Source organism: Canis aureus, chromosome 32 (assembly GCF_053574225.1).
Source record: "Canis aureus isolate CA01 chromosome 32, VMU_Caureus_v.1.0, whole genome shotgun sequence".
Lineage (NCBI taxonomy): Eukaryota > Metazoa > Chordata > Mammalia > Carnivora > Canidae > Canis > Canis aureus.
This window is the reverse complement of record NC_135642.1, coordinates 35,870,748-35,942,836: the sequence shown is the minus strand read 5'-3', so window position 1 is coordinate 35,942,836 and position 72,089 is coordinate 35,870,748. Positions and strand designations below refer to the sequence as shown.

Here is a 72,089-nt window from a genome sequence, read left to right as displayed (position 1 = left end):
TTTGCATTTGGAACCCTCCTAAACCTCGCCCTATGCGTCTCTCCTTTTGGCCAATTCAGATTTGTAAATTTTTGCTAAAATAAAACTGGAATCATCAAAAAAAGACAAATACTGTATAATTCTACTTAGATGGGGTACCTAAGAATAGTCAAATTCATAGAGACACAGAATAGAAGGTGGTTCCCAGGAGCTGGGGGAAGAGAGTTGTTTAATGGCTATTGAGTTTAGGTTTGCAACATGAGAAGCTTTCTGGAGACTGGTTGCAGAACAGTGTGAATGTATGTAACACTACTGAACTGTACACTTAAAAACAGTTAAGATGGTGAATTTTATGTTATGGATGTTTTATCACAATTTTTTAAAACACCATAATCATAAATCTAATGGTTTCCTGAGTTCTGTGAGTCTTCCTGGCAAATGATCAACCTGAGGGTGGTCATGCAAACTCCTGAATTTGTAGCCAGCTCGTCAGAGTGAGGGTGGCCCAAAGGATCCTTGAATTTGCAACGCATGCCCTTAACCTATGAAGTCTAGCCCAATTCCCCAAGGGGAGGCTAAAAGTGAGAGCTGGTGGGTGGGTCAAATGGCTTTTGGAATCCCATTCAGGCTTGAGTTTCTGCGATTCTTCCATGAAGACCAGCGGCCCTCAAAGCATCCACCTTCCATTATCTCTTCTGCTTGCTCATGGCCTGGCTTTCTCCCTTTGGTTTCGTTTCCAGGGTGTGTGTGTGTGTGTGTGTGTGGCCTGGAACTACACTTTCTACTATTGCATTGCTTCCACAACCAAAGAGTTTCTTTGAATAGCCTTTCCCTCTTCCCAGGCCAAGGGTTGGCCTCCATGAGGGGCCCACAGTCAGTGTTCACTGTTGTTACTCCATATTCAAAGTTTGCCTACTTGAGTTTGTTCTGGAATGTCCTTTGGAGGTAGCTGTAACTGCAGACGGGAGGTGAGGTGTTCAGCTGTAGGACAGCACAATGACTAAGGAAACCAAACACTACCAGGGCTGCACCCCTACCGTTGGTCCCTGAGGCCACCAGAAGGGATCAGAATCTCCTTCCCAAGGATGACCTCACCACCCTGGGGATGTGGACTGTTTAATTAGAACACCTTCAGTCGGAAACACTCATCCATTTATGGCAAAAACAGCGACAGGCTTTTAAGGACATGCCATAAGTTTTACAGTTATTGGATTTTTCAACTTGTTTACAAAAGCAATATTGTTAAATGGCCAGCGGCCAGGCCCAGTTGTTTTTCCTCCTGTGCCTTCTGACAACAGGAAAGCATATTATCTCCCCCAGCCAGTTCCCAGGAGGTGTGTGGAGCTGCATTCCATTTTGCTATCTGTTTAATTATCCATTCAGCCAGGCTTACGCTAAAGCTTTTTCTCGTTTGTTCACAGCCAGATCTGTTTTGGAATGCAGCAAAAAGCTCCTTCCCCATTCCTCTACCCCCCGCAGTAGTTCCTGCAAGCAGTTTCACTCCAAGAAAATGCCAACCCCTTAAGAACGTGTCCTTTTGGAACAGTGGATCCAAAAGGGGATGTGGGACAGCCTTAGTGACCTTGACACTTCACTCAGCCACCTCTTTGTCATGGACTCCTCCTTGTTCAGAGAAAGAAAGAAGACTGCTTTAGAAAAGTGGTTTCCAAAATAGGCTGCCGGGCACCAAAAGCCCCTGAGAAGATTTTAAAAATTAAGCTTGCCCTTTCAGATTCTGATATAGAGGGTCTGGGGCCTCAAATCCGAAGTTTTAAAAGCTCCCCAGGTGATTCTGATAACCTAGCAGCAGCGCCCTCTGGACCTGATGTTTTCTACCTGCCTCTGACTCTGAGGCTCTGGGTGCGCTCGAGGGGGCAGGGAGAGGACCGAGCCTCCCTTCGCTGCTTTGCAGACCATCACCAGGCAGGAATTCCACACCTGCTCACACCTGCTGAAAAGTCATCTCGGAGAAACATCCAGGTTGGACGGGGCTACGGAATCATCAAGTGGGTAAGAATAAATGGGGAAGAGCAGATAAGCCACTGCAAGGGTTTTGTGAATGATGTGATCATAGAACATGTGCACTTGGGCAGCCCGGGTGGTTCAGTGGTTTAGCGCCGCCTTCAGCCTGGGGTGTGATCCTGGAGACCCGGGATCGGGTCCCACATCCGGCTCCCTGCATGAGGCCTGCTTCTCCCTCTGCCTGTCTTTCTCTCTCTCTCTCTCTCTCTCTCTCTCTGTGTGTGTGTCTCTCATAAATAAATAAATAAATAAATAAATAAATAAATAAATAAATAAATAAATAAATAAAATCTCAAAAAAAAAAACCCATGTGCACTCCCTCAGCAGTGGAGGGCCTGAGAAGATGCTTGCCTCCCCAGCTTTCATTGGGAAAGTGCCTCCAGGTGAAGGTAGGCTTGACATCTGCTGCTGGCTTGGCTGAAGGATGTAGAGAGGAAGGTGAGTGGCAGATAGCTCTATGCAAGAACTCCTCCTAGCAGCTGAAGGTTTGTTCAGAGAAGGGCCAGGAGCTCCTGCATTCAAACTTCACACACCCCATGCCCTCTATAGCAGTCACAGTGATGACAGTCACAACAGCAGCCACAACCCACTAGGGCTTAACCTCTCTGGGGCACCTAACAGTCTAATACATTCACATATTCCTTCTCCTCCTCTATCCTTCCAGCATTTCTGTGCAGGAGGCAAGGCAAACCCATTTAACAGCTGCAGGGCCTGAGGCTCAGACAGGAAGTCAGGATGGAATAATTTGAAAAAGGTCACAGGGCTGCCAAGTGGTAGAGCCAGAATTTTCCCTCAGATTCCAAGATTCCAAGTCCACAGCCCCACAGACCACCTTTATCATCATACACTTACTTGCACCCAGGCTTTGATTTTTCTCAAAGTGCTTCCACAGATATGACTCGACTGGACTAACTGGAGGTAAGCAGGGAAGGTTTGACATCCTCAACTCATAATTAAGGAGACAAATTCTGAGAAGCTAAAATGGCCACAGAGCTGTACCCCTGGTAAACCAGGAGCTGTAAGAAGGAAGAGCGTCAGATTGGGAAGGAGAGTACGTAGCAGAAAGAATATAATGTTTGAAATTGGACTGTAGCTCTTAGAAGCAATGACCCTGGGCAAGGTATTTAAGTTTAAAAAAAAAAAAAAACTTTAAGTTTTGTCAAATTAGAAAACAAAAGTCAACTGAGTACATTTTAAAGATCTTACTGGCTTTCTTCAATGATTCATGAATCGAGCAACATCCAATCGGCAGACAGAAAAGAGTTCTGAGGAGCTGTACAAAATGAAGGAGTTTATTATAGGCAGAAGGGAGTGGGAACAAAGAAGTTTATGAGCAAAGAGTGGGGACGCCTGGGTGGCTCAGCCATGGAACGTCTGCCTTTGGCTCAGGGTGTGATCCTGAGTCCGGGGATCCAGTCCCAAATCCCCAGGAGGAGCCTGCTTCTCCCTCTGCCTATGTCTCTGCCTCTCTAATGAATAAATAAAATCTTCTTTTAAAAAAATAGTGGATTGGTTGTGGCAAGGTCACTTTCCTTTAGGAGATGGCAGGGGTCTATCTATCAGCCAAATTACCTCACTAGCGCTAATCAGGTAATTCCTAATTGACTAGTTTAGGATTCCTTTACTGGGAGAGCCAAAATTTTAATTAAGTCTGGGTTTGGTAATGAGGGGCTTAGCATAAGTGACTCCATTTTGGGCCTGTTGTCTTGTTTTTAACAATTCTCTGTTAAAGGACAATTTTTTAAATCTAAAATAACCACTTTATTACAAATCTAAAGATGAACAAATATCAAAAAGACTTTATTTAACTCACTAATTAATGAGGGAACCAGTAAGGTGTTAAAAACTGACTCAAAGGAGAATCCAAAGGGCACACACAGAAACAATCTGAAATGGATTTACAAATAGTGCAAAACTGATCAATATCCTCAAGGCAATAGTCATTTGCATTCCAACAGACACAATTTATTTGCACGTCTGTGGACAAGATCATTTGCATTATTATCAGTTTTCTACAACTGAGTTGTAAAATAGCTCAGACAATAAAAAACCTACAGATTGCCCAAAAAGGCAGACTATTCCAGACAGCCAGTAACCTTCTTTTTTTTTTTTTTTTGCTCATGCCAAAGACTTCCACAATTTTTCCTAACTTGGGGAAATGGGATGATCCAAAGGGCTGTTGCAAGCATTCAAGGAGATGGTAAAAGTTTACTGCCCAGGGTGAAGTAGATGCCCAGTAAAGTTCCTTCCTCTCCTCTCCTTCCCCAGGTAAGGCTCTTCCCTTCTAGAATGGCTTCCTGATTACCCAAGCCCATGGGTTTTCACTCCTCTGAGTCTGGCACAGAGGAAAGGAATGGGGCTTTGATGTCACCCAGCCCCAGGGTCTGGTCCTAGCCCTGCCACATCCTTGGGCAAGTCATTTCTCCGCTCCTTAGGCCTCACTTTATCGGCAGTAAAAATGAGTAGCTGGACCAAGGAGCCTCAAAATGCTCTTCAAGCCTCTAATCCTGGCTTCACATTGGTTGTTAAAGCACAACCAGAATTGTGGGTTTTCTGAGACCGATTCATGGCATAGTGAACAAACATGGACTTTGGGGCCAGCAGATGGATGTCTGAATCCTAGCTTAGCATCTATCTGCGTGCTGTTGAGCAAGTGGCTTAACATCTCTGAACCTACATTGTTTATCTGTTGATGAGGTCACAACAGAGGTCCAAAGGGTTACTCCAAGGAGGAAACTGGACACCATGCTATGTCTCTCACCAGTTAATGCTCTGCAAGTGTTGGCTTCCATTCTCCTGTGCCTCCCTTTGGGTGTGATATTCCCTGCCTTGGTCCATCAGTCAGTCAGCGAACAAACCCTCACAGAGCTCTCCCCTGGCCATGTGTTGAGAGCATGATTGCATTTGGCTCCTATGCTCAGGCAGATCCACTCTTGTCATGGATCTAGGCTGAGGACATGGCTAAGGACAGGGGAGAGAGAATTCGGTCCTTAGAGAGAGGCTTGCAATGGGCAGGAAGAGGTCACAGGAGATAGAGCTCACTTTGGCAGCTACATCCAAGATGGGCTTCTAGAAGGAGGTGACCCTTGAGAGAGCGCTGCAAGATTTTGACTCAGGAGAGTGCTTTAGAGGCACAGGGGCCACTTGGACAAAGCAGTGGAGTCTGGAAGACAAGGCCCATGCTAAGAAACTGCTTGTTGTTTAGCTTGACCAGGGCCCAGGGTACCTAGAGGGGAATTCTGGAGGACAGGAATAGAAAGGGATGTGTGATTTTGATTGCCAAGGGCTTTCAGTGGCAGGCAAAGGAGTTTGGACTTCACCCTCCAGATGGCAGTGCGCCAGAGGAGGAGGCTGCGGAACTCTTGTCTTCTGGCCAGAGGATAATACCCTGGGGAGATGTACCTCCCCACTTTGTAACCTTTCCAATGTCTAGCATGGGGCGGGGCACATAGGTGGCACACACGAGTCCTTGGGGATCTTATGAACATGCCGACTCTGATTGAATAGGTCCAGCACTGGGGCCACAACTCTGCATTTCTAACCAGCTCCCAGATGACACTAATGCCTCTGGTCTGTGGGCCACACTTTGAATGACAGTTGCATCAAGTGTGCCCTGTGGGTAACCTCAGAATAAGCAAAAGACAACATTGTCGGGAAGATGGAACTTAGGCTAGATATCTTTCTCTCCTCTTTCCTCCTAGTTAGTCTCCAGGCTCCAGATTCCCCAGACTTCCTGTGCCTGGCTTCCTAGGACTCAGCACCCAACACACTGCCCTACCAGGGCTGCCCCTTCCAAGCCTGAGAGATGCTGAAGGTCTCACTTCCCACGACTCTCATCTTAACTTACAAGTCTCCTTCCCTGTAGGTTCTAGGAGGTGAGAAGGATGGGACCACTTTTAGCTAAATCCTCCAGAGAAGTTCATGGAACAGGTGGCCATTCAGCTAAGTCTGGACCAAGATGTTAATGGCTGACAAAAATTTGTCATCCATGCCTTCCAGAACACATTCTTGACTTCCAACTGGGGCTTCGAGTGACTCAGGCCAAAGGAGCTAATCTAATGCTGGGCATCATGGAAGGCTCTAGGATGAGAGCACATGATACAGGTACCTCTCTCTCCTCAGTTCCCAGAGTACCCCCATGCTCTGCCACTATCATCACCCCAATGGCCTGCCTCCCCTGCTGTACTTGGGAACTTCATGAAGAGAGTCAGCTTGGCATTTCCAGCACCAGCACCTGCTTCACAATGTTCGAGAAATGAACAAGCGACACTCCCCAGAGCCCTCGCGTATGTCCAGATTGGTGGTTCTCGATGTGGCAGTTTTGCCCAGGGACATCTGGCAATGTCTAGAGACATTTTTGGTTGTTACATCTGTGGTGTTGGTGGGGGACAGGGTAAGAAAGGATAGCTGGCCTCTGGAGGCCAAGGATGCTGTAAATAGCCTCCAGTTCACAGGACAGCCTCCACACAAAGGATTATCCAATCCCAAATGCCAATAGTGTTAAGGTGGAGAAATCTTGGTGTAGGGGGACAATGAGTACATAGGGACACAGTACTTCCCAGGGATGTTCATGGGGGCACCAATAGAGTCCACTATAGAAACCGAGACCCAAAGGGGGTGAAGTGACTTTCTCTGGGTCATAGCACAAGGTAACAAAAGTCCCAAAAGAGAAACCCATCTTTGGAATCATCAGCTAGGACCCTTTCTGCCACCACACCCAACACCCCCTTTCTCTTCAACCACATTGTCACATCTCAAAATCATCCTGCCCCTGCTTCCCTGACACTAGGGATACTTAAACACTAGTTTACTAAGTCAACACTAGTTTACTAAGAATACTTCAGTAGCAGAGGTGAATGTGTCTTGGAAGATATCAAATGGTTTAAAGCTATGAGACTCTGAGCCTTCACAGACAGAAAGACTTTTAGTCCTTTTCCTGAGACCTGCATTTATGGCAACATGCCCACTCAAGAAATTTAAGAAAAATTTAAATGGTAACAAGTAGAGGCAGGCAACAGTGAGCTAGCAGTAAGACACATTGGGATGTTCATTATGCCGGATTTCCGGACAGTTAAATTGGTTAATGCATTTCCCTTTGGCTTGTGGATCAGTCTCAGTGACTGCCAGCAATGCAGCGACCACCTTGTTATACATTACAGCTTAAATGCCTTGGTGACATCAGTGAAGTCCTCTCCAGGTAAGACCTTGATTCATGAATAGTAGAGTGGAGGAGACAGATGACTCTGTGCCCACCATTCAGGCTGCTGGGGGCCTCACTCTAACTCTCCTGCACCCTCATATGCCCACAGCCCCCCCAAAACAAGCAGCTACATACATGCAAGTGAAAGTAATTTACTCAATTATTTCCTGCTGTTAATTAATTCCTGTAATTATTTCCTATAAGGCTTGGGCATGGGGAAAATCATAGTGTCCTTTCTGCATTGGGAGTTTCTTTTAAGGTAGCTACAACCAACTAGCATTAGCATGGCTCAGGGAGGGAGTGGCAGAGGGGGCAGTGGGATGGTTTGGGGCACTGAGCATCATGAAAACCCAGCCAGGGCTACAATTCTATAGAAGGAGCCTGCTTTCGGTTTCCTTGCCTGTCACAGCGGGGCTAACAGGCTGTCCTTCCATCCACCCTCTCTTTCTTCCTTTAACAAATACTCATTTAAGAGGCACCTGGTGGCTCAGTGGGTTAAGCAGCTGGCTCTTAATTTTGGCTGAGGTCATGATCTCGGGGTTCTGGGATCAAGCCCTGTGTCAGGCTCCATGCTCAGTGGGGAGTCTGCTTGAGGATTCTTTCTCCCTCTCCCTCTGCCTCTCCCCCCTCACTCTTTCTCAAATAAATCTTTTTTTAAAAAAACAACACTCCTTAAGATCCTAGCAGGTGCAGACTCTAGGCTAGACACTGGAAATATAACTGGAAGAGAGAGAGAGAAAAGAGGAGGGGTAGGGAGGGGCCAAGGACTGTGAGACCCATGGAGAGGGTAAAGGTTGGGTGAGCATCAGGTGGGACAGGCTCCACCTATGAATTCATGGCCTTCCTCACTGGCCCACAATGCTTATGATCTGCCCACCTTCCCAGCCCCCAGCCTCCCCTCTGCCAGGCAGCAACCAAAGCCAACTTCCTCACCTCCCTGCCTCCTGAGATGTCACCTTCTCCTGGAATGTCACACTTTCCTGGATCTGAGGCATTCTTCACACCTCACACACCTTTCCCTCCCTCTCCGTCATGGTTGTTGAGCTTTCTACTATGTTCTTATTCTGCTGGTTGATTTTCACATGGGTTTGCCTTGGCTCAAAAGCTAAGCTGTACCACCTCACCCCATCAGGATGGCTATTATCAAAAAGCCAGCAAACAAATGAGGAAGTGGAACCTTCATGCACCCTGGTGGAACTGTAAAATGGTATTGGCCACTGTGGAAAACAGGATGGCAGTTCTTCAAAAAATTAAACAGAGGGGGATCCCTGGGTGGCTCAGCAGTTTAGCACCTGCCTTTGGCCCAGGATGTGATCCTGGAGTCCTGGGATCGAGTCCCACATCGGGCTCCCTGCGTGGAGCCTGCTTCTCCCTCTGCCTGTGTCTCTGCCTCTCTCTTTCTCTCTCTGTGTCTCTCATGAATAAATAAATAAAATAAAATAAAAAATTAAACAGAGAGGGGCGCCTGGGTGAGACGGTCAAGTGTCCAACTCTTGTTTTCGGCTCAAATCATGATCTCAAGGTCACAGGATGGAGCCCCACATCAGGCTCTATGCTTAGCAGGGAGTCTGCTTGAGATTCTTCTATCCTTTCCCTCTGCCCCTCCCCCCACATGCATGCATGCACTCTCTCTCTCTCTCCCCTCTCTCTAAAATAAGTAAATAAATAAAATCTCTAAATAAAAAAATTAACCATAGAACCACCATTTGATCCAACAGCTCCACCTCTGGTATATACACAAAACAAGCAAAAGCAAGGTCTCAAATGGATATTGGTACACCCATGTTCAAAGCAGCATCCACAGTAGCTGTAAGGTGGAAACAATACAAACATCCATCAATGGATGATGGATAAACAGAATGTGGCATATACATACAATGGTTTATTGTTCATCCTTAAACAGGAGTGAAATTCTGACCCATGCTACAACATGGATGGATCTTGAGAGGGAATATGCTAAGCCGAATTAGCCGGACACAAAAGGACAAATATTGTAAGATTCCACTTATATGAAATACTTAGAATAATCAAATACATAGATTTTATTTAATACATTCAGAGATTTGATACATATACAGAGAGTATAATGTTGGTTATCAGGAGCTGGGAGCAGGAAGGAATGGGGAGCTCGTGTTGAACGGGGACAGAGTTTCAGTTTGGGAAGATGAAAAAGTTCTGGAGATGGATGGTGGTGATGGTTGCACAATGTGACTATACAGTTCAGAGAACTGTATTCTTGAAAGTGGTTAAAATGATACCTTTTATGTGTATTTTACCATAAGAAAAAATATTACCTATATTTCAATTTTAAAAAGAGAAAGAATGAAATCTAAGATGTGAACTCTTTGGGGCTGAGCCTATATTTTTTTTACTCCTTTGCCTTCTGTTCAGTGATACTGACAAAAGCAACCACTGTGGGGATTGAGGGAGCGGGTGCATCTCTGGGTCAGTGGTCCACTAGGACCAGAGATGGGAGCTGCAGTTCTCTGCCCCTGTGGCAGGCATCTCCTACAGTCCCTTCTTCCGGAAGTGGGCACTGTAGTCACAAACTCCAGGCCTCCACATACCCCACCAGGCCTTCCTGCTCCATTCCTGCAGACCTGGAAGGCCCTGTCACTAGCCACCCCCCCATGCCCCCTATGGTCAGATCACACTCGACAACCTTGTTTTCAGTGGTGCTATATTCCCACTACTTCTCTGCGCCTTTGCTCAGGTCACCTTTCATCTGGGAAGTCCAGCTTTACCTGCTCCCTGGTAAAGTCCACTTCATCCTTCATGCTCAGTTCACACACATTGGCTTACCCTGAACTCCTCCAGAGCTCCTGCTCCCCCCTGGGGACCCCCACAGAGCCCTGCTGTGCCATCCCTGAGTCAGCACCGAACACCCAGATCTGTCATTATAATTGGGGGCATCTCTGGCTGGAAGACTGGCTGGATGGTGGGGCACTGTCTGGTGATGGGAGCTTTCCCCTTCTTCCCACCTTGCTGGCAGAGTGCCCCTGTCCTTCAGCTCATTCCCTTCTGTCTGGGAGGTGAGGGCAGCCTCCACCCCAGGGAGATGGAGACTGTTCCTTCTGCTCTAATCACTGTACCCCATTCCGCTTACCAGTATTGTTGCTGAGGAGCGATCATGAGATCTAATTCTGGTCAAGGAAATGGGAAGAGAAATGAGGCGGGGGTGGAGAAGGCCTATAGAAATGCCTCTTTCTGCTTAAAATGACATGGGACAGGACAAGAGGAGAGAAGTCCTTTCCACCTCTGGGCCTGCTCATTGGCATTTGTCAGCTGCCACCCTGTGACTCAAGTAGTGACACCACCGACACACCTGGGCGTGTCAGGGCAGAAAGAAGTGTTATCAGGCAGCGTCCAGGCAGGAGTCAGGAACCACACCAGTGAAGCCAACAGTGGAAATTACTAGTTGCTACCTAGGCATAAAGAATGCTACCTAGGTCCCTGAAAAGGTTTAAAAAAAAAAAAAAAAAAAAAGGATGGAGCAACCGCAGGAAGCACAATCATTGACGGGGACCTAGAGGAGGGTGCCGCAGCGCCGAAATGGGGACCGGGAGCCCGCGGCTGCTGGCAGGTGTGCGCCTCTGAGCTTGGAGAACCCGCGCCGGTGGCCTGGTCCAGGCTCTGAGCGGGTGGGCAACGAGGCTGTACGTGTGCGTGCTGGACACACAGCAAACTCACTGGGCTCTGCAGCGGAGGCCTGGCCTCAGCCAGGGGGCACCCGCAGCCCCCAGGGGAGGAAAGGTGGACCCCAGGCGCTGTCCCCGTGGTCGCCCTCCTTGGGGCCCCCTCCTGGCTTTGACAGAGCAGCTGGCCACGCAGAAAGGTCTGGTTGCACCTGGCTGGGGTGGGGGATGCAGGGGAGGGAGTAGGCCCAGTACAGGACCCTGGCTTTGCGGCTGATGAGCAGCACCGGCTGAGGGCGCCTGAACCTTGGATCACATGCTAAGCTACTGAAGTAAAAAGACCATGGAGCTGCCCTACCTCAGATTTTCTGGCATCAGAGAAAATAAAATGTCTCCATCCATGAGCCACTCCTGCGGGTTTGCCTGTCACTGACCCAGCGTCTGTACCACCACAGCCTTGTCTTACTCAGCTTTGGCTCCCACAAGGCTAGGACAGGGCTCCCGCGTCTGGAAACATTAATGAAGTCTAAGGGAAGCCCCTCATGCAGCTAGTTAGGGTGCGGGACCACTGGGGTGAAGCCCTACTCTTTACTCAATATGCCATTTCAGGCCAGTCTCTGGTTTTCCTGGCTGCCATCTTCTCATCTGAACAGTGTCTCATTGGATCCTGGTGGGGGTGATGTGAGAGGCTAAGGTACAGTGCTGATGTCACCTGCCTCACACACAGTAAGCAATACCAGGAGGGAGCTGTCCTGGCTGGTCATCAGCTCCTATGCTGCTGTTCTGACAAATGGGCTTTGGGCTGGCTCCCCCAACACCCAGTGGCACCCTATGCCTCATAGGTAGAGCCAGGCTCTGTGCCTTACCTCCCTGGGCTCTGGTCACTGGCTGGATGACCTGTCTAGTGGCCGCCCACAAGGCCCAGGACTCTTCCACGTGTCTCTGGGTCTGTCCACCCTGATGTCTTCCTGGTGCCATGGCTCTGTAGCATATGCTACATTTGCTGCAGTGGCCATGTCCCGTCAGCCTGGACTTCCCTTCCTTCTGCTCCAGCTTCCACATTCCACTCCCTTCTGGCCAGCTTGGACCATTCCCCCATCCCTTCAGGAGATAGGTCAGGGATGCTCATTTCATGGTGTTGTTCTTCAGCACTCTATTGGTATCCTGGGGCTATTGTAGCAAATAACCACATACTTGGTGGCTTAAAATAGCAGAAATGTATTCCAGAGGCCAGAAATCCAAAATCAAAGGGTCAGCATGGCTACACTCCCTCTTCCTTGTCTCTGTTCCCCCCTGATAATCCCTTGGCATGTGACAGCATCACTCCAATCCCTACTTACTTGTCCTGGCCTTCTCCTCACTGGGTCTCTGTGTGTCTTTTCTGTCTCCATTAGGACACTTCCATTCGATTTAAGGACCACCCTAAATCCAGCATAAGCTCATCACAATCCCTACCTTCATTGTATCTACAAAGACCCTATTTCCAATGAATCTGGGGGACATACCTTTCAACCCACTGTGAGTGCAAGATCCAAATCCAGAGGAAAGTGGAAGACAGAGCAGCGACTGTTCCCACCCAGACACGGGGGTTTCTTCTTCTGGAGCCAGCTGTCACATGTTAGCCGACATTTCAGCCCCTGTAACCACTCAGGCCCTGGCAGTCGCTGGTCACTGCTAGAATCTGTCAATAGGTTACATTATACCACCCTTCCATCTCACATACAGGCTGCTGGTAAGTTCCATCTGTCAAAGCACACATTGTAAATAAAGCCAATTCCATCTGGGGACTGGCGGTATAGTGAAGGAAAAAGGAAAAGTATTCAACAAATAAAGGCAAAATCTTCATCATCCACAAAACAATACGCAAAAACCAGGGCATTCCTCTGGACCATCAATAAATAACCCACAACACAAAAATAATATATTAGACAGCTTGTGTAATGGTAGCGTGTGAAAGACTGTGGAACTTTCTAAAATTAATTTTCTTCATTTTGGTTTATTAAAATTGCACTCATCTATCTCCCCTGTTAAATATTTTATTTTTTCATATTAATGGCTGCAATTTCAGCTTGTGCCTGTTTCTGTCATTAACACTGTACAAACTTAATATCATTAGTAGTTTTTCCCTTAATTATGTGACTAGAGAAGAAAAACATCAAAGTTTCCGTGAAATTGGAATAGTATATCTAAATTGCCTCATGTTTATTTTAACATTAACAGTAAATGAAGCTAATGGGCTTTTATATTATTAAAAGCACTCATTTGTGTCCTGCCTGTTCTAATATATAACAAAGCTTTAAAAGATGTTAAATAATTAGTTATTTAATAGGGATGGGTGGAATAGATCAAACGAAAGGAAAAGTTGAGGGTAACCAAAGCACACGGTTGAGGGGTCCATCCCTTTTAGGGCTTTCAAACGGGGTTCCCTCTCCCCAGGATCCCTACCCCACAGTAAAGTGAGAGCTCTAATTTATAACTACCCTGGAGAGTTAAAGCAACAAAATCTATTGCTGCAGCCCCGCAGAGGACACACGTGTGTGAGGGGCAATAATGTTTGCAATTATTTCTGGGCGATCTCCATTCATAATTCAATACCTGCACAAGGGCCGTGTGAGGCTGGGGCTCGAAGGTCCTCTGCGGGAGAGAGGCCGCGGGGCTGCTGCTGGTCTGCCATCTCTCCCCTACAGCCTCCTCATGTCATAGCAAGATATCCTTGGCTTCAGGGGATGCTGATGCGTGTAGACATTCAGCTGTGTTAGGAACCCAGGGAGACCTAGTGAAGTTACTCCAGCTTGTGAGTCTGAAAGAGGTACCAGACTGTTGTCACTGTCCTGCTCAAAAACCTGCAATGGCTCCCATGGCCTGCTCCATCAAGGCCAACCTCCTCCTTGGCACTTGAGGCCTTACCTCTCTGACACTAACTTCCACTCTTCCCAACATCTGTACTCTGTTCCACCAGCGGGTTTCCTCACCGGGCCCAGCACATGCCAGATTGTCCCATCTTGTCACCTCTGCTCATGCTGTTGCCTGTACCTGAAGCCACTTTTTACCCTTTCTCTTGACTAGTCATATTCTAGTCATTCCTTATGATTCAAATTCCAGATCCTCCATCAGACCTCTCCTGGCTCCTCTGGCTCCTGAATTTCTAGAGCAGTGGTTCTCAAATGTGAGCATGCTCAGAATCTTGGAGAAGGCTTGTTACAGCACAGGTCACTGGGCACCACCCCTTAGCAGGTTTGGTTTCCTAGTTGGTTCCATAGGTCTCAATTTCTAACAAGGTCCCAGGTGATCCTGACTGATGCTGCTGGTCCAGGGGACCACACTATGAAAACCACTGGAGGGATCCCTGGGTGGCTCAGCAGTTTAGCAACTGCTTTCGGCCCGGGGCTTGATCCTGCAGTCCCAGGATCGAGTCCCGTATTCAAGCTCCCTGCATGGAGCCTGCTTCTCCCTCTGCCTGTGTCTCTGCCTCTCTTTCTCTCTGTGTCTCTCATGAATAGATAGGATCTTTAAAAACACACACACACACAAAACAAAACAAAACCACTGGAGCATATACAGTCAGTCCAGACCATTAAGGACTGTACTTGTGTTGCTAGAAAGGCTCTCCAATAGTGGCATGTGGCCGATGTCTCCTCAAACAGACAGTTCTTTGAGGGCAGGAACACTGGGATACTTCTCTATAGCCCTCAAAGCACCACCAGCTCATGGATGGGCTCATGGTGTATGAGACAATGACTCCCGTTGAATTGGTTGACTAGTTGCTGTGGAGTTTCATTCAATCCGTAGAGACATCTCCATCATATGTGTGAGGAAGCTGAGGCTTTTAGAAATGAAGTTGCTGGTGGTCACACACATATTAAGTGACAAATTTGAACCCAGGTTCCCCTCCAGAGCTCTTGGACAATACTTCCTGGTTGAGTGATTTCACACATGAGGATTTGGAGGGCAAGGCACCTGTTTTAGGAGACCAGATGTTTCTTCTGTCACTGCTGTGTAAGGAGCCTGGGCTTCCAAAACAATTATGTCTAGTGGCCAGGGGGTGGGGTGGTGGTGGTGGAATTGAGATAATCTCCCCTCCATGGATTTAGTGATCCTTTAGTCTGGGCAAGATATACAGTGTAAAATAAGCTGCAGTCTAGCCAATTGCTATACTGTCACTCTGATGTTAGATGCAGTCTCCGAATCCTTCATCAATTGGCATTTTTTAAAATTTTTATTTATTTATGATAGTCACAGAGAGAGAGAGAGAGAGGCAGAGACATAGGCAGAGGGAGAAGCAGGCTCCATGCTCCGGAAGCCCGACATGGGATTCGATCCCAGGTCTCCAGGATCGCGCCCTGGGCCAAAGGCAGGCGCTAAACCGCTGTGCCACCCAGGGATCCCATCAATTGGCATTTCTAATGCAAGATGATATATATCTGCACTTACAATGTAGTCCAACTTCTCTGCCACATAGTTAAAGAAACAGAGATTCCAGAGAGGAAATGCAGCATGACCAACAGCAAATCAGTAATGTGTATTAGTTATCTCCTGGGCATAACAAATTAGTTCTCAACTCAACAGCTTAAAACAACAAATATTTATTGACCCATGGTTTCTGTGTGACATGAATTTGGGAGCTTCCCAAGAAGCTCTTTCACCCAGCTGTTGGCTAAAGGTCTAAGATCTTCATCTCAGGCTAATTGAGTGTCCTTACAACATGGTGTCCCCCAGAGCAAGCAATCTAAGAGAAAACAATGATTAATTTATAGGGCCTTTTATGCCCTGGTCTCTGAAGTCACATGTCATCACTTCCACTTTATTCTATTTGTAAAGACAAGCCAGTGAATCCAGTACATATTCAAAGGGGAGAAGAACCAGTTTCCATCTCTTGAAGGGAGGAGTATCAAAGAATTTATGGATATCACATGGGGAGCAGAGTCTAGAACTCAAGAGTGTCCAATTTTTTTCAGTTATTAAATAAATTGTGCAAACATACATTGATTCTACATATATAGTGTAAAGCAGAATTATAAAATGAGCACCTGAGTAGTCACCACCCAACTTACTAGACCTAGAATTTCATCAGCACCCCAGAACTAATCGCACCTTGTGATTACAACTGCTTTCCTCCTAACATGTAACCACTATTATGACTTCTGTGATTTTTATTTTCTTGCCTTTCTTTATAATTTTAATACCAATTGTGAGTCACTAAATAATGTAGTTTTCCCTGTTCTTTGAACTCCATGTCAACAGAATCATATACTATACTGATTCTTTGTCTTGCTTTTTTTTACTCATCATTATGTGTGAGTTTCACCCATGTTTTGGCATGTGACTGTATTTTATTCATTTTTGTTGTTGTACAAAAGCTTCTTATCTTTTTTTTAAGATTTTATTTATTTATTCATGATAGAAAGAGAGAGAGAGAGAGAGAGAGAGAGAGAGGCAGAGACACAGGCAGAGGGAGAAGCAGGCTTCATGCCAGGAGCCCAACGCGGGACTCGATCCCAGGACTCCAGGATAGCGCCCTGGGCCAAAGGCTGGCGCCAAACCACTGAGCCACCCAGGGATCCCCAAAAAAGCTTCTTATCTTTAATAGTTCTTTTTTGCCTTAAAGATTATGTTGTTTGATATGATACAGCTATGCCAGCTTTCTTTTGATATTTGCATGTTTTCTTCCATCCATTTGGATGGATTTTTGCACTTCATATGTTTTCCAAATAGGTTTTTTTTATTTTTATTTATTTATGATAGTCACAGAGAGAGAGAGAGAGAGAGAGAGAGGCAGAGACACAGGCAGAGGGAGAAGCAGGCTCCATGCATCGGGAGCCCGACATGGGATTCGATCCCGGGTCTCCAGGATCGCGCCCTGGGCCAAAGGCAGGTGCCAAATCGCTGCGCCACCCAGGGATCCCTCCAAATAGTTTTAAATTCAGTCTGATAACCTTTAGTTTTTTAACTGGAACATTTGTTCTGCTTACATTTGATATCATTTCTGACATATTTGGATTTATTTCTGCTACATTTTCTTGCACTTTCTAATTGTACCACTTTACTATATTTCTTTTACTCTCCTTTTCTGCGTTTTTTATTTTAATGGAATATTTTGTGACCATTCAGAACTGCTTCTTCAATCAGTTCAGAAGGTGCATTCTCTGTTTTTATTCTTTTAACAATTGATCTGGAAATTATAACAATCTATATTCAAAAATTATCAATAGCTAACATTAATCAATACATCCTCCTGGACTATTCAAGGATGTTAGAACACTTTACACTTATATGTTGGTGTTTTCATATTTTAAAATCTATCTTTTTAAAATCTCAAATACAACTATTATTAAAGCTGTTAATATTTATTTAATCAACCTATATAACTCCTGGCTTCTATGTTCTTCATCTGTTTATACATTTTGTTCCTCATTCCAGGATAACTATCTTTATCCTTGTAGCACAACCTTAAGCATTGCCTTTGGTGAGTCTCTGCTAATGGCAAATTTTTTCTTCTTATTTTTTATCTGAAAATCCTTAATTTTATTTTATTCTTGAAAGACATTTTCACTGACTACAGAATTCTAAGTCAGTGGTTGTTTTTAATCAACAGTGTGCTAAAATATTCTATTATCTTCTGGTTCCCACAGTTGTTATTGAAAGTCAGCCATCAATCTACATTTTTTTCTTTTGAATAGATTATAACCTGTTTTCCTCTTTTTCTGGCAGCCTTAAAAATCTTTTGTCTTTGTTCTCCAGTTTCACTCTGAGGAATCTACATGTGTATTTTATTTATATAATCTTTCATTAGGTGTCTCAAAACAATGGATCAAGATCTTTCTTCAGGTCTGGAAATTCTTAGCTATTATTTCCTAAATTATCACCTCTTCCTCATACTCTTAAGCTTTTCCTTATGGAATTGTTATTTGATGTATATTAGATCTTATCATTTTATCTCTCATATTGCTTAACTTCTCTTTCATAGTCCCTATCTCCTTTTTCTCTTTACTGGATCCATCCATTTCACTGATTCTCTCTTTGGCTGTGTCTAATCTATTATGCAGATTCACTGTGTGTTCACTTTAATTATATTTTTCATTTCTAAATGTAATATTTCCTTATTTTAATAATCTTTTAAGTCTCTTTCTTTTTAAACATTTTCCTCTTCCCTGCAGATATTATCATCCTTGTCTTTTTACTCCTTTTAAATGATAAGCACAGTATTTTATATTCTGTATCTGATAAGCACAGTATCTGAGATCTTGCAGATCTGTTTCTGCTGTTTCTTTGGGTTCTTGTTTCCAGTGCCTTGCTTCCTTGTGTACTTGATTATTTTTTGTCTGAGTTGTTCATTTTCCTTGGAAAATTTTTTTGGGTAATTCTTTGAAAACTGAGATGAAAAGATCTTTGTTTACTTCTTCCAGGTACCTTAAAGGCATTACTAGTCCAAGACAACTTTATAAGTTCATGGCTACAGTTATTCTGACTGTTCAGGTGATGTGGATTTGGGCCATAAATCCACTTTTCATGAGTAGCTCTTTTTCTCTCTGACCTCCTCAGACCAAGGCAACTTTTCTCACAGTCATTGAATGTGAGAGGAATCAGACCGTTTTTCTTCCAGCTCACACATACACTGAGAGCTTCCCTTTGGAGGATATCCTCTTAGACACCCCATCTTTGCTGCCCTAAGTTTTATATTCTCTCCCCCAAAACCCTTGGCAATGTCAAAACTGACGCTCAAGTTTGGTGGTTGGGCAAATAAAGCACAAGTAGTTGCAGCGTTCTCAGAGCTCCTGCTTTCAATTAGCTTTGACTTTGTATCATCTTTCTATATTGTCAGCTTTTTAATGCCTTTAAGAACATATTTTTCAGGGATCCCTGGGTGGCGCAGCGGTTTGGCGCCTGCCTTTGGCCCAGGGCGCGATCCTGGAGACCCGGGATCGAATCCCACGTCGGGCTCCCGGTGCATAGAGCCTGCTTCTCCCTCTGCCTGTGTCTCTGCCTCTCTCTCTCTCTCTGTGACTATCATAAATAAAAATAAAAATTAAAAAAAAAAAAAAAAAAAAAAAAAAAAAAAAAAAAAAAAAGAACATATTTTTCACTTTTTTCAGCATCTCTGTTTCTACCCTGAGAATTGATCTAAATGATTCAAACTGCCAAATGCTAGAAATAGAGTCTGCTCTATGCTTTCTCCACAACCCTGGATTAGCATGTTTTCTTAATTGGAGAAACCAAAACAGGAAGTAGGACGGTCCAATCCAGTGGGTGGTGGGGGTGATGGGTGATGGCTATTGGGCAAAAAGTCCTGCTGAGGATGGCGGGGGTTCCTGGCACACAAAATGTGAGCCCAAACCATGCACCTGAGTCTGTGTTCTCTAGGGAGGAGAACCTCCTGATTCTCTTAACCTCCCACTGTTTTGCCAAGGTGTTTGGAGGGTTTTAAGCAGAGGATGACACAGTCAGACGTTACTCCAAGAAAAAATGGCTGTACCTTCTGTGTGGAGTTGGAGACAGCACAAATTTAGGTGGAATAGTCCAGAGGCTGTTGCAGTGGTTAGGGTGAGAGATGATGGCAGCTTGGATGGAGCTCAGGGAAGGGGAAGAAGTGGATGATTGACTGATATAAGAGGGTACCATCCATGAACATCATGCTTTTGGCATGGTTGCTCAAATTTCTTGGACTTTTGATACAATGATGATTGTAGCTCTTAAGAGATGCAACTCCGTTTTTTTTTTTAAGATTTATTTATTTATTTTAGAGAGAGAGAAAGAGCACAAATGGAAGGGGCAGGGAGAGAGGAAGAGATAATATCAAGCAGACTCCATGCTGAACGTGGAGCCTGACATAGGGCTTGACCTCATAACCCTGAGATCACAACCTGAGCTGAACCACGAGTCAGTTGCTCAACCGACTGTACCACCCAGGTACCCCAAGAGATGTAGCTCTTCTTAAGTCTCAGTTAACATGAATGGCCCAGCAGCTACTTGATTCCAATGAACCAGTGATGTGACCACACTGAGTTAACTGAGGGATACAATGCTCCTTCCTTGAAAGGGTATGCCAGATGCACCACCACACAAACAGGGGGTGAGGGGTACTGGGGCATCCAAGATGTGCACAGGGCCCTTCTTTATTATGATTCCCTGGCACCCATTCCATCTTGCTTCCTGGCAGAAATGCCCATTCCCAGGTAAAGAGGATTTCAAAGAGAGAGCAAGAGGAGGGGAAATAAAGAATAGAGAGATAGGGGATCCTGGGTGGCTCAGCAGTTTAGCGCCTGCCTTTGGCCCAGGGCATGATCCTGGAATCCCGGGATCGAGACCCACATCAGGCTCCCTGCATGGAGCCTGCTTCTCCCTCTGCCTCTCTCTCTCTCTCTCTCATGAATAAATAAAATACTTTTTAAAAAGAATAGATAATAAAAGTAGGATGAGAGAATTACAAAAAGTCAAAATTAGAATGAGAATCAAAGGATGAAAAAATTTTAAAGCAAATATTAAAAGGAAATAAGGAGTTGAAAGTAGTGTTTATGGATAATACAATCAACTGGACTTTTAAAAGTAAGATACTAGGGGCACCTGGGTGGCTCAGTGGTTGAACATCTGCCTTTGGCTCAGGTCATGATCCCGGGATCCTGGGATCGAGTCCCACAACGGGCTCCCCATGAGGAGCCTGCTTCTCCCTCTGCCTATGTCTCTGCCTCTCTCTGGTCTCTCATGAAAAGGTAAATAAAATCTTTGAAAAAAAAGATATTAGAACCTGGGAAATAAAAAGCTGTGTAAGTGAGAGGGATTCACTTGGAGCAATGGCAAGTGTGGCTCCAACTCAAAAAGTAAAAATGATAATAAAGTAATTATTTAAGTGCAAAAAATGGGAGGGTTGGTAAAAGGAGTTCAAATAGGAATATGAGATGAGAAAAAATGAGGTAGGTGGTAAGAACCTAAAATAAGAGGAAGAAAAAAAGATGATTTAAAGATAAAATCAGGTTCAAAAAGATATATGCACCCCTACGTTTATGGCAGCATTAGCCATACAGCCAGAATGTGGAAGCAGCACAAGTGTCAACTGACTGATGAATGGATAAAGAAGAAGTGGTATATGTATGCAATGGAATATTATTCAGCCATGAAAAATAATGAAATCTTGCCATTTGCATCAACATGGATAGAACTAGAGGGTATTATGCTAAACAGGATAAGTCGGTCAGAGAAAGATAACTACCATACAATTTCACTCATATGTGGAACTTAAGAAACAAAAAAAAAAAAAAGAGAGAGAGAGAGAGAGAAAAGAGACCAAAGATACAGACTCAAAATACAGAGAACAAACTGGTGGTTGCAAGAGGGTAGGTAGGTAGGGGAAGGGTAGATAAAGGGAATTAAGAGTACACTTATCACAATGAGCACTGAGTAATGTACAGAATTGTTGAATCACTATATTGTACACCTGAAACTAATATAACACTGTATGTTAATGATGCTTTAATCTTTTTTTAAAAAAAGAAATTAGGAAACAAAAAGGAAAAATCCAACAAATGTGAGACCTAAGAGCTTCTGGGGAGAATAAGTGGGCCTGGTCCAGAAGGTTCCTACTCTTTCTGCTCTCAACCCCTCCTACTGCAGCAAAAAGAGGGAGTGCATGGTGGAGAGCTTGTTGTGAGCAGGGTAGGAAAGCCCCAGTCTGAGAGTTGAGAGAGCTGGGTCCCAGCTGGGTCTGACTTTCTCTCTGCAGGGCCCAAGCCAAACCCTTTCCAGCCAGACTTCGGGCTCCTCTTCCATACAGAGTAGAGCCAACCAATATGCATGGGGTTCCTTCTGCTCTGATGTCCTGGGGTGGGGAACGGATGCCAGCAGGAAGCAGGAGATAGGATCTTTGTTTTGTGGCTTCTTAGGGGAAGCACTGAATCTGGAGTCTGAAGTCCTGAGTTGGATTCTCAAGGCTCCAGAATGCAGCAGAAAGCAGAAAATGAGAGGTGCTCAGCAGGCAGCCAGCAGAGGAATGTGGCCCCCTGCCCAAGACCATGGCCATCCATGTAGGACACCCCACCCATGGCAAAGTCCATCTGTGTGCTGCAGCATGAGCACCATCCCAGAGCAAGGCTTCTTTAGCTTCTCATTGTCTGTCTCCCTGGGCACTGAGCTCCTTGAAGGCAGGCCCTTATCTTATGCAGTTCTTTATCCCAGCTCCCCACCCAGCACAGACCTTGCTAAGACACTGCTCAGTACCTGTATGAGGGATAAATAAAGCAAAAACCATAACTTACTAGGTGCTCTCACTAATGAATGGGTCCACTGACTCCTCATGACAACCCTATAAAATAAGTAGTAGTATATCTCATTATACAGATGGGGAGACTAAGACTGAGAGCACTAAAATAACTTGCCCAAGGTCACTCAGCTAAGAAGGAACCAACCTAGGTATGCTAGCTCAAAATGGCGAGATTCATCATTCTGCTACCAAGCAAGCGGGAGGGAGCAACTCTGGATCCCACAGCCCAAATGGTATGGGTATGATTTAGAGAGGAGGTTATCTTGAGCCCCACAGAATGAGGCAGCCATAGTATGGCCAGAGCATGGATGAGGCAACCTTACTATATGGTTAAGGGTGGGGACCCAGTTCTCCAAAGTGCTGGCTCATCCCTCTGAGGTCTCCTCTTCATTGGCTCTGAAGCAAATGGAATCTTCTACGAACAGAAGAGAGTAGCCACTTCAGTATAAAACCCAAGGAAGAAACAGCCAAGGGAAACAGCCTTTGTCCCTGGCAAAGGGAGATGGAAATTTCCCTGTGGGGAAGGAGCTTTGAGCCTGGAGGACTGGACAGCCTCCCAAGGGGCCTTGCCCCCTTTCAGTGCATTCTTCTCACCATCTTCCTCCCCAGGTTTTCTGAGACAGTCTCCCCATAGCTCCCACCCCTTTGCGGGCTCTGGGCCCTCAGGATGCGCCCAAGCTTGCTTCTGTGCCCCGTCTCCTCCTCCAGCCTTTTGCTGGGCCTCCAGACCCAAGCACTGTCTGGATCCTTAGGACTCCCTCATTAGGATGGTTAGGATCCCACAGCTTAACCTCAAGTCCTGAGCCAGGGAAGTTAACAGGCAGACCCAGTTCCCTCTGTATTTAAGGCAAACTTCTGGTGGAGGCTGCTGGTTCTGCCTTGTAATTGTCTCCTCATTAACCCATGAGGACACCGCAGCCTCCCTACAAGGATGTGGAGCTAACCCCACCTCTGCACAGGCTCCTACAGATGAACAACTCCACTGCTCCCCTGCACTTCCCTCTCTGCCTCCTCTGATTGTCAAACTTTCCTCCTGGGCTTCCCAGGTGATGAGCTGCAGGTGTCCCTGCTCTAGTTCCTGAGAGGGCCCCTCCCCTCCTCTCCTGCTGAAAGTATTTCTAGTCCTCTCTGCTGTGAAGGTCACTTTGACATGATGAAGGCCTGTGAGGCCAAGCTGGCCCCTGCCTTCAGGAGACACAAGGAAGGAGGACAGATAGCCAAGAGAAGCCAGAAAGAACTCTGGAACAGAGCCTGGTGAGCTATGGAGGCCAAGTACAGGACCTGGTGCCCTGGCCACACACACCGCTGATTTATTCAACAGTTCCTGGGGGGCTGCTCCATGCCGGACACTGGTGGACAGTGGGGAAGAACCAGGTGGATGGGGAACTTCCTCAGAGGAGCATATGGTGCAGTGACAGTCGAGATGCTGAGCACTGGCAAGCTGCATGGTTAGAGCTGGGGCCAAGCTGCTCCTCCTTCCTCCATCTCTGTTCCTCATTTCTAAAACGGGTACACGGCTACCCAACTCCTGGGCAGGTAGGAGGGTCAAATGATATGAAACGCAGAAAGTCTCCCACACGGTGGCTGGTGCAGGTGGCTTCTTCTAAACTGAAGGTTGAGGTTCAAGAACAGGTTGCAAAGAATCTAGTGAGTCATGAACAATTTCTTTTACAAAAGAAATGGAATAAAAATATTACACGCATCATACATACTAAGGGTATCATGTTTGTGAAACTTCCACTTTAGTTATAAGGCTGTGTGTATATACTCTGGGTCGTGTGGGGAAAATGTATTATTTTTCAAAGAAGTTTGAAGGTCACTCACCTAGTGGTTCAGAGCAGGGCTTTCAGGCGACCTGGGTCTAGTTCAGATCCCAGCTCACACTGTGTGATGGGAACACCTCTCGCTCCTCCAACCCTCACCGGAGGCGGCGCACATGAACCAGGTGCTCAGAACAGCACCCAGGACCTCACAGGGCCTCAAAAAGCAGTACCTGGTCTCTGTTAGTATTGTGTATGTATCACAGGTGCTCAAGTAAGGGCTAATTGTCTCTGATTGAAACAAACAGGGAACTAGTATTTTTGTCACTGTTTTTGTCAATAACTTTTTTTTTTTTTTCAAGATTTTGTTTATTCATGAGACAGAGAGAGAGAGAGGCAGAGACACAGGCAGAGGGAGAAGCAGGCTCCATGCAGGGAGCCAGATGTGGGACTTGATCCCGGGTCTCCAGGATCAGGCCCTGGGCTGAAGGCGGGGCTAAGCCACTGAGCCACCCGGACTGCCCTACATTTTTAGTATACCAGGCACCAACCTCATGTCCTCACAGCAGCTCTGTGAGGTGAATTGGCTCCTTATTCCCATTTTACAGCTGAGAAAATGGAGAAGCAGAAGGTTCAGATTTAGTGTGCCTCTGGCAGGCAGACCAACCAAGCTCACCCCGGGTGCTCAACACCACAGGCACTGCCAGCCCTGGTTCCCTGCCTCTGCCTGCCCTAAGCACCCGCCCCGTGGTTCCAGTTTTGAGGCTCAGGAGCCGGCCCTCCCCGCTGGTCCTAGTGCTTGTGGTCTCACTCTGCAGGTGACCGACCTGACCACTTTGCACAGCTGCCTCTTGCTATCACACTCCCACTGTCTCTTCTTAAAACACAAGCCCCTCAGGGTTCCCAGAGGCTGCCTTGAGCATTGGCACCTGCATCTGGGAAGCCAGTCACAGGTGAGCAGGGAGCTGGGGGGAGCCTGGCCTTTGGGGCCGGGGCTGCAGCCTGCTGGCCTCTGCTGTGGTGCCGAGCAGCCAGGAGAATGGAGCTCAGCTTCTGCCTTGGTCCCCGGAACCGAGGAGGAAGCCCCTGAAACGGAAGTCTTCCCCCGATGGAGCCCCAACTCAAGAGCTGACCCCTCCTCGCCCGGAAGTGGTGAGCCAGCACAGCAGCCCACGGGTGGGCCCAAGGTGCCAACGTCGCCGAAGCGGGATTACAGGCAGCATCCCGGCGCGGTGTCAGCCGCCGGCTCTCACCACATCGATCATCCAGTCCTTAAGACATATTAAAATGGATTTAAAAAGACATTTTGCATTTTCTCTCCTTAACACCCACATTATTGCCACACATCGGCTTTTGTTTTAATTAAAATCGGTTTTGAAATCCTCCATGAAACTTCAGTGGGATTGTTAAAGGCGGCAATTTCCTTATCGGCAGTGCGTCCCCACAACATACTGTAATAGTTATTTTGCAACAAAGCACAAGTCTTATTAATTTAGCTCAATCAAATCAGCACCACGTTAATTTATGGGGCTGTAAAAATCTGGCAGCGCTGCTCTAGATCAAGGAACTTAGGGCAGGCAAGACACCAAGTGGGATGTTTATTTTGTACAATGGTCCCTAACTGCATTTCTGTGATTTAAAAGCTTTCCGAGGCGTGCGATGATAATATTACATGCATATAGAATTGTGTGTTTGCTATGCCTCATTACTCCCCACAGAGACCCAAAATCATTTGGTATTCAACTCCTACCTAAAATATTTCCTTTTACATACAAATATTTTTTCTGCTTTAAATGGCTTCTCTATGTTAAATTTTTTTTTTTTTTTCCCAGCGCTGTGGAACAAGATCATTTCCTACGTGGGATTCTATTTTGGTCCAGTATTGATCTTTAGTGGTGGTTATTAAGTAGGTATTCGGCTCTCGCCCCTTCTTTTCCTCTGGTCAATCCCTCCAAGGCGGTTTTGGCGGGGTTAATTTTGCCTTTTTCTGCCTGTTTCTCCCCCACCTTCCAGATTCATGCTTCCGGATTTACTTTTACTAATGTCTTCTTTGGTGACTCAGAATGCTTCTCTCTCACTCATGTCTTAACAACAGAGCTTCACAATGATTACAATGATTTACCAGGAAACGCAGCTTAGCAGCCAGCAGAGGATTTGAAAGTCAGGGTGGGGCGGGGAACTGCAGCAGATGTGAGTCGGAAATCAGGAGATGGAGGCTCAGAGAGAACAAGCAACTGGCCCAAAGTCACACAGCAAGTTAGGAAGTGCACTGGACTCTGGGACTCCACCTGGATCCTCCAAGCACTAATTTTCCATCAGCTGAATAAGGACCATATAAATTGGAGGTCACTTGCGTGAAAGGCTTAGCACAGGGCTTGGCACGGAGTGGGTGCTCTGGGTTCTCCTCATTAACCCATGAGGACACCGCAGCCTCCCTACAAGGATGTGAAGCTGACCCCAACTCTGCACATGCTGTCCTTCCTCAGCAAGGCCGGGTCTGATTTTTCAAGCACCTGACTCTGAATTGCAAAGATGGACTCTGCAGGTGCAAAAAGGAACAACTGACATCTCAAACATTTACACCTGCCATGCTGCTCTCCCTGTACAAAGACACTTCCGTCTACTCCAGGAGGGCATGTGCTTGCTCTGAGGATATAGACTGGGCCCTGAAATACCACGTAAGCATTAACTAATAGGCTCAAGACAACCTGTCTTAGAACAGGCATGAAACCCCATTTAGTGCTGAGATGACAGAGACTAGCTGAGAGTTTTGAGGGCTGCCCATAGACAATCAGTGGCAGAGAGAGATTCCAACCCAAGACCATAGCCAAGGTCAATGCCCTTTCTAGCACCCTGGTTGTGGCTGGCACCCTGGCCAGTCTGCAGGGGCCCACGGAGGCTAAGGTTTGGGGAGGAAGTTCCTGCTGGCAGCATAAGCATCTGCTAATGTGACAGCATTTGAGAGGCCCTGGAAGGCATCCCTTGCTCCCTTCCTGGCTGTAGCTATGCCTTCAAAAGGACTATCCTCTGGGGTAAGTCTTGCCTTTTCCCCACACCTGTGTATTTGTTTTCATTATAGAACCCACACTGTCCAGTTATGTTCCTTCTGTGTCCCATTAGAGAGAATGTGTTTCTAGATAGTCTAGAAACAGGAGAGCTCTCAGTGCCTGGCAAGGAGCTTTGCACTGGAGGTGGAGATTTTGATGTGTGACTCCCAGATGCCATTACATCTTTAGTGACAATGATGTGGCACTCACTACCTCCAAGGCCATTAACATCCACACCATTTTGGGGCAAAGCCCTTGTCAGAAATTCAGCCTTCCTGTGAATTCAGTATTCCAGTATCTTCAGTAAAGCATTATGACTTCATCCTGAATGGCCAGGCATCCTCTCTGACCTGCCAGTGCTGGAAGGTTCCCAAACCACCTAGAGATGAAGGTGTCTCAGCTATGCTGGGTAGCAACTCAATGCCATATAAGTTAGTAGAGGTGGAGAGAGTTGTCTCTAGGGCAAGGAGGGCGGAGGGGCAGAGGTGAAGTTATGGGAGATGAGAAGATGGAAGGGGCATTCAGGCCTAGGCCAGATGTGGAGTGCTGGCTACCGTGTGTGGTCCTGAGGCCTTCTAGGCCCAGAAAAGTCACAGCCACGAAGTTCGGTTCTAGGCAAATGCAGACCCTTTGGCTAAGTTCCAGAAAAAAGACCATTGAAATGGGAGGTGAGCCAAGAGTTGGCTGGATCAAGTTTCAGAAGAGGCTTCGCCACTGAGCAGGGATGTCAAGAGTGGACAGCTCCACCGTCGACTTCATTCAACAAGTACTTTGGGGAACGTGCTATGTGTCCGGCCCTCAGGTGGGCTCAGAAGGGAAGAGGAAACACAAAGCATTCCTGATGCCAACCCTGTCCTCCCAAAGCATGCCGTTGGCCACAAGGGCGCAGGCTCTGGCCCGGCTCTGGGCCGGCGAGAATCAGTCCTCATTTCCTGCTGTGTTTGCCTCCTCCTTACTTTGGGAGCTGGGCTCCGTAGAGAAAATGAAAATGTTTGCAGAGGAGGCTGCTCTTTGGACCTCCTAGCTCAGCCTCTGCAAACAAATGCTAAGCCTGTGGGTACAAGGCCAGGACCCACAGTTGAACCAGTCTGAGAGGCATCAGTAGCCACAAAAAAAGAGGTGGCAAGCAACTTGGTTGCTTTCAAAATGGCTTCTCTCTTTCAAAAGGCCACAGAGGGATCACAGACTGCCTTTGTAGGAATTTGAAGAAGGCAACCTCTTAGGGCAGACCCCCCACACACCCCTACACAGGACCTCGGACTGGCACATGGATCCCAGGATGGACCTCTGTTTTTACAGCTCCCTGGGCTGGGCACACTTGTGCAATGAAAAACTTGTATAACTGTAGGTGGGGGCTTTGCTCCAGACCCCGACTGCATGATCAAAGCCACCAGGGCCTTTTCAGTTACGAATTATGAGAGGGTGCAGGCTGAGGCTCCCTCTACACATCTGGATCACCCCAGAGCTAAACCAGAACTCCCCGCAAAAGATGAGGAAAGCTGTGCTCTAACACCCTGCCCCTCCTGCCCCCATAACCAGCTCGCTTAGGGCACCAGCGTCATACCCATGACCTCCTCCATCACCGCCTCCTTCCTTTTCACAGGAGGGACAGGTGGACGTGGCAGGGGGAGGGGGAAGCCCCCGCCCCGAAACTGCTTCTCCGCAGCCAGTGCCAGGCCTTCCTCTCTCCTCCCGGTTCTTTGAGAAGACTTTCTAAAGAAGAGGAACCTTCCGTGGTAGCAGATGGCGGATAAGTAGGAATGGTAAATAGTTTTAATTACTGCATAATGTAAGTGAGACAATAAAGGGGAGACAGTGGAAGCAAGCTGCTGCCGCCGAGGCCCTGAAACTGTTGCAGGGCCCAATTTGTCTGGCATGTGCTGTTCGCAGTCTTGGGAGGGCTTTAAAGAGAACGCTGAAAATATTAATTGCCCGCCTCACTGGCCCATCCATCTTCACAACCGAGTAACACGCTTTTTTAATTTCAGGGGAATCGTTTTCAAATGGGAATCATGCAAATGAGTATTTTAGCTATTCATTTGTTTTACTGCGAGCGCTTTGTGAGCAAATGGCCTACAGCTTGCAATGAATTAAAAGACACGGGCACTGGAGACCGATTTTTAATACAAAGTCTTGACTCGGAGACGACCCCGACCAGCAGCACAGAAAATGTTGGCATAGCAACTTTGGGCATTTTCATGCAAATTGGCTTCTATATAGATGATACGAATGCAATGTTTTCCTTCAACTAATCATCATAAAATTAGTTTCACTATATTTAAATGCCTCCACTTAATGCATTATATCCATATGCATGAAATTGCCTTCGCTAATGCAGTACATAAAATGCCAAAGATACAATGAATAGCCAAATTGCAAGCAGTTATGTTATCTCCCATAAAAACGGCTCCCCTCCCCCCTTCTTTTTTGTGAGTGTGGGTGTTATTGAATGTGTGGGCGCCAAAGGCATCTATCACAAATTGCTATTAACACACAGACACACACACACACACACACACACCCCAAAGTCCTCTTCAGTTAAGTAACGTTAAGGTTGTAACCCAATCTAACGAAAGCCAGATGGAGCCGGGGCTGGGTGGGTTGTGCTCACCTGGGCTGGCCGCCCTCCCTTACACAGTCTGCAGCCAGAGGAGATGGCCGAGGGAAGAGCGTGGCTCTGCCTTGGGGTTGGCTCCAGCGGGGGTAGTTTCATGCGGCACCCCGTCACCCACTGAAAGAGAGAGGGAGAGAGAGGGGTCTGAGCTAATTGGAGACCAAAAGGCCAACCGGAAATAATCAAAGGTGGAGCCAATGTGGGTGAGAACCAGCCCCCGGAAGACGAGCCCCAGCAGCCTGGAGAGATGAGAACTCTAGCAGAATATGGTCAAAGTCAATAACTGAGGAAGAGCCGGAGAGGAAGGGAGGGACACCCATGTTCTGGGTGCTGGGCTTGAAACCCTACGTCTTCCATGTCATGTCATCTTTACAACAGGGGGAAGTCAACATGATCGTCGTTGGTCTTATGGACTCTGAAATGAGTCTGAAAGAAATTGAGGAACGCATCCAAAGTCACATGAACAGTAGGTAGCAGAGGGAGGATTTAAACCCAGGACTCTCCCCACAAAGCCCCACTTTCTCTGTGCCAAGTTGCCCCCTGCAGGTGGCACCGAGTAATGGTGGGAATGGGTTCCATCACACTTTTTGCTCTAAGAGGAGCTGTCCTCTCTCCAAGCAAGCTAGCAGCTGTGAGGGTGGAAGGAGACAATGATTGGGGGGAGGGGAGGGCTTTCAACATTTAAGCTTGACTCTCTTTGAGTATCTGATGAGTCTTCAGTATGGATCCCAAGTCCCCCCAGGGTTCAAAGATTCTTTTTACGTGAACAGATTGCTGTGCTCCTCAACTTACTATCTGGGCCTCTACCTCCTCCAATCCCACCAAGGGGGTCAGGGTCTTTCTCTGCCCCAGCCTTGATGGGTTTGAAATTTAGCTTAAATATATGGATGCTATTCATGTTTGGGGTAGGCGTTATGAGAGAGAGAAGCAAGAGGTGAAACTTGAAAAATACAATCCCTTCTTTTCCACCTGGAGATGGCATTTCATCTCAGGAGGCCTCCGATTCTCACTGCTCAGGGCACTCTGTGTTGCGCTGAAGCAGCGGTGATATTTCCTCATAAGAATGCATGAGGTCACTATGGAAACAGTGTGGTGGTTTCCCAAAAAATTAAAAATAGAATGACCATATGATCTGGCACTTTTACTTCTGGGTGTATACCTAAAAGCAGGGACTCAAACAGATGTTTGCACAGCCATGTTCACGGCAGCATTACTCACAACAGACACAAGATGGAAGCAACCCAAACGTTCATGAAGGGATAAATGGAAAAGCAAAATGTGGTATGTACATACAATGGAATATTATTCAGTCTTACAAAGGGAGGAAAGTCTGACATGTGCCACAAGGGGACACACCTTGAAGAGATAAATGCTAAGTGAGATGAATTAGTCACAAAAAGACACTGTATGATTCCACTGACATGAGGTACCTAAAATTGTCAAATTCACAGAGACCGAAATTACAGTGGTGGTTGCCAGGGGATGGAAGAAGGGAGGACAGGGTGTTAGTGTTTAAGAGTGACTGTGGAGTTTGGGAAGATGAGAAGAGTTCTGTGGATGGATGGTGGTATATTTGCACACTTAAAAGTGGTTAAGGTAGTAAAACCTGTATTCTGCGTATTTTGCCACAATAATTAAAAAAAAAAAAAATGAAGTAGGAAGGCATCTGCCCCCCAAGACCCCAAGCATGCCACAGCATTCAGGAGCCAAACGCTCTGGGCAGCTTGATGAAGAGGTGAGAACAGCTCCTCCTGATTGCTCAGGACAGCCCACCTCTCTCGAAGCACTTCTGTGTTCAATACAGGCCTGTTGAATTAAATGAAGTGGTAAAGTCAGGGAGACCCTTATGAGCGACAGGATTAGCTGGGGTGGAAGCCATAGCTCAGCAATCCCTCCACTCTCATTAAGTTGCTCCATTTTCGTTTCCTTCCTGTCCCTTCTCCCCTTTGTCTTCTGTCTTGTGTGGACAACCCCCTCCGGACATCCCCAACACACAAATACTGCTATTACATTTCCTTCCACTGGCCTGTTTGGTTCTTGTGTCCCCTCCACAAGTGTTTTTCTCAACACCTGAAATTGTTCCTGGCTGCCGTGACTTTACAAACTCTAAATGGAACTGGCATACTCTTTTGCAAATTGAATGATTTATGCGATGCATTGTTATCCTTATCAATGCCTGTCCTTTTAACACTGGTCCTGTGGTTCTACTAGTAGCCACCAGGTGGCACGATTGGGAAAACCGGACCACTATTGATAATGGCAAATACCACCTCCCGTGGCTGTAGCGAGATTTGCAGGGATGGTGCCTAGATGGCGATTCACCAAACTATCTGTATTAAAAAGCCAGCCCTTTCAATGACTGTAAGTATAAGGGCTCTGAAAATGCCCCACAGCTCCAGCTCCTTTTCTCTCTCATATCTTAGCTCCCAGAAGAACCAGGACTGTGTCAAGGTCTTTGGTACAACCTGCCTCTAGTGTAGGACTACACGTTTCAGCCCTCGTAATACTGGGTGGACCATTCTCTTGAGATGAAAGGTTCCATCTCATTCTGTTTCTACTAGGTTTTCCAGATTCAATTTTTACATTGTTTGCTCCTGGAAAACCTCTTGTGGCTTTGTTCCTAGCACATCTTCCCTAATGTGCCTTCCTGTGCTAGTTTCTTCCATATGCCCATGGGAGGGGGGAGGGGGACGCGGTAAGCTAGATCTCCCTGCTGCAATGGAATCACTTCATCCTGGACCTGCAAAGTTGTTGCCTCCCTTCGTAGAACCTTCTTTTGTGACTAGCAGTATTCTCCTAGTTTATAAGCAGTTAAGAACCAAAGAAATGATGACTACTAGGAATTAGTGAAGATTCAGCAGGAAAAGGCAGATGCTCAGCTCACCTGGGCTCCCTCTGATGGGATGCTTTTAGACATGCTGCATTTTGGTTTCTGCCTAGCATTTTGTAAGTCTCTGTTGTTGGACTTGTGAACAAAATGGAGAGATGGGGCAAGATGAGAGCTTAGAGATGCAGTTTCACAGCTGGTTAATCCACCCCACACAAACAATATGGGGCAATCAACTGGAAGAAGGTCACTGGTGAAATGGCATAAGGCCTATTCTTATCTCAGTTCTATTCTACATTTTACTTCCTTGAATGAAGACTCTCAAAGCAGACTTTCTTCATTTCCAGGCATTGCAGAAACACTTGAGTGATAAAATAGAGACTGGAAAAGTACTTAGTAGGCTACGCGCGCACACACACACACACACACACACACACAATGCAATAAAGTCAAGTTTAATAGACAAAAAAAAATGTAGGGTCACCTTGCTGGCTCTGTTAATTATCTGACTCTTGATTTTGGCTCAGGTCGTGATCTTAGGGTCCTACAGGGATGGAACTTCAAGGCAGGCTCTGCACTCTGAAAGGAGTCTGCTTGAGAATTCTTTCTCGCCCTCTGCCTCTGCCCCTTCCCCTGCTCGTGCACTCATGCTCTCTATAAAATAAATAAATCTTTAAAAAGCAAAAGTACTTTCCCATTTGAGTTCAAACAGTCAATTGGTTGAGGATAGGATGGGGGATACTGGAGCAGGTTCCTGTTTAAAATCCTTGGGGTTTTAGTAAGCCATAAACTGACTCCTTAAGATGGGGTAATGGTTGCTAAAAAAGAACTAGCGTAAGCTGAGATGGTATTAATTCAAGTGTGTAGTAAAAAGGTGGTGCTGGTGTTAGGGTCACTAAGGATGCTGAGATGAGGGACCAAATCGGTCAGAATGATGTAGTCATTTGTTGTGAGTATTGCTTGAGCCACAGAAGGAAACAGAAAGGTCTTTGAGGGAAGGGACCACATCCTATTGTGTACATTCCCAATATGTACTATAGCACCTGGTGGAAGAGAAGGTGCTGGTTGTGTGTGTCAAAAGAATGAATATGTGAATGACTGGAGGGTTCAGGAGTCTTTCTCTGAAGATTGGAAAGGTTTTCACAGGAGAGAGGGAACCAGGGCCCAACTGTGATAGGGGCCATGGGTGTCTTTAGTGCTCTGAACTCCCTTTCCTATAGGTGACAGTCCATTCCCAGGATTCCAATCATAAGTGATTTGCATATCCTCTAGTGGAAGGAAACATCTATTCCTGGGTCCAAATCCTTTCCCTACTACTAGTGTGAGCCTAGGCAAATTAACATCTCTGTACCTCATTCCCTAAATGCCAAACAGAAGCAAAGTATTGCCTCCTTCATAGGTTTGTTATGAGGATTACAATAAACAGCCTATGCAAGGAAACTGGCACATAATAAGGGCTCCAAAAAAATTGTGTAGAATGAATGAATTTTCCCTGAACATGTCTCATGCACCCACTAATTTCTCACTGATAACAAATATCCTTCTGGTTACTAAATTCTGTTCTCCAGGTGCAGAGCCTCCTTTCTTCCAGGAAACCTCCTGACATCACCCAACCATGATTTTCCTTGTCTCTTCTGGTTCCCCATCCTGTTTCCTGATTTCCCCAGGGAATCACCTGTAGGGACAGGCATCTGCATGGATGGGCATCTCCAGAGACAGCCATTTGGGTCTGATCAGCATCACAGAACTGGGAGCTGGACCAGGCAAGGCAGTGGGCAGTTGGGAACAGCAGCCTCACAGGAGACTCTGGAGACCCGAACTCTAGCCCTGGCTGCTAGGAAAGTGGGCATTTCCAGGCCTCAAGGAAGGTTCTCCAGACTGTCCCTCACACTCGGTGGTTCTCTGTAATATTCTGGTTCCATCGGATTCTCAGTAACTACAAGATGAAGACGGCTCCTTGGCAGGAGAGGGTATGATGAGGCCGTCATTTTTTCCTTCCAAAGAAAACTCAGGGACTTGGAGACAATGACACGCTGCCCCCTCCCATCATATTTGTCTCAGTATTTCCTTAACTGTTGAGGAGATCTGGTTCTTTAACTCGTTCAGGATGCACTGATGGCCGTGTGAGAAAGATGCCCTCTGAGGCTCCTTGAACCTCTTGCTGTTTTTTTTTTTCAGAAGTAGAAGAGCCCTAGTCCCCAGCCGGGGGTCTCTAACCCTTGCGGGGACCTGAGAAGAAGCTCCTTTTCCTCTCTGGGCCTCATTTTCTTCATCTATAGAATGAAAGGATGTGGGTAGAGGAGCTCTAAGGTCCCTACCAGCAACAATGGCACAATTATTTATCTTAGTGTTGCCATATCCCCCATAATTGAGGTTAAAATATCAAAACAAGATCTGGGGTTAGTAAACAATGCTTATTAAATGGAACCCTTCAACAATTATTCTTCCAATCTTAATCAAGAGACCCAAATAATCTGGCTTCTCAATTTGCAATTTCCTTGAAATCCTGCTGTTGATTAGTTCGGGTAGCCAGTTAATGGAGTCTGGCACACCAAACCCATTCATTTTGTTTTCTTAGAGGCAGGCTCCCATCTTGGAAATCAGGACCAGGAGGTAATGGCTTTTGATGTATTGTCAACAGGAGAGTCAGGAGTTCTCACACAGTGTCATCACTGCCTGGGATCCCATAAGGACAATGACAATGGAGAATGAGGATGAAGAAGGATGGGGCAGAGGGTGCCCAGCCATCATGAGGCATGTGCAGAGTGAATGTCTGGTGAGACAGACAGACAGAGCCCATAGGCAAGCCAGTTAAGATCTGGGGTGTCCAGTGGTGCCCATCGCAGGAGAGCAGAGGGGTCAGTAAGAGGAATTCACAATTAGGTACAAAGGGCCAGAACTAGAGAGGAAGTGGAAATCCTAATTCCAGGGACCAAGTTAACTTGCTGCCATAGAAAGCTGGCCAATGTCAGAGGCAAGAGCAAAGGCTCAGGACCCAGCTGGCTCAGAGTATGTCCCTTCATTCAACAATACTTATTGAGGACCTTCTATATGCCACATACTGTTCGAGACACCATGGATACAGCCATGAAAGGAGACAAAAGAGCCTTACCCGCCCTCCACCCCCATGGAACTAATTCCTATGGAGGAGGCAAATAACAAATAATCACATCACAGGTAGAGATCAACAAGAACCATTAAAAAGCAACACAGAGGAAAGGAATGGAGAATGATGGGTGATCAGGGAAGACTTCCCTGAGGAGATGATAGGGAGCAAAGACTTGAACAAAGCAGGGAGTGAGCCACGTGAATAGTCACTTTCACCAAAAGCTGCTCTTGAAACCATGGGTGACAGGGCTGCTGGGATAGCATTCAAGCTGTGAGTGCTGCAGAAAATCCAGCTAATCATGACTTGAGCAGACAGCATTAATTTAACTCACTGAATAACGGATGGGGTTGGCAGCCCAGGGCTGGAAGGGAGGGTTCAAGGGGCCTTGGGGCCCAGGCTCCTCTTCTCTTTCTGCTTCACCATCCTTAGCATGTGGCTTCTGTCCTTAAACTCTTCTGTCCTTAAACTCTTGAGGCAGCTGCTCACTTCCAGGCACAAAGTGCAAGTTCAAGACATGACGGGGGAAGAGGAACAGGCAAAAAGATCCCAGAGGACATCAGCTGATTCTGTCCCCATTAGCCCCAGCCAACGACTTCTGCTGTGTCCTAATGGCCAGACCTGGGTCACATGGCCACCTCTGCACCAGTCACTGGGAGGGAGAAGGAGGTTATATGTGGGACCCAGGCCCACCCACCAGCACATCCAACCTGGGTCACTTTCTTAGGGCCTCCCTTCGTGGAAGACAGCTCTATGATGGCTTTTACCTTGAGTCACGGGAAAAGCTCATCTCTCCTCTGTAGGGAATCAGAGCTAGCTCTGCCACAAACTTGCTGTGTGACCTTGGGCCAGTTGCTTCTAGTCTCTGGGTCTTGCTGGAGCAATCACCAGACTGCTCTCTGCTCTCTAAAGCTCCAAGTGCCATTCTCATCTCTGTCACCATAAATTCTATCCTATAGAGCCCCTAAAAACCCAGCAGAGTCCTACAGGGCACACAGAATGATCATTTTACCAAAGGAGACACAAATTCTAAGAGCAAATCCAGCTGGCAGGGCCAGGACAACCGTTAGGTGAGTGAGACACTTGCCTACATAGGCATACAAGGAGGTGCCAAAAATTGAAGTCACCAAGATATGTAACACTTTAAAGCAACACTTTAAAAATCCAATTTAATACAAAAAAAATCCATGTTGAACAAAATATAAAATTTTTAAATAAAGACAAGATCAATATTACTGATTTTTCCTTTTGCTTCAGACTCTGGCTTGGCTCAGCATGGCATGGCCTCATTTACTGAACCTGTTTTATTAAAAATGCTGAAATTTTGTTTATCATCAACTTTCTTGCATTAATTTTGGTTTTCAGAGATCCAGTCTGTTCAACTATTATTTGATGTCTTAGCATTTTGCCACCCCTTAAATTTTGCACCCAACACAAATCCCTCACCTGCCTCTCACCCTGCTCTGCCAGCCTTAGGGAGCCTGAAAGGAGCCTGTTGCTGGACAGAGGCCAGTCTGCCCAGCCAGGCGTTTACCCTGTCTGGGGACTTGAGGGTCACACAGTGGACATGTGCAATTTTTAGCGGTTTGCCATGAGGGTGTTTGGATTAAAGGCTCTGGTATTTCTTTAATAAGAAAAGCAGGCTGTAGCCATTAAAAATTTAGTCCTACAAATAGCTCCTAGGAGCTCCTCTCTGAGGTGCTGTATTTATTTAATCATAGTAAATTTGGGCCAAATCCTCTCCTGGGGCTTCCAGCACCTGCCTCTATATCCCTGGGGAATGTGTCAGTAGGACCACGCTATTTGCACAAAATCCCTCTGCCTGTGGCTCCCCTGGCCCGCTGGCTCACAGGGAGATAAAACACCTTAGCCTCATTACTCAGATGGCTAATTGCAAACTGATTTAATTAAAGTATACAGATATTTCCCCAAGTTAGTTACATTTCATATCACTCCATTAGGAGTAATTGGCTGGGATGAGAAGCTGTAGAAAGGGAGGCTGGCCAGGTGGGTGGGGAGCAGGGAGCCCCCTGGTCTGTGGAAGGCTTGCTGCCTCTGGGGGTGGTTCCAAGGCGTTCCTGGAGGCACAGGACCACTGAGCAGCCTACGGGGGACGTCCCTGGGTCACCTTAACCACAGGCACCAGATTGCTCACAGCCTGGGTCAGGAACCTGGGTTTCACGCCCATTCCATACTTAAATGAGTTCACACCTGGCCTCAGCTTCTCCCCCTGTAAAATGGGAGTAATAGTGATGCCTACCTGAAATGGTTGGTACCCGATTAAATGGAACAAGCTTGGAAAGCCTTTAGCGTAGTACCTTCACACAGTTAAGGCTTAATAAATAATATCATTATTACTTGGGGCCAGGTGTGTGGTTACGGAGTGAAGCAGTATGGACAAGAGAAGAAGCATCTCCCTCAGAGTCAGAAACCTTGGGGTCTGGTCTCAGGTACGCCCCTAATTTCCTGTGCAATCATGAGCAAGTTGCTTCTTTCCCTGGGTCTCAGTTTACTCTTCTGGCCAATTAAGGAAAGGAGGCAGAGACTGATGTTCACGTACGCTATGTCCATTCTGCCCTTCTTCCTTACTGGCACAGCCCTGATTGGGGCAGCAATGACTGGCTACAACATCCATGTTTCCCAACCTCCCTTATAGACAGGGCTGGTCTGTGAATTCCCATCAATGAAGTGAAAGACAAAATTGTTCCCTTCTTGGGTGGGGTTCCGAGGAATTCACCTTTAAAAGGGGCCAACTCAGCTGCCCAGCTCCCCTTCCACCCCCCTCCTCCCTTCTTTCTCCCACCTAGAATATGATCCTGATGGTTGGAGCTCCAGCAGCTATCTTGTGACCAAGAGGTAGCCTTGAGGGTGGAAGCCACTTGGCCAAGAAGAAGATAGAAGATGCCAGAGATTCTAATAACATCTGACAGATGTTGCCCCAGTCATGACCACCCTGGATTTCATAGTACCTAAGAGAAAAAAAGGATCTGATGTTTTGAGCTTTGTTTTGTTTTTGTCTTTGTTAAGCCTTAGCTTTTTTGGGTCTTGATGACTTGCTGCTAAATGCTATCCCTAACTGATACAGGGTTTCCTGCTCTATCCAAATATTACAGCTTGATCTCTGAGCTAATCAGAACTGTCTGCCTGTCCTCTTTATGCACCAGGAGGGATCTATCAGCCCCACCCCAACTCCAAACCCAATCTGCTCACCCACTTTAGGATCCTCATTACAGAGCCAAGATTCCCATATTCCTAGCCTATAAATCTCAGACTTTGAAGAGATAACAAGTAGCCTCTCCTCACAGAGAGATTAGGTTCCCAATCTACATATTTTCAAGCACCTCTACAGCCAGTCCATTTGCTCACTGCCATAGCAGGAGTGGATAGCCTGGGGACAGCTGACAGCTCTGGTGTACTGGAAACTGCAAGGATTCACTGCTGAAATAACTGGTTTTAACCCCTTTTCTGTCCCTTACTGACTGTGTGACTACTGAGACTGAATGTGTTCCCCCCTCACCCCCGCTCCAAATTCATATTTTGAAACCTAATGCCCCATGTATGGAGATTAGGAGGTGGAGACTTTGGAAGGTTATTAGGTCATGAGGGTCCTCACAAATAGGATCAGTGCCCTCACAGCTCCCTTGCAGCCTCTGCCTTATGAGGTTATAGTGAGAAGACAGCCACCTATGAAGAAGCAGTTCTCACTAGACACTGAATCTATCAGGGCCTTGAGCTTGGACTTTTCAGCCTCCAAACTGAAAAGAAATGAATTTCTGGGGTACCTGGGTGGCTCAGTGGTTGAGCAACTGCCTTTGCCTCAGGTTGTGATCCTGGGGTCCTGGGATCGAGTCTCATATCAGGAGAGAGCCTGCTTCTCCCTCTGCCTATGTCTCTGCCTCTCTTTGTGTGTCTCTCATTAATAAATAAATAAAATCTTTTTTTAAAAAAAGAAATGAATTTCTGTTGTTTCTAAGCTATACAGCTGAGAGAGTTCTGTTAGAGCAGTACAGCAGCCCAAATGGAATAATAAGACAGTGACCTTTGGAAAGTCTCTAAGTCTTTCTGGACCTTGCCTTTCTCCTCTATAAGGTGGGCATAATAGTAGTGTGCCATTCCATTGGGGATGGGATGAAGAAATAAAACGTGTGAGAGAGGCACAGTACACTCATTAGGACTTATTACGGTCAGAGACCATTTTTTGAACCAACCCACAAGTCTTTCCTGAGCCAACCCTGTAGGCATGGTGAGAGGAATCCCCAAAAAGTACAAGCCACTGTCTTCCATTTTACAGAAGAGAAATACAGAAGTTCAGAGAGGTTAAGTAACTTGTGTAAAGCCACACAGGTAAGAGTAGAGGTGCTAGGATTTAAGTCCAGCTGTCTGAGTCCAAAAACTTCCAGTCTCCCTACACAGAGATGAAGAGCTGTGGCCAAATCCAGCCACACCTGATTTTAAAAATAAAGTCTTCTTGGACCACAGACACACTCATTTGTGTACGTCTTGTCTCTGGCTGGTTTTACACTAAAGGGGCAGAGTTAAATAGTTGCAGTAGAGATTGTATGACTCACAAAACTCAGAATATTTCCTACCTGGGCCTTTTCGGAGTTCTCTGAATGCTAATCTATAGTGTCCTATTTGCCCATCGTCTGGCCAGTAGTGAACACCTCTTCTGTGCCTGATACTGCAGGCACTGGTGATGGAGACATGAGTCCCGTTACTTCCCAGGTTACCAGTGAGGCTGGCCCCATTTCGCAGGTGAGACCTTCCCCAGGTCCCCAACAGATTTGTGGCAGAAATGGACCAAAATCCTATCTGGTACCTCATTCTGTCCCCAGGCCCCATCAGGACACAACCAGGAAAAAGGGATGAAGAATGTAGAGGGAATCCGTCTCCCTCTCCTGGTGTCTCTTTCCATCCCCTCTACCAATTCCCACTTGTCAGAAAGTCAGGGCAAGTTGCACCCCCTTTCCGGCCCCTCCTCCATCCACAGAAGTCACCTCCACTGGACAAGCAGGCTCTGTGCTGGCCCTGTGCTCTGCAAGGACACCTAATCCACCAGCCCCTGCCCTCCCTCTGCCTCCCAACCTACTGCCCCTTCCAGATAGGGTCAGAGTTCCAGGCTGTCCACCTAGCTCACCACACAAACCCCCAGAGCCCCTCCTGGCCCCTCTGCCCCCACCCACCTCACTTACTTAAGGCTGAATTCTATATCTGGAAGTTCATTAATTTTTTTTGTGGGTGCCAAAATGCGGATCATTTGTGCTTATCCTCAACTAAATAAGTCAGGTCATAAGAGGTAATGCCATGGGTAGTGGAATGTAAACAAACACATTCTACCTCAATAAACATGCTAATTTCCAGCTATAATATTCACAAGTAAAAGATCCATCACGCCGACCCTATTTGGCAAAGGCAGCGGGCCTCATCCGTCAACGGGGGAGGCTCCCGCCAGTTCTCTGCGGGAGGGAAATAGTACAACTTAACTTGCTTGATGACGCCCTCGGGGGGAAACATGAGCCTCATAAATGAGTCTGGAAATGTGATAAAAGGATAATCTTGCATAAATGAGCCTATATCATCATTACCTGCGCCGACCAAGGCCGGGCACAGGCTTTGAGTGATGGAGTCACATTTCATATAAATTAAGGCCAAGGAGTGGGTGCACCGGGCCAGCGGGGGCTCTCTGTTCTTGCCGTATCCCATTGTCCACCCTCGCCCGAGGCTGCCACACGGGATGCATGGAGGGCCAAGCGTGTTGTGGGAGTGGTAGTTTCAGTGCTGGCTGGGGCTGGGGTGTTGGGGTGTTGGGGCGGGAAGAGCAAGGACTACCCAGGCCCCACCTGAACATGAGTATACCCTTTGGCAAGTGGTGATGTCACAGTGGGTCTGGGGCCTTCCTCCCACCTCACAGAAAACATTAAGGAATCTATTATTTTATTCGCTCAATTTAGTGGACAGCTATTAAAGGCCAAGGCACTGAGACAGGCACTTGGAAAATCAAAAAAAAAAAAAAAAAAAGATGAAGCCCTTGCTTGTAAGGATTGGCCGTGGGCTTAGTGAGGTAAAGCAAGTCCTTGGTCAAGCATGGAGGGTGCTCAGAGGATGGAAGGACCCCAGGGCCAGGGTGAGGCAGGGAAGGTCAGGCCCACTGTGCTTAAGGGATGGTGGGACACTCTCAGTGAGTGGCAAAGAGCCAGGGCCGTCCCCTCCTTGCTGCCCCTCCCCAGGGCCCTCAGGGACACTGGCCCTGTTCCGCCCACTGTAGGCGCGCAGCCTCTGCTGAGCTCCTCTGTTCAGCCTCTGAGGCCTTTTAGCAAAAGACAGGAAGATGGGGGACTAATGTGCAGAACACATGTGCCATCTTGGAAAAGGTCTGGTAAAGATCTTGATGCCCCTTCCTGATCCTCCCTTGCCCTCTCCCCCTGGGATGTTGTAGGTGCCCCACCCAGGTCCCCTACACACGCACCTGAGGCTCCCACCCCCTGCTGCTGGGGGTGTTGGCAGCCACCGCTCACAGCCACCCTCTTCCACAGAGAATCGTCTTTGGCCAAGGAGGAGCCACCTCACCTGGGAGGCTATTCCTGAGGCTCCAGGGTACAGAGGCTGGTCCCCTTGATGGACACCCTTGTCGGAGCTCATGCTCTGAGGTTTCGTTCCCACTCTGACGGATCAGGCTGAGGCTGGGCTCCAGCAGAGATTCCATCCTTGCTGCCCCATCCTGCTTCCCTCACGCCCTTCTCCCAAGAACGTGCTCCTAGTCCCTGATGAACTACTTACATCCAAATCTCTTTCTCAGCCTCTGCTTTTAGGGAGCCCAAGCTAGGAGCTCCATCTTCCCTCAGAGGCAGACCTGAAAGCAGCCCACCACAAGGCAGTGAAGGAGGGGCAGTGCTCCGGTTAGGACTAATGTGCTGGGGGGCTCAGAGAGAGAGAAGCTAACTATGCCTCAGGAGGTCAGGGAGGGTACCTCAGAGAAGGGGTGCCCACCTTCCTTGGCTTGGTCCTGCGTTCTCCAGGTGGGTGAGGTGGGAAGGGGGTTCTAGGCAGAGGGAACAGCGTGCCCTTTCATTTCCAAAGCACTTTCAGGTATCACTTCACAGCAAATAGGGGCAAGCCTGTGACATGGGAAGGCCTGTTTAGAAGCCCCTAGAACCACCATCGGTGGGGGGGAGCGGTGGCCAGGCCCCGTAAATGCTTATTGCAGGAATGGGTGCATATGTATAAGCGAGTGAGTAAAATCATTCTGAGTATTCCTCCAGTGGACAGTGTTCCCTCCATCCTGTCATTCTCGCTGTGGTGACTGTGCCCTCACGAGACCAGAAAATCCTTTACAACAGGGGCTGGGGCTGCGCATCAAGAGTGTCTCCATGAGACCTAGCTCCTAGCTCTGCTTTTTGCAGAGTTGATGCTCAGCAAATATATATCCCATGTCTTTGAAGTGTTGACCTGAGAGGAGAAGGGGATCATAAAGAGCAGAGGGTATTTAGATGTATAAAGACATTCATTCATTCATTTACTAAACAACTTTGTGATGAGATAGTAAAATTAGTGAATCAGAAATAGGGAAGGGGGCGGCGCCTGGGTGGCTCAGTTAAGTGGTTAAGTGTCTACCTTTGGCTCAGGTCATGATCCCAGGATCCCGGGATTGAGCCTCACATCAGGTTCCCTGCTCAGTGGGGAGGCCTGCTTCTTCTCCCTCTGCCTCTCCCCCATGATGGTGCTCTCTCTCTTACTCTCGCTCTCTCTCAAATAAATCAATAAAATGTTTAAAAGAAAAAAGAAATAGGTTTAGAGGGGAAATTATTGTATACCTAGAGTATGCAGAAATTGTACCAGGTACTTTCACATACTGCACTCAAATTTCCCGATAACCTGGAATTATTACTGCCATTTTACAGATGATGAAACCAAGTGGGAGCAGATGTGCAACGGACATTTAGCTCTACCTAGGTCCAGAGCCTGTGGTCTTTCCCTCCTCTCTCCCTCCCTTCATCCTCATGGATGAAAATCAAAAGTTACAGAGGTCTGCAATGGGTTAACCAGATCTTTTCTGGAGGCGGAAGATCTAGAAGACCTCTGGGTGTCTCTTTCAGCAGAGAATCATTCGATTCAGGCCACCTGGGTCCACGCAGACCTGATGGGCAGCAGATCCCCCCGCCCCCGCCACACCTCCCAGGCCAAGGCCAGCTCTCCTGAGGTGCATCCAAACACCTGTAACAGAGAGAAAGTCATGCTTCCAGGGTTTGTAGGATTCAGAACCGGCTTTAGGGTTAATTTTTCTCTGAAGGAAAAAAGAAAGGTATAAACACTGTTGGAAAACTGAGCTGACAAGCTCAGGGGAAACCCGAACCACAGAAGTCTTAGTCAAAAGCGCTGGCTGAGAAATTGCTGGCCCCTGCCAAGCCCAGGGAAGGGAAGCTTGCACATTCCCGGGCTGCGTGTTTCAAATACTTTCCGCGGTTTCACCAGTGGAGGGCCAGGAGAGAGGAATCTGTCATTACCAACTTGGGTCTGCAGAACAGCTTGGCTGGCAGGGAGCAGTGAAATCGCAGGAGGCAGGAGGCGGAAAACCTGACTCATGAGCTTCAGGGACAGGGGAATGTGCAGGAGGGAGGGGGCTGGAGGCAACGGACCGCAGACCCGAAGGGCAGGCGCGGATCCTTTGACTCATAATGCATTCTTGCGGGCTAACCACCGTGACTGCCCCTTCCCTGTGGGGTGAGAGCCTCATGCACCCTCCCAAATGTTCGATCAGCGCAAACATTTGTTGAGCACCTACTAGGTGCCAGGCCTCATGCTGAATATCCAACAGGACAACCCGTGGAAGTTAGCAGAGAGGGCACAATAGGCCTGCTTTTCAAACGAGGACTCTGAGAGCCAAACGAGGAAACTGAGGGGAACTGCCCCACGTCCCAGAGCAGATGGCCAAAACATCAGTTCATCCTTTGTGTGCTGAGGGCCTACTAAGCGCGGGGCACTGGGTCAAGGGTGGGCACAAAGATGGAGGTGATGAGGCCTTTGCAGTGAAGGGCTCAAAGTCTTATACACTTGAACCATTTGGTGTTTTTTAAAGATACATTTATATCTGCTACCAAAGTTTTCTTACAAAACCATGTGTGGGAGGAGGGGCAAGGATGATTTGGAGACCTGACAACAGGGAGGTGACCGGGGCGGGGGTGGGGTGGGGAACATGATGGCAGAAAGAGCCCCGGATGACAAGCCATGGGGCTTGGCTTCTCGGTTCAGCCTGTTGCTAACATGCTATGTGACCCAGGAAAGTCACTTCAGTCGCTGTGGCTCTTGATTTCTGAAGAGGACACTATCTCTGCCTGACCTCCCTTTTGGAAGTACTGTATGTTCCACACCATTGCCTGAATTCATGCCAATTGGCTTCTTATTGCAAGCCTCCATCACTCTGCCTGAAGAGCTTCTCTGGTGGCAGGAGGATGCTATACCCAACATGGGGCCGGCCAGAAACAGGGGACCCCATGCCCCCAGGAACAGCCCTCAACAAAAGAGTGATGGGAGTTGGGGGATGAAGACTGGCCTTCCTGTCCCCTCGAACAGGACAACTCTGAAGGCATGTGTTCACAGCCTCTCGGGGCTCCGTGGTGGCACGGAACCCCAGCCGCCCCCCACAGGGGTACTGTGCTCATCAAGCACCCTGTGTTCTGGCCATTCCTTCCACCTCTCACATCCCTCCTGGTGCTTCCTGAAACCACCTCCTAAATAAACGACTTGCACTCAAATCCTGTTTCAAGCTCCACTCCTGGGAGGAGCCAAATGAAAATACTTTCCTGGATGGTAAAGGAGGAATCCAGCCTAGAAGGGTTTTAGCCCCCATCTGCAACAACCCCATTATGGTGTAAAGGAGTAACTGAAGCCCCCAAGGAGAAGCTAAGTCCCATTGGTTGTAACATTCCCCATCTCTTCCCTAGATCTCGAGAAAGCAGCCTCCTGAGCCTCACGGGCCCGGCCTCCCATCAAGAACAAGGCCTAGAAGTAAGGTCCAGGGTCTGGAAGAGCACAGAGGTCGGGGCACCAATGCAGGGGTTCTCTCAGGCAATAAATGCCCTGTTGGCCCCCCACCTCACTCCCACCAGCCAACTCCTCCTCTTCAAAGCAGATCAGCCTTCTCCACTTCTACAGAGGCTTCTTGAACATCTGCCCTGTTCTGGCCTCCCGGAGTTCCCTGCTGCTCCTGCCCTTCTATGGGGTCTGGGGCACCCTCCAGCACCACACCCAGTACATGGCCTATGGGGAACCACTATTGATGATGAGTCTGTATCATGTCTTCCCAAAGGTCTCTGAGGGCAGGACTTGGGCTCATTTTCTTTTTATCCTCAGATGCTGGCTCTTACAGCTCTAAAATGCTTGCTGAGTGAGTAAGAATAGGAAAACCCCTCAAAACTTGTTGAACCCCAGAATCATTGTCATTTCCCCACCTACAGGGAGCCTGATGGAGATACCAAAGACTGGAGATTTGAGACCACAGACTGGAGCCATAGAGGTCAAATATGCCCCCATTGCACAGATCCAGAGGCTTCCATTCACATCTAGAGGTACACAATGAAGTGGCCTTGTGACAGGTCCCTTCTTGGCACAGTTCTGTAGAAGTCGTGGTTTTAAATGTTTTTCTAGCTGTGGAATTCAAACAAAATCTTCTCTAGAAGTCCAGCATGTAAATAATTGCCCTGAATGAAATGGGGGGTGGGTGTGGGTGGAGTCCTCTCAACAACCCCTTATCCTTAAGGGAAACCACTCTGAGAGTGCCCTGGGGCTCCACAGGGCTGTTTAGAAGCCACTGGCCATGTGGGAAGAGCTGGGTTGTGTCTAAAGACCCAGGTTCTAGTTCTACTCCAGGCTGTGTGACCCTGGGCCAGTCACTTCACCTCTCTGGGCATCAATTTTTTTCATCCCTGTGATGGAAAAGATAATGTCTCCCTCACAGGGTTGCTGAGAGGCTAAAGCTGATAACCAGGGTAGCTTTGCACCATATTATGGCCACGCACAAAATCTGTTGTCAGGCAGCCCAGAAGGACACGAGAAATCTTATGTTATTTTGAAACAGGAGCTCTTGGAGGCACTCAGCCCTGGTCTGCAGAACAGACACATGGCTTTGAGACTCAAGGTTGCCTTTTTTCTTGGGGCTTCAGGCCCCCACGTGCTCACGGGGCGCCTCTTTGCCCCAGACCTCATTACCCAGCCAGCTGGGGCCCTCGCACAGGCATTGTTTCTCGTCCCTGGGTGTAGAGCTGGAACACGTGAGCACGGAAAATTCATCCCCTCGCTGCTCTACCAGCCAAACCCCGGTCCCAGCCCGGGATGCGGACCCCTAAAGGGAAATGGAGGCAGAGTGTTCTGGCTCCAGGAATCAGCTAATGGAACCTTGTTAATTACTATGTAAATTACTTTAATAGCCTGGATCCCCCCCAGACTATTGTTTAGGGGCTGGAGACTCTAGACTGGGAGATGGGGTCTCAGGTGAGGGGAAGGAGCAGCCTATCCTTGGCCCCAAGAGCTCCCATGTATGGTGTCCCATGGGGCAGGAGTAGAGGCACAGATGGGGAACCAGAGGTGAGAATGACCTCATGTCGACCATGGTCCATGAGGATCATGAGAATGACACTGACCTGCAGGAATCAAGTCCATCCTTGAAGGTTGACCCTAAAAAGGCCCCCAGATGATCTCTGATCCACCCTCATGCCCTCTCTGCATCCCAGGAGAATGGAAGCCCAGAGCAGGTGAGTGACTTGTCCAAAGTCAAACCACAAGGTGATGGCCAGGCAGGGGCTAGAATGCCAGTCTCCCATCTCCAGCCCAGGGATTCTCACACTGGCACCTGTGGATGAGCAGGACTTGGGTGTCTTGCCTGAAACATCAGATAGTGAGATTTTCCCAATTTACAGAAGAAAAAAAATAAAGTTAAGGGAAGCATTGTCTTGATTTCAAGTACTACACGTAGCTTTTTAAAAAAGATACATTATCCTACAGATATGATACGTAGCTATATTTTCTTCCATAAATGTGCTTTTGTACCACACAACCAAGTATGTCAAAACATCACAGTGTTCTATGAAGGACACCATGACTTTAAGATTCTCTGACCTGAAGAGAATACTCATTCCTGAAGCACTTCTTTTCATCTCAGTTTTCCAGATAAGGGAAGAGACACTGAGCAATGCTAATAATGACTTATGCTAGATCAGTGCTCTTTCCACTGTGCCATTTGTTAAGAGTATGTATAAACCGAGAGTGAGTAAGTACCCAGAGGGTTAGGAAGGGGGACGGGGTAGAATGAGGACGGTACTACAGCGGGGCTATTGCCAGGAGGAAGAGCTGTATGGGACAGGCTCCCTGACCTCTCTCCTGGCTGCCTGCGGGCACACTGTTCCCTCCTGCAGCATGGGCTGAGTTTCAGACAGTAGGTCTGCTGGCAGGACGGAGGCTGTGCTGGAGTGGTTTTATCATAACACAGTGGCTCTGTGGCCACTTGCTACCTGTGTGACCTTTGGGCATGTGGCATCATCTGAGTTTTGATTTCTTCATCTGAAAGATGAGAAACAGAACACTTGCCTCACAGGCTGGTTGAAAGCATGAAATGAGATGGTAGGTACTATGCACCTGATATGATGCCTGACACTCGCCTTCTCCCTCTTTGTCCCCATTTCTCTCTCCAAGATGTCGATATAAATATTTTTGAATCAGGGTCAGGCACAGGGACCTGGGGCATCACCCAGCACCTTCCTTGCACCTCCACTGCACTGCACCCACCTACAGGCCATCAGTGGCTAGCAAGGCTAAAAGCCCAAAGCCTCTCCGCCTCTCCCTCACACATCCTACAGGCCCAACTCTGCCCTAGGCTTGGCACTGACTGTCGGCTCCCCACTGCCAATCCCCAATCCTCCCATCAGCACTCCCAACTCAAGAAGCCTTTGGGGTGTCTCCAGAACCTGCTTTCCTTGGTTCTCAATGGTGCTTCCTCCTCCCCTACTCTCTACGGATATACACCACCACCTTGGCCTGGGGTTCCAGCTTTCAGTATTTCCTGGAGGCTGCTAGAAGGAAAATATAGGGCCATCTGAGACTTGGTCTCTGCCTGCGGGGAGGGGGAATAATATTATCCCCTCTCAACCATGTGAGGGGAAGTGCATGGAGGCTATGAAGCTCTTCCAGCAGCAGAGGTTGTTACCGTTTGTGATAGGTATAGAGGTACAAATATAATGTCGGTGTAAAAATATGCCAGACTATCTTGTCTAATGGTCTCCTGCTGGGGCTACTGTCTCCTCCTCCCTTCCTCACTTCCTCAGAGGTCATGTCTTTGGAGAAACCCTTTTCTCTCCACTTCTCAGAGGGAACTGTCATGGCGTGTTCACCTGCCTGTCCCTGCACCTGGCTGAGCTCTAAGAAGGGAGGGGCCACATCTCACTTACCTGGCTCTGAACTTTACTTTTGGCCACAAGTAAGAGAATCCAGCCAAAGCTATTTAATCAAGAAGGGGAATCTGCTAGAAGGCCATGAATGTGCTTCAGGAGGAGCTCAAGGAAATGCAGCTGGAAGCCCTCAGGAAGGGATTAAGATCAGAAACAGGTCACCACACTCTCCCTTCCTCTCTTACCCCCTTTTCTTCCTCCTCCACATTAGGATTTTTAAGATTTATTTGAGAGAAAGAGAGAGAGAAAATATAGGGGGAGGGGCAAAGGGCAAGAGAGAATCTCAAGCAGACTCCCTGCTGAGCCCACCCTCCATCTCAAGATCCTGAGATCATGTCTTGAACAGAAATCAAGAGTCCTATGCTTAACCAAGTGAGCCACCCAGGCGCCCCTCCATTTGGATTTTCTAACTTTCTGCTCGGCGCCTAAAATATTGACTGTACCATTGCCAAAGTGAGAAGCGGTCCACTGTGCACAATTTTAAAGTAACCGGTCAAAAGCTGCCTGGATAAACCTAAGGCCCTCACCTTAAGCCTTACCCCACACAGAGGTTATGAAAGGGTGGGAGTCAGAAGTTAAGGTGTTTGAGAAGGAGGATGGCTTGGGAGCTGGTCTGTATGGTGCGTGTTCTTACCACCTACGCCAAGAAATGATAATGGCCTCTAACCTTAAACATCAACCTGCCAGTTAGTTTCCCAGAAAACAGAGGGGTTTATTCAGGGATAATAGGACTGCCATGCGAACAAGCTCACTGCAGCAAAAACATAGGATTGCTGTGGGACAAAGGGGAAACACACTTTTATAAGGAAGGGGCGGGGCTGGAAGGCTGTTGTTAACCAAGCGCCCATTGGAGTAGACTGGTAGTTGGAAGCGTACTGGCTTATTGGCTGAGCTGAGACAGTCTCTCGTTGGCCGCACTATGGGGCGGGGAGGAAAGCCTTTCTTCCTCCTGCTGCAGGAGTAAAGCAGCATCCACCTGTCTTCTTGTGGGATTTTCAGTGGCAATGACTGGTAGGGCTTGAGAGCTCTCCCCTCCCAACCTCCTGACTCCATTGGAGTGAGCTTCCCTTTGTGGATTTTCACAAAGCTGACACTGATGGAGCGCTGCTGGTGCGCCAGCCCCCATGCTAAGCACTCTAGGGGGGCGATCGCATTAGACCCTCCCAACAGACATCTGAGGGGGGCATCTCTTAGAACCCTCCCCCCATTTCACAGATGAGAACACTGAGGCACAGGAAGGTTAAGTAACTTGCCGAGTACATTTCAGAGCGTGGATTCAAGCCGTGCGTTCTACTGCATCACGTGTCAGCCTGTGGCAGCGGCACATGTCACTGTGACCGTGATGACGCGGGTGTGCACGTGCACCTGTGTCCCCAAGGGGGGTACATACACGTGCATGTGTGACTGCCCGCGTGGGAAACCACTTCTGGGTCTGGCTCCTTTGTCTCCTGTGCAGAGCTGGTGAAACTTTACCCAGCCGCTGCCCTTTGGTGACCATTTTTCTTAATGAAAAATTTAGTGAGCGGAGGAATGGTTGCCGTGCACTGGGGAGCCCTGCACGCTTGGCAGCTTCCGCAGATGAAGCCCACCGCGCTCCCTGTTCCCATGTCAGGGGGCTCTTGGGGAAAACCACAGCCATGACCCAGGACAGGGGGCAGCTAACTTCCCTTGGCCACCAGTCAGGCAGGCTCCTCCACCCCCAGCCTTATGTCTAAGCGCCTCCTCCAAACTAATGCCAGAGCTGCCTTCTAAATGCCCACTCCATCCTGATCACAGCCCTGCTCCACAAAACTCCATGGCTCCCTTCGACCCTAAACATAAAATCCCATGCCTGTGCCTAGCTTTCTTCCAGCATCCAGGCCCAACCTGACTTTCCAGAAAATCCTTTGAGGTAGCTGCCAGGGCTGGCACTAAGTGAGGGGAGAGATGCCCTCCCTCGAGGGGTCCAGCCTGCTGTGCCTTCCCTGCATGTGCTCTGCAAACCTTGACACAGGAGTGGGCATAGCCATGGGCTCCTCAGAACTGGACCAAAGGTGCTGCAAGAAATTAAACTCTGATTCAGCAAAGGTTCTGAGCACCAGCTCACTGCTGTGCCCCTCTGTCTCCATCCTGTCACTGAGTCTCACCACACCCCATTTTGCAAGTACCACAGTGGTCATAGTGTCTGACGTGCTAAAGTCACAGAACCAGCAAGTAGTGGAACGAGAGCTGTGATGACCACGGAGTGAGGATCTACTGTGGGGCAAGCCTCATAGTAGAGCTTCCATCTTTTACTTTGTTAACCCTTGGGTCAACCCAGAGAGGTCAGTCCCAATTATTCACTGATTCCATACGTATGAATTCACCAGCTCAATGAAATGTATTTTAATCCCCAATCAATACTCCTTGTGCTTTCAGGGTCATGTGCAGACATGAGCAAAGTGGCAAAAAACTGGAGTGGTCCTATTCACATGTTCCCAGGTGAAGTCCAACAAGGTGACGCCTCTGCCTTATTGTCTCAGCTCACACTACAAACAAGTGGCCTTTCTCTGGTCTCTTTAGTGCCACACTTTTCACATTTTTGTCCTTTTTGTTGGTGATTTCTTTATTTAGGGTGGCCCCAAACATACTGCTGAAATCCTGTCTAGTGTTCCTCGATGCAAAAAGGCTATCGCATGCCTTACAGAGAAAATTGGCCTATTAAATAAGCTTCCTTTTGTTAACAAATCAATAATTTATATTAAATAAGGCGTCTAAACAGAAACACACATAAAACAAGGATATCTATTGATCAATTGACGAAAATGCAACCAGAGGCTCACAGAAAACTAACCCTGCATTTTCCCTAGGATAATGGCTCAGTATTTACTAATTCAGTATTCTCAGCTGCTTTCACAAACCATGGCTACCACTGGGGCGCCTGGGTGGCTCAGTTGGTTGAGCAGCTGCCTTTGGCCTGCTTCTCCTTTTCCCTCTGCCTGCTGTTCCCCCTGCTTGTGCTCTCTCTCTCTCAAACAAACAAAATCTTTAAAAAAAAATAAAAAGAACATGGCTACCACAAATAATGAGTAGCTGGTGAAGAAGCTATTGGCTCAGAGAGGTTAAGTCACCCACCTGAGCTTCCATAGCTAGTGAGCTGCAGGCCATTCTGAGAGGAGTCACACCTAAGTGGTCCCCCAACCCAGTTCCTTTCTGAGGTGTGGGGTAAATGCTGGTGGTCTGGGGTGGGGGGGCAAGGTAACGCCGATTTGGTATTAAATAGCATTATCGAAAGTTCTTTTTTGTTGATCTCTCTCGGTCCTTAGGATTAGATACAAGTATAAACCTGAGTTTGGTGCGAGTCAGTCCTTAACACCTCTCAAATCTTCCTGCTGATTCCCCTTTTTAATAAAGGAGAACAACCATCAGGTGCACAGCCTGTAGCAAGTAGGAGGGTCAGGCCAGAATTTAGCAGCAATTATCTTTATACTTGCCTTCAAATAGAATACTTGCCACAAATAATGGCTCTTAATAATAGCTTTTAACTTTTAACAAGGTGATAGAAAGTTTTTCTCAAATAGATTCAGTTAAGTAAAGATCTGGATATAGAAAAAATGTTAAGTAAATAAGTGTTAAGAAAAAAATCCCAAAGATGGTCTGTAGTGGTTTCTGAATGAAGCCAAAACCAAAAAGGTAATGGGTGAATGACCGGTATTTCAGGGGTGCAGGCAACATTCTATTTTTTCATCTTGATGCCAAATACACAACCATGTATCAAAACTTTTAATGGTTTAAACCATAGTGCCTTTAAGCCAACAACAAATTTATTATTTTACAGTTCTGGAGGTGAGAAGTCAGTAGGGCTGTGTCCTTCTGGAGGCCACAAGAGAATCTATTTCCCAGCCTTTTCCAGCTTTCAGAGGCTGCCTGCACTTCTTGGCTTGTGGCCTCATCTCCTATCTCTAGAGTCAACATCAAATCTCTCTCTCCTGCCTCCTTCTTTCCTAAGGATGCTTGTGATTGCACTAGGCCCACCTGGATAATGCAGGATACTCTCTCCACCTTAAAAATCCTTAATCACACCTGTAAAGTCCCTTTTGCCATGAAAGGTAACATATTCACAGATTCTGTGATTAGGATGTGGATATCTGTTGGGGTCCTTAATCTGCCTACCACACATGTTAGTGTGAGGGCATGGAAGTGCATGCAGGGAGACAGACAGCGTGTGAATGCACATGCCCAGAAGCATGGGTGTGCGTGGTGGGGGTGGGGTGTACAGAACCTGCAGAGGTGGGCATTTAGTAACTAAGGCTCCTCCATGCCCACAGCATTCCAGCACAGCCAAGCATGCAGCTGCCACCTGCCATTGTCCCCTTGAAGCCTGTCTTTGCAGCCCTGCTGTGGTCTGTGATATGGCCTCTTCCCTCTAAGCTGGGACCAGAGTAGAGGCAAGGGCTGGGGATCCCATAATGGGGATGGGTGGTGCTGGCTTGCCAGGGCCCTTGCTGAAGACACAATGGCCTGGGTAGGGAAGGTGGCCCTGGTCCACCCTCAACAGTCGGTTCAATTGCTCTTTAAGGAGCTCCTTGGGAAACTTGGGGCAGATCCATTGTCTGTATTCACAGAGAGTCATTTGGTCATGTTTCTGGGCACCGTGGCCACCCCCATCCTGGTTTGGCTGGGCATGGGGGTTTTATAAACTGCCTTCATAACTGCACCATTTACTTTCAAAACTGAGGTGCCCTCTGGAAATAGCTTATTAACAATTACAAAACACAATAGTAGCAAGCTATCCTTGGTGTGCTTCCTACCTTCCACATGAGTGTGCTAAACCCTTCACACACATTATATGCCTTAACCCCCACGCAACCCCACGGTTTACAGGTCAGGAGTCCAAAGTTACAAAGGTTAAGCGACTTGCCCAAGATTCTGAACCAAGTGAACACAGAGCTAGGATTTTGGTGCAGGTCCTAAGGGTTACTCACACTGCCTTATTTCTGAGAAGGGCATGCCCGGGGACCCATTCCCTTGATTGGGCTTGGCTCTCCTGGAAGTTCTCCTCCAAAACTCCCCAAGCCCTGGGGAGGAGAGGATAGAATGGCCCAGGTCTGGAGCTGTGCCTCTGTCAGTTTAGCCCCAGAACTCCTGCTGACAGGCATCAGCCCCTTCAGGCCATGCGCCCAGGGCCTTGGAGCGGGAACTAACCCAAGGGATTGGTCTCCAGCCATTTTTCAAGGATACGAACCAAATCTCAGGCGAGAGATTTTTACACCTAATTTCCCTTCCTTAAAAACAAAGAAATCAATATGTAAAGTATAATTGCCAAAGTGTCTAAAATGCTATAATCCAAACGCTCCCACAAAAACCTCACAATGAGGGTTATGTCAAAAAGACACAGGAGCCAATGGAAAGCGCTCCAAATGGGCAGAGCTGGGACAATTCAAGCAACAAAATAAACAAGTATCAGATTATAACCTGAAGTATAAAATACATATCCATGAGTCCATAGTACTATAAATTAATGATTGAATGAATGAATAAATAAGGGAGACAAGACAAATCTCTGGTGCAAAAGAATTCCAAATAATTTATGCAGATACTCTGCACTCAGGGAAGAAAAGCACAAGTCCCCAAGCCTTAAGTATGGGTTGTGCATAGTGACTTCCTTCCAAAGAGCATGATAGAGAAACAGAAGAGTAGCCTACCGTGGAGACAGCTAACCGAAACCACCTCAGCCATGTGATCAAGGCCAACATCAAGAGTGTATGTTGATAAGTATGATGAGAATGGCACTTTAAAAAAAAAAAAAAAGAGAGAATGGCACTTTACTTCTGTGGTCTTCCTCCCCCAAACTCACAACACTGGTCTAAGCATGAGAAAAACAGCAAAGTTCAGTAGAAAGGCCTACCTGACCAGTGCTCTTCAATACTGTCAAGGTCATCGAAAACAAGAAGAGTCTGAAAATTTGTCACCGCCAAGAGGAGACTAAGGAGACTTGACAACTAAATGTAGTGTGACAGCCTGGATGAGCTCCTGGAAAAGAAAGAAAGTAGGTAAAAACGAAGGAAATCTGAATGAAGTAAGGACTCTAGTTACTATGAATGCACCAGTATTGGTCCATTACTGATAACAAATGTACCATACTTGTGCAAGATGTCACCAAGAGGGGAAGCTGGGGGAGGAGGTACATGAAAGGAAGCTCTCTGTACTACCTTTGCAATTTTCCTGTCAATATAAAGCTATTCTAAAATTAACATTTATTTTAAAATAACATTAAGCTGTTATTTAATATATACATTAAATTACTAGCAACTTATGATATTTATTATCTGAGCTTTAAAAGTAACAAAAAGAATAATAATTTTGGGATCTATTCATGTACTTTAATTAACTTTTTAGCCACATCTGTTTCTAATACCGTGTTACTGGTACTTTTCTAAAGAATGTGTTTTTTTTTTTTTCTAATATGGTCTCTTTCTTCTGCCTCAACGAATTGCTATAATCATCTTCAAAGTTTTATTTTATGATTAATATAACAGGAATTGTTGATACCCTTTGTAGACTCTCCTCTGTAGATCACAATATTTTTTCAATTTAAATTTTAGTTAACATACAGTCCAGTATTGGTTTCTGGAGTAGAATTCAGTGATTCATCACTTATACACAAAAAACAGAGTTCATGACAAGTGCCTTCCTGAATACCCATCACCCATCTAGCCCATCCCCCATCCACCTCCCTCCATCAACCCTCAGTTTGTTCTCTATGGTTAAGAGTCTCTTATGGCTTGTTTCCCTCTCTCCTTCTTTTCTCCCCGCCCCCTTCCCATATGTCTATCTGTTTTCTTTCTTAAATTCCACATATGCTATTGTTGAGATCACAATTTTTTTAATAAGAATGAAGTTTCTCTGCAGAGATATCTGGGAAACCCTGAGCAAATTCTGTCAGATGGAGGATATTCTCAATTCCTATTTCTTCAGATAGGAATGGTTAATTATTTCAGCCCAAATATTTTCACGGGTAGTGTCTTTTTAACCTCCATTTAGAATATTTTTCTTTAACATATTATGAAAAGATAAAAACCACATAACTTTTAATTCTTTTTAATATTTTGCCAACTGTAGATGCTGCAAAACGTCAGCCTTTCATCTTCCCTTCAATTCAAACATAAAATATAAACTTCCCCAATTAAAAATAGGAGCTCCATCAAAATATTCTTCCCACAAGTCAAAGAAAAACTATAGAATTTCAGAATTAACTCTTGGCCACCATTTGAGCTCCTTTATTTATTTATGACCTAACTTGTTCAACAATTCCCTCATTTTGAGGGATAAATGTAAATTTTTTTCCAGTGTGAAATTACTGAAATTTGCTTAAGGCTTTGTCTTTAATACCTAAAATTTGATACAAGTTTTAAAAGTTACAGTTTTTTTAGCATACTTGTGGAACATTGTGATTAAAGACTTTTAGTTTCTTTTGAAAATTTAGAGGACTCATTTACAAAATGTTCAATTCCACTGTAAATGCTTAATTTTACAGAGTAATTCTCCAAAGGCTCAAACATTTAAAAATCCAACTGATGGCAGCCAGCAAAAACAAAAACAAAACACATCTTGCTATGCAGTCCTGTGCCAAATCATATTGGATGACTGAGGCAAAAGGAAAAATCGATAATAACGATCCTGTCTACTCAAAATGTTGATATTTTGTTCACATGGATTTTTTGTATTAATTCTGATTTTTAAGATATTGCATCAAAATATTATTTGTTTTAACTACTATATTTTTGGTGCCCCCTTCCCTCCCCCCACAACCCCCACCCTCCTCCCCACCTTACACTTTGTACCAAAGGTGGATGCCTTCCTCCCCACCCTAGTCCTGGCCCTACTGCCATGTCGAAATATGTTTTATATTAAATATCATCTTTGCCACAAAAATATTATAGTGTAATTACTCTTTATGTGTGTGTACATGCAAATAAGTACAATTTCTATTTCAATTGATACACCATTTCAGCTTGTTTTATTCCTATTTTCAAATATGTGCACCACCACCAATTCCAAGTTCATTTCTGCTCCATGAATTTCCTAATTGGATGTGAATATTGTTTTTACCATGCTGCTGTGTTCTACTAAAATTTATGTTTGTGTTTGCAAGCACAAATAACTCTATCTATGCTGAACTTTGTAAACAAATGTGCAAATAGGTTTACAACAACGTGAGATGTTTTACCTTCACCTGAATGAACTTACAAAAGCTTACTTTCATTCCACTACTAAATTCCACTAAAATTCATCACTGAATTTTTTTAAAAGATTTTATTCATTTATTCATGAGAGACACACAGAGAGAGGCAGAGACACAGGCAGAGGGAGAAGTAGGCTCCCCGAGGAGAGCCTGATGCAGGACTCGATCCTAGGACCCTAGAATCACGACACCTGAGCCAAAGGCAGATGCTCAACCACTGAGCCACTCAGGCGCCCCAATAAACTGAATTTCTATATGAAGCACTCAATGACCTTGATTTAAAACTGCTGAAGACCAGTGTGTTTGGTTGCCAGGAGCAAAGAAGCCCTGTCGAACTAGCTCAAACTGGAGACTTAATGATGGGGATGGTTCCACCAGCAAAGATTCTGGGCCCCTGGTGGCATCAGGACCAGCTATATCAGCACTGTGTGGCCTGCCTCCATATTTCTTTTATTCAAAAGAAGAAAATGAAACTAATTTGTTTAAGTTGCTGTTGGGGGAATCTCCCAGAACATCATTCCTAACTGAGCCAGCATCCAAATCTCTCCTTTCCCACCAAATCCAGGGCAGGGTCAATTTGATAGAACCTCCAGGAAGCACATATCCAGTTCAGAGCGATAACCCCTTATTCTCTCAGCCAATGGCAAGAAGCAGCAGCCATTGGATATAAACATAGTTGTAGGAATCACATCCCAACCCTGCTCTGATGGGGCAGGAAAGGAAGGGACATTTATTACACATCTATTATGGGCGAGAGGCATCGGCTGTTAGGACTTATTTAATACCTGTGAAGAAAGTGCTTATTCCTTTTTATCCATTAGGAAATAGGCTTCCTAATTCATTTAGAAACTGAGAAACTGGATCTACTTTCTATGAAATTTAAGAACAGGCAAAACTAACCAATGTTGACAGAAGTTCGAATAATTGTGACCTCTGGGGGCAGGGTGGCACTGACCCGGAAGAGGACACAGGAGACCTCCTAGGGTACTGGAAATTTTCTAGATCTTGGATATGGTGATAGTTAAATATGTAAAATGTCACTGAGCTGTACATGTAAGATTGGAAATGCATGATGCACTTCATCATATGTATAATAAACCTCACCAAAAAAAAAAAAAAAAAAGAGGTCAGTATGTAAAATTCTGAGGTCAGTCTTCACAGGCCTTATATAAGCAATGATTAGTTATTCAAGAGCAGATGGGGGAACTCTTTTAAAGCTGGGTTCTAACTATCTTAAGGCTCCATGAGTTGGAGATGCCAACTAGTTTACATTTCTGAAGCAAATAGAAAGTAGTAAAAAAGAGAGAGAAAAAGCAGCAAGATAAAAAAATATCTCTCTCATGGTTTTGGTGCTTCCTTTGGAAATGACAGTACTACAAGGAAAATTTGTATTCTTGTTTGAAGAGTTCTGGCCAGTGCTGAGCTACATCTCAAACACACTGACAAGGGAATAAGAGTGTGGGGACCCTGGTCCATTCTGGTTCATGCGTCCCTATGCTCCCCATCTGTGTTTCTGAACCAGGGCGTGATATTGATACTCAGACTGAAGTCACATTTAATTCTTGTCATAGACATCCCTAAAGTGGGGTGCAGAACAGAAGGCCCAGACAGAGATGGAGAGAAGAGGAAAGGAGGACACCATAAACTGCTTCTAGAGACTGTACATTTGTCTAAGGTAAGTTAAACAGTAACACAGAGCAAGAGCTGTTGAACTTTCCCTTCTGTGCCAGGACTTTGGCATCCTTGATTTCATCTTATCCTCCCGGCAGTCCTGTAGGTTAGCGTTATTACTGCACTTTACAAGAGACGGGATGAAGACGCAGAGAAGTTCAGTGATGTACCCAGAGCCACACAGCAAAGACCTGACTTGCCCATATTCCTCCTTGCCTGCTGCCCCCACCCCTGAGTCATTCTCCCCAATGCAGTCAGAATGATCTTTTAAATCCTGCCTCCCTGTTTCAAATGTTTCAATGTGTCCCCAAAGCTTTTAGAGACAGACCACATCCTCACCCTGGCCCCTATCTCTCTCCCATCACTTGGCTGCTTCCTTCTGCCACAGTGGTCCCCAAAGTGTTGCTCTTCCTTTTACCACAGTACTCTCAGCCTGTGCTGTCCCCTCTGCCCAGAATTTCCTACCCCACTCCCTTCCCCTGGGAGACCCCTTATCGTTCTAGACTCAGCCCAAGTGCCATCTTCTCAGGGAGACCTTGCCTGGGCTCTCACATTCCCATGCTCTAGCCACGCTTGGAGAATCCTGCATACTTTCCTCACATCACTTACCGCAATGTGTGAGTAAACATTTGTGTGACCATTAATTGAATGTCTCTCCCACTAGAATGTAAGCTTACTGGATCTGCTCCACTCACCTGTATCCACAGAACCTACCAGTGTGCCTCACACCTTGAGGGTTCTCCAAAATTTGATGAGTGGCTGGCTGAGTGATGGATGGATGATGGATGAGGCAGAGAAAGTATTCTAACCCAAGTCCATCTGACCATAGGACCCTGCTCTTTCTACTCCATTTCACCAAGTCTGCAGTCCTAGGATCTCATGAAGACCAAGTAAAACCAGGACACTGGGTGGCTCAGTGGTTGAGCATCTGCCTTTGGCTGAGGTTGTGGTCCCGGGGTACTGGGATCTAGTCTCGCACATCAGGCTCCCCACAGGTAGCCTGCCTCTCCCTCTGCCTATGTCTCTGCCTTTCTATGTCTCTCATGAATAAATAAAATCTTAAAAAAAAAAAAAAAGACCAAGTAAAACCAACATGGCTAAAGTTACAAGAGATCTCAAAGACCTCCGGTCACCAGTCCTAAAACTATTCCTCTGGACCTAAAAATTTGTGGTTCATACTTTTTTTCTCCCCCCTTCCCCCCGAGTTTCTTGAAAATGTTCCATTGTTGTCCTTCTTCATATGTTTCTATGAAGAGGTCTGATGCCAAACTGAATCCTTTCCATCATAAGGAATTGGTCTTTTTAAATTCAAGGCCCAGAAGATTTGTTTCTTTATCCCCAAAGTCTAATGCCTTGGAGCTGACCGTTCCAGGTCTATTTCCCCAAGTACAGAGTTAGCCCTTTGAACACAAGAATTCAGATTTCAGATCTTAGTTTATTTCCAGAGAGTGTTATTGTATTATAGTTTTAATTTTTTGTTCTGTTTACTTGTCTTTTTTTCTTTCTTTCTTTCTCCAGGGACTCTAATTATATAAAAGTTGACACTTCTCTGCCTGCCCTTTCCAGCCAGCAGTTTCTCTTTGGTGTTATTAAATCTCTTTATTTCATCTTGGCACTCTGAGCTGTTTTCATCCCTCTCCTATTATACTGTTCAATCAAATCTATTCTCCCCTGGGCATCTTGTAATTTGTTTCATTTCTGAGATTATTTTCTTTTCTATTTCTTTCCTGAATTTAGTAAACACTCATTTTTGGATCTATTGTTTCTGTTTTGTCTATTTTCCTGTCTGAGCTTTTATGATTTGAGGTGGGGTTTTTTTCCCTCCTATCTGCAAATGTTTATTTAAGGATATTTAATTCAAGTCTGGGTGTTCTGTAATCGTTTTTGCTCTCCTTCACCATTGGTTTTGGAGAGAATTTTATCAGCTGAAACTATTTTGACTCTTTGCTGTTTAATTGCAGGTTTGTGTAGATGTCAGCTTCCATTTTCTGTCTTTTTTAAATATTTGATGTTTTTCTCGACCAGGACTTATAGGTGGTTCTATGTAGACAAGGGTAAAGCACCTGAGAGACTTTCTCAGTTTTAGTTCAAGAGTGTCCTCTTCTGTTGGTACAGTAAAGTGGTTTTATTTTTTATTTTTTTTTTAAGATTTTTTTTTATTTATTTATTCATGAGAGACATAGAGAGAGAGAGGCAGAGACACAGGCAAAGAGAGGAGAAGCAGGCTCCATGCAAGGAGCCTGACATGGGACTTGATCCCAGGATTTGGGATCAGGCCCTGAGTCAAAGGCAGATGCTCAACCACTGAGCCACCCAGGCGTCCCAGTAAAGTGGTTTTAATAAGCTTCCTTTTTTTCTATAGAACTCTTAATTTCTATCCCTCACTTCCTTATTTTCCTTCACCATCAACCATCCAGGAGATTCCTCTCCTTCCGAGTTATCTCTCTCCCACAAAAATGACTCCTTATAAAATTGCACCTTTGGGACGCCTGGGTGGCTCAGCGGTTGAGCATCTACCTTTAGCTCAGGGTGTGATCCTGGAGTTCTGGGATTGAGTCCCCCATCGGGTTCCTGCAAGGAGCCTGCTTCTTCCTCTGCCTATGTCTCTGCCTCTCTGTGTCTCTCATGAATAAATAAATAAAATCTTTAAAAATTTTTAAAAGACTGCCACCTTTGGTCTCATGCTCTCAAGCCCTTTTATTCAATTCCTCAGTAGACAGCACTCTGATCCTTCAGTATATCCCCACTCAGGAGAGATTCTTATTTTCTGGGAGTGTTTTTATGTAAGCTCTACCACCATTAGAACTTGCTGCAATCTCCTCTTTTCCAGTGGTGTCCGCCCAGCTCTGCCCTAGCAAAGCCTCTGGAACTGGCTCTGTTGGTTTCAAATGCTTTTCTGCATTGATTGATATATGCTCCTGTCATCTTTCTTCTTTGGACTGTTAGTAGAGTGGGTTATGTTGACTTATCTTCAGTGTCCTGCATTCCTAAGACCATTTATTTGTTATGTATTGCTGGATTCAATCCGTTAATATGTTGTCAAGGATTTCTGTATTTATGTTCATGAGAAATATTGATCTGTAATTTCCTTTTCCTGACTGTCTGGCTTGGGCATCAGGATAAAATTAGACTCATAAAATGGACTGGGAAATGTTCCTTTCTATTTTCTGGAAGAGATTATATATTAAAAGATTGGTTTGATTTCTTCTTTAAGCACTTGGTAGAACTTGTCAGTGAAATCTTTTGGGTCTGAAGCTTTCTTTTTCAGATGGTTTTTAACTATAAATTCAATTTCTTCAATAAATATAGGACTAGTCGAGTTATTTCTTCTTCGATGAGTTTTTAGCAATTTGTGGTTTTCAAAGATTTAGTTCATTTTATCATTTAGTTCATTTTAACACAACTTAGATGTTGTCCATTAATTTTGTAAAGTTGTTCATATTATTCTTCCCTTATTAGTCTTTTAATGTGTGAGGTCTGACAATTCATTTTCATCCCTGATACTGGCCATGTGTCCTCTCTCTTTTTTTTGTAGTCAGTCTTCCTAGAACTTTATCAATTTTATTCAAGTTTTTCAAAGAATTAGCTTTCTGTTTCATTGTTTTTCTCTATTGTTTCCTTATTTTCCTTTTCATTTAATTTTGCTTTTGTCTTTATTATTGTCTTCCTTCTGCTTGCTTTGGGTTTATATTTCTCTTCTTTTTTTAGTTTCTGAAGGTAAAAATGTATATTGCTGATTTGAGATCTTTCCTCTTTTCTAATATAACCATTTAATGCTATCAATTTCCCTGGAAGCATTGTTCAAGCTGCACCTCACAATTATGGTATGTTTTCTCTTTATTCAGTTCAGAATATTTTCTAATTTCCATAACACTTTCCTTTTGACCCACAAGTTATTTCAAAGTGTGTTTTTTAAGTTCAAAGTGTTTAGAGATTTTCCAGTTATCACTCTATAAATTTCTAGTTTGATTCCATTGTGATCAAATAACATACCTTGTATGATTTCAATTATTTTTAAATTGTTAAGACTTGTTGTATGACTCAAAATATGGTCTTCTTTGATGTAGGTTCTTTGTACACTTGGAAAGAATTTGTTCTCAACTGGTTTTTTTTTTAATGTTCTATCATCATCAATTAGTTCCAGTTGGTTTATGGCTCAGCTCTTGTATATGCTTGCTATTTTCTATTTATCTGTTCTGTTAATTACTGAACAAGAAATAGTGAAGTCTCCAACTGCAACTGTGGAGTTTTCCACTTCTCCTTTCAGTTTAATCAGGTTTGCCTCATGTATTTTGAAGTCCTGTTATTAGGTGCATACACACTTAGTATTGTTATATCTTCTTGATGAACTTCCCCTTTAATTGTTGTCATGTGTCCCTTTATCCCTAGTAATTTTCTAGGGATAGAAAGACTACTTTGTAAAATATTAATATAGCCCACTCCAGCTTTTTTTTTGATTGGCATTTGCATGATGTATCTTAATCTTTTTTTTAAACTGCTTTATTGAGACACAATTCATATATCATAAGTTCACCTATTTAAAGAGTACTGTTCAGTGGTTTTTAGTACATAGGTCTTAGTCTTTTAACCTATCAATATCATTATATCAACACAATTGTAGGCAGCATATAGTCGTATCTTGTTTTTCTAAATCCATTTTAACCACTTCTGTCTTTTAATTGATATGTTTAGTTCATTTAGATTTAATGTAATAATAGGTATCTTTGAATTTCAGGCTGTCCTTTTATTATTTATTTTCTGTTTGCTCTCTCTGGTTTTTGTTCCTCCGTCTCACCTTTCCTTCTTTCTTTGGGTCATTTAAACATTTTTTAGTTTTCAATTTTAACTTATTGTATTTTTTACTAATCTCTTTTAATAATTTTCTTAAAAAAATAATAATTTTCTTGTGACTGCAACTTACATACTTAACTTTTTTCACTGTCTACCTTGAACAGATACTTAAATGGAATGTAGAAACTTTACCACCATGTAAGTCCCTTTACCATCCTTTCATTATATTATAGCTGTCATATATATTAGATCTACATTGAAAATGTCATTTAAAAAGTCCTAATTTTTGCTTTAAACTGTCAATCATACTTTAGAGAACCCAAGAGAAGGTGAATAGTCATTTATTCAGATATTTACCATTTCTGCTATTTGTCCTTCATCCCTGATATTCCAAGTTTCCTATGGTCTCATCTCCCTTCTCTCTGAAGAACTTCTTTTAGTGTTTATTTTAGAACAGGTGTGCTGATAACAAGGTCTCTTAGTTTTCTTTTACCTGAGGATATTATTTCACCTTTACTCCTAAAGAATAATTTCACTGGGCATAGAACTCTGGGTTGGTGGTTCTTTCTTTCAGCACTTCCAAAATGTTATTTCATTTCCTTTTAGCCTTCATGGTTTCTTTTCTTTTTCTTTTTCTTTTCTTTTCTTTTCTTTCTTTCCTTTTTCTTTTTTCTTTCTTTCTTTCTTTCTTTCTTTCTTTCTTTCTTTCTTTCTTTCTTTCTTTCTTTTTTTCTTTCCTATTCATGAGAGACAGAGAGAGAGAGAGAGGCAGAGACATAGGCAGAGGGAGAAGCAAGCTCCATACAGGGAGCCCGATGTGGGACTCAATCCCAGGTCTCCAGGATCATACCCTGGGCCAAAGGCAGATGCTCAACTGCTGAGCCACCTCCCAGCCTTCATGGTTTCTGATGAGATATCAATAGTCATTCAAATATATGGTCTCCTACAGATGATGCACTTTTTTCTCTGACTACTTTCCAGATTTTCTTGTCTTTAGTCTAAAAATGTTTGATTACCATGAACCTGGGAGGTGATGTTTTTGAGTTGATCCTGTTTGAGGTTTGCTGGAGTTTCTTGAATCTATAAATCTGGGAAGTTTTCAGCCATTATTTTTTATTATTTCCTGAACTGCATTTTCTCCACTCCTTCAAGGGACTCTGATGGCATGAATATTTGACATTTTAGTATTGTCCCATGGGTGCCTGAGATTCTCTTCCATTTTTTTTCTCTACTTTCTTCAGATTGAATAATTTCTACTAACCTATCTTTACATTCACTGAGTCTCTCTTCTGTCATCTCTATTCTGCTATGGACCCCATCCAGTTATTTTTAAATTTTGGTTATTGTATCTTCCAGTTCTATATTTTCCATTTGGTTCTTCTTCAATCTTCTGTTTTTTATTGAGACTTTCTATTTTTTCATTCATTTCAAGAGTGTTCATACTTCTTATAGTTATATTAGAAGCTTTAAAGTCTTGTTCTGATCATTTCACTATCAATGTTTACTTGGAGTTGATGGCTATTTATTGTCTTTTTGTTGTGAGTAGAGATTTTTCTAGTTCTTCATATCCCAAGTCACTTTAGATTGTATCCTGGAAACTTTGAATATCATGTTATGTTACTCTGGGTCTTATTTAAATACTAAGAAGAATGCTAATTTAAAAAAATTAGCAGAAAATTGATTGAAGCAAGGTTCAACCATAAGATTCTACCCACTTTTTGTAGGCTCTGGTTCCAAGATCAGTTCAGTATTCAGAGCCTTTTGCAGTGCTATCCAAATGTGTCCTACATATGCAACAACAGCCTGAAAACTGGGTGGTGGTCCACCCCATAGTTCAGTTCTCAAAATCTTTCATATTCTGTTTAAGCATCAGATTGATGCATGCAGTTTGGAAGTGACCCGAGGTTTACACACAAAGTTATGGAATTACTCTCTGGTGCTCTCTCCTCTTTACAATTACCCCCAAAACTTCCTGGCTCCCTGGGGCCTCTTTTCCCAGTTCCCAGCCAGAAATCTGGGGCTTTAGTTTCCTAGCTTTGCTATGCAGATTTGTGTCTGGGACCAGATAGTGGGAGGACAGAGAGAGAACACAGCAACAGGAATTTGCTCAATCTCTTGTGTTCACAGATCTCTTAACAGAGAGAAGGTTTTCTTACCCTCAGGATTTTAGGTATCTACTTGCTGATGCGACCCTCACCATTGCCACTACTGCCACTGCAAGGCTGACCGGACAGACCCTGGCATGGCTGAGAATGGAAAAGAGAAAAAAGAAACAAATACTTCCTTCTACCTCTGATACTTAAGAGCCCCCTTCCTACTCTTCAGGCCAGAAAGAAAACTCTATTTGCTTTCTTAAAGCTCTTTCTGCCTGTACACAGTACACACTTTCAGATTTCAGGCTGCCTTTGAGTCCAGGCCAGCCAATACTGGAAGGAAAAAATGAGAAACTCAACCCAATTCAGTTGTACTTCAAACCCTTGTTTCTTTCTCCACTCTATTCATTACCATTACTTTTCAATGGTTCACACGTTTTCTCCAGGTATTCAGTAGGAGACCTAACAGATCGTGTTTACTCCATCTTTCCCAGAACCAATCCTTTATCTGTTAGGCTTCACTTTCAATTGTATTTGTAATTTCTAGAAATTCTATGTGTTTCTTTTTCAGATTCATTTTATCACTTTTGATATTCTCTCATTCTTTTGTCATACATTCAATCACTTCTTTATTTTAAACAAACCACACATAATTATTTTATATTCTATAATAGATAATTTCATTATCTTTAGTTGGTTGGTATTGCTGTTGGTCGGATTCAGCAATATTGTTTTCTGCTGACTCTCATTACATGTAGCTTATTTTCTCCTCTGTTTAATGATTTTCTTTTTTTTTTTTTTTCTTTTAGTATGACCTCCTGTTTCTTGGGAGTTTATCTGTGAGAATTCTTTGAAGCCTAGATTTAAACTGTGTTTCTCCAGGGAGCATTTGCAATTGCTTCATCAGGCATCTGGGGAATACTTTTAACTGCATTTTTATTTAGATTTGGGGGGGGGCAGGGGAATGCAGGGACCAGTAGGCAGTGTGAATTCTGGCACCACACCCACTTAAAACTGGACTTGCCCTAGAGATTCTCAGGAAAGACCCTTCTTTCTTCTGCTTCAACTCCAGTGAAGACAGAGGCAGACAAATCTCTGTGGACATGCTTCCTCCCTAGTTGACTAGCCCCTCTGGGATCCTAGCTTTATGTAGAGGTCTTCACAAATATTTATTTGCTTGGGCCCCAGAAATTACCTTCTGTGCCATGAGCTGTATAGCCTGTTAAACCCAGACTCTGGGTCACCAGGAATAGGCAGGTATCCTTTGGGCAAATGCTAGCTCTAAAATGTATATACCTCTATAGACTCAAGATTTCTTGATGCTTCTGAACACTGACATTTCCCTCATTTTTTGTCATCTAAGCTATGTTATTAAAATTATATTAAGGGACGTCTGGGTGGCTCAGTGGTTGAGCTTCTCTCCCTTTGGCTCAGGGCGTGATCCCAGGGTTCCAGGATGGAGTCCTGCATTGGGCTCCCTCTGCCTATGTCTCTGCCTCTCAATCTGTATCTTTTGTGAGTAAATAAATAAAATCTTAAAGAAACAAAAACTATATTTTAAAAAATTATCCAGAATTTTAGATGTTTTGTCCCAGGGGACATTTCTCTACATATCTACTGGAAGTGGCACCTCTGATTCCTGATAGGGAAATTTATCCAGATCATGATTGTGATAGCTAATGAACTTAGTTTTATTTTGCCCACCTAACTTCATATTTACTATTGATTATATTTTCATCCCTCTTTCTCCTTTCCCTTTTTTGGCTTGGTCAAATTTCTCTTTATTCCTTATTTTGAATCCCACCACCACTATCACCATCACTTGTTTATTTAGAAATTCTACCCTCTTTTCAATTTTGTTGCTTATTTTTCCTGTTCACTTCCCACCATCCTTCTAGATCTTTAGAAGACTTATATTCTCTGTGCTCCAAAACATCCTTTCCCCTCCATGGATTTGCTGATAATTTAGATCACCACTGTCCAAAAGAACTTTCTGCAATGATGGAAATGTTCTGTATCTGCCCTGCCCAATATAGTAGCCACTAGCCATGCATGGCCAATGAATGCTTGAAAATGGTGACTGCAATTGAGGAACTGAATATATGATTTTATTTAATTTTAATTATTTTAAATGTAAGGAGCCTCGTGTGACTAGTGACTACTACACAGGACAGTGCAAACTTTGATACTTCATTTCTGACTCTTAATAGGTCTTCTCTTATAGCATGGCCTTTTTTTGTTTCAAGAATCCCTACTTGAAACAACAAATTAAGCATGTCGTCATTCATGTAGATTTGGCTAATGTATCCATTCCTTCCTAATGTTTCCTGTACTCTTTTTCATTTCCCATCTTTTTTCTTTTTCATCCCCTATTTTAAAGATCTCTCTTCTAACACAGATTCCATTTGGTTTGAGTATCTCCCTAAGTATTTTGTTTAGTCCTTACATACCCCCAAAATGCCCTGAAAGAATTAATGGTATCTTGACTAGAATGAAGATTCTTGGATCACAAATCTTTTCTTTAACAGTGTGTGGATATCTTGTTATCCAGTATTGCAGATCTAAAGGTTATTATTAGCTTAATGCTCTTGAAAGCCACCTAGTCTCACCTTTGTGAACTTGTACAATGTCCCCTCTATCCTTGAGCAGCAGGTAATCTCTAAACTGAGGTATATGAGAAATAGAACTTTGCTTATTTAACTGAATTGTATTTCTTTTTTAAGCCCTCATTTTACTTGGATGGAGAACACCTAATCTTAGTGAAGGCTATACCTCGGTTCTTGGGTAGGGGTGGGAATTATGTAGTGCTAAGGTGAGGGAGGAAGTACACAAGGGAGATCAAGTTCTTAGCCATCTGTCTTGCTGTCCTTCCTCAAGACGTCTAGATATCAGACATTGATGCCCAGTGACCATGCATGGCGTCCTTCTTGGCTCCACCTCAGCCTCTCTGGGTCCTCCTGCCCTCTGTGCCTTGTCTGTGCCATGCTCGGGAACACCAGAAACACATTCGAGTTCACCCCACTACAGGCTATGGGAATCCCTCCTGGGCACCCAGGAACCTTCTGCTGCTCCTGGCAATTCTGTAAGGCCAATTGGGCCCATCTGCCTGGGTGCCCACTGGACAACTTCCATTTCCACTCTACTACCTATTATGTTGCATGGAGGCTCCACCCACCTCCTTGGCAGTACCGAGAGCCCAAGGCCTCTCCCTACTTGGGTTTCCAGACCTAACTGGGGGATCCATCCTCCTTTCTCACTTCCCTTGATTCTTCTCCCTCCCCAACTCATGGACTCTTTCTTTAGCTGGCAGGGGGTGGGGCACATAGGGGGTGAGTAGCAAAGAATAGATTGAAATGCAGATGTCCAGACATCCCAACACAGGTTCCTCCCAAGCCTACAGCGAGTGTGCACACAGTAGAATGCATCCTGCCTGTGCACAAATGCCTGGGAAGCCTTCAGAGCAGAGACTTGCCTGCCGCGTGGGGAACACTTGATCAAAGCTGAATGGAGGAGGTTGAGGCCACCCAGGCAGGAGGTCTGCAGTGTGCTCCCACTCTTGATGCCTGGTTGAGTCTCCACTGTGGGCCAGACGCCTATCACTGCTTGGACCCTTAGTCAGGGTGCCATGGGAGGTGGGGCCAGGGAAGAGGTGAAGGAGAGGAGATGAATGAGCATGTCCCCAGCATACTGCCCCAGCAAGGCCACCTCACAATGACGTCATGCCAAAGCTTTCCAGGCATTCTCTTATCGAATCTTTGCATCAGCTTTTAGAGAACAAAAGAAAAATTCTTCTTCTTTCCCCTTTTATAGGAGATTGAAGCTTCAAGAGATTGAATAATTTGCCCAAGTAACTGGAGAAGCCAGATTCAAATCAGCTCAACTGTTGGGCCCCCAACCTCCATACCACACAGCCTCTTCCCCACCAGTTCTGCGGGATGATACCCACCTGATAGAGGAGCCAAACGCCCTAAGGAGGAAAAGAACTAGTTCAAATTAGTGGAAGAGCCACACCCGAGCCAAGCAGTAGAGACTGGGCTATTTAACTGCAGGGTCCCCACCTCCCAGGTCCTCTGGGCAAATGGGAAGATGGGCAGACAGATCCAGGCGTTCCTGCCCTGGGGTGGCGGCCACCGGGTAGGCGTAGTACCTGTCCTGGCCAGCAGAGGTCGCCTTACTGGGTGGGCAATAGCAGGGCAGGCCCGCCCGAACTCTCCTTGGGGCCTCGGGGTGTGCAACGCCCCAGCACTGGGAAAAACAAGAGTCCAGCTCCTGGCCTTGTGGAGCTACCAGGTGTGCCCCCTACACCTCGCACCTCCCCACCTGCCCCGCGAGGGCCCTACCCCAAGGAGCGCACCTTCAGCTCAGCTCCCAGCGCGGGCGCCGAGGTCCCGCTGAGTGGGCGGGCGGCTGCTAGTGGCTCCGCCCTCCGGCCGTAGTTGATTGGGCCGGGGCTGGACACGTGACACCAGCCCGACCAATCAGCCTCTCTCCCGGGTTTCCAAGGCGCCCGTGCTCCCTCCCTGCAGCCCAGGTGGGTGCTGGTGGCTCCGCCCTCCGGCCGTAGTTGATTGGGCCGGGGCTGGACACGTGACACTGGCCCGACCAATCAGCCTCTCTCCCGGGTTTCCCAGGCGCCCGTGCTCCCTCCCTGCAGCCCAGGTGGGTGCTGGTGGCTCCGCCCTCCGGCCGTAGTTGATTGGGCCGGGGCTGGACACGTGACACCGGCCCGACCAATCAGCCTCTCTCTCGGGTTTCCAAAGACGCCGGTGCTCCCCCCCTGCAGCTCAGGTGGGTGCCGGCGGCTGCGCATCCCCAGCCCACCCTGGAGCCAGGCGGGTGGGAAGCGGTGGCCTGTGGAGGCCCTGAGGACGCCCCCCTCAGCTCTCTGACCGGGGAGCAGAGTGCACCACTGGCTTCAGCAGCTGTACTGCAGATCTTAGAGGCCAGCAAAAAAATCCACCTGCCTCATATTACCTGCGGGGAAACTGAGGCTCAGAGGGAGAGGGGGTGACATGTTCAAAGTGAAGGAGGATGGGGCAAGTGGCCACCGCCGTAGTTGGATGTGAACAGGGAAGTCAACTGAATTATGACTGAGAAAGGGGCATGCACGGGGCGTGCACAGGGCACACGCCTTTGCACGAGCTCTACGCCAGGGAGGGCTTTCCTCACCCTCGCCCGGGTGCCAGCGTCTCCACCCCGGGCACTCAACGCGGCCACGGTCATGCACCTGCAGGGGCGGTGGCTGAGCACGCAGGACCGCAGGGGGCAGGACCCCCCCCACCCCCGCTGGCCTCCCCAGCTTTCTTAGAAGGGTCCCACGTCAGCAGCACCGCCCCTTCCCGGCCTCCTGACCCCGGGTCAGAGCAGCATCAGCCAGGCCCCTCTCCCAGCCTCCCCAGCAGCCCGCCCTTCCCCACACGGATTTGTTCTCTAATAAAACCCTTGCACATCTAATCCTGCCCCTGGCATCTGCTTCTCAGAGAAGCTGGGTGAATTCCAGTCCTTACCCTGCAGCCACGCCATAGCTCCTGAAGTGATGGGACATTCGTGGCCACACACCAACTGGGACAGTGGCCCAGCAGGTGCCTGCCCGTCCTCACCGTGCCCAGGACCCATTACCCCCAAACACCCAGACTCAGGGAATTCACCCCCCATGGGACCTGGGTAACCATGTCCCACTTCAGTCCCTGAAGCCGCTCCTCTTTCAGACAATCCCAGCTCCGAGACTCTTTGCTCACGGTGAACGTGTGGGACTGAGGCAGACTGGAAGGCTAGCAGAGACGGAGAGTTATATATTTGTTTGTGGCTGCGTCTTATTATCCAGACATTTACCGAGCACTTACTCTGCGCAGGGCACAGTGACAGCAGAGTATTCCAGAAACGGAGCAGGATTTGGAGACACTTGGAAAATAGGATCTGGGTTTAAGCGTTCCCACTCAAAGCTGTGTGGCCTTGAGTGACTTACTTAGCATCTCTGATTCCGTTTGCTCATCTATAAATGAGCTGTGTGGGAGTCTCATGTTACAGAGCACAACACATTGCCAATAGTAGACTTCTACAAATAGCCAGAAGTATTAATTATTAGGGCTACAGTTACAACTTCTGTCTTTGAAGAGCCAGGCCAGTGGGGTCTAACTCTTAATTTAGGGCATGCAGAAACCAACCTCCCAAACACAGCTCGGCAGCTGGAGCCTGTGGACTGGGTAGCGATTTGCCTTCTGAACGTCAGGACCCAACAAGAGTCTGACCTAAAGCTCATGTCTTTTTCCTCTGCCGCCAGACTTCCTTCCACGAGAGCAGCCCTATTGGCTAAAACTGAGGGTACAAGGGAGGCCGACTCCTCGTGAGGGTCAGGGCAGTGCAGAGAACAGCCTGGATGCCAGGGGGTGTGTTCAGTGTTTGCGTGTGTGTGTGTGTGTGTGTGTGTGTGTGTGTTCAGTGTTTGAAAGGACTCAATTAT

General features: G+C 46.0%; 1 long non-coding RNA gene across 4 annotated transcripts; it reads right to left on the bottom strand.

Moving 5' to 3' along the window:
• Nucleotides 1-18,906: 18,906 nt before the first annotated feature.
• Nucleotides 18,907-70,094, bottom strand: LOC144303425 (uncharacterized). Of its 4 annotated transcripts, none has more exons than XR_013370486.1 (7): nt 69,984-70,094; nt 69,576-69,596; nt 65,693-65,782; nt 54,738-54,862; nt 54,535-54,621; nt 29,503-29,622; nt 18,907-23,692 (listed from the first exon to the last, which is right to left on the bottom strand). It is a non-coding gene; the product is annotated as an uncharacterized LOC144303425 (long non-coding RNA). The 4 variants fall into 4 exon arrangements; XR_013370485.1 differs by lacking the exon at nt 18,907-23,692 and adding an exon at nt 24,229-25,115; XR_013370483.1 differs by lacking the exon at nt 18,907-23,692 and having other exon boundaries at nt 28,604-29,622; nt 69,984-70,090.
• Nucleotides 70,095-72,089: the final 1,995 nt, after the last annotated feature.